Below are 70768 nucleotides of genomic sequence, written 5' to 3' on the forward strand. Positions count from 1 at the left end.
AGAACTGAGGAGGAACCAGAAGTCCAGCCCATAGATTTCACCAATGTTCGCATCTCATACGTCCACATACATGTACACACGATTATACCACACAACATTTTAAATATATTAATAATATAACATTAAAATATTAATCTGCTCTCATGAATTAATAGTCTAAATTTTTAATGCAATTTAGTGTTTACCAAATGAGCCATGACAAATTACGAGTGCAACTAGAGGATTTCGGGTAGTATAGGAGACTGTTCTGTGCAAATTCTGCACTCTTCTATATAAGAGACTTGAGTGGACCTTAGTGGATGGCAGAAATCCTAGAAGTAATCCCCTGCCAATACGAAGGAACTATTTCCAAATAAGATTTAAGTCATAGCTACCAGGTGTTCGAACTTCAAAACATGCCTTTTCAAAGGTCACAGTTGAGTGCATTTTACTCCTGGCAAATTGACTATCACCATATTATTTGCTGAAGCATCCAACTTACTGTGCAGTTCTCATGTGCCACATTTGTCACATGCCAGATTGTCGTTGCTCTGAAGTGTCATCCATTTATCAGTTCTATGTGTATCACACTGTTTTAATTTTTAAAGCTTTCTTGTGTATATTAGACTTCTCATCATTGTTGCAGACAGCTGAGAGAAAACTCACAGGAGAAAGGATTTATTTTGGCTCAAGGCTTCAGGAGTTTCACACCATGGTGAGCAGTCACCATTGCTTTTAGGTGTGATAAAGCAGAAACATCAGTATCAATGGGCATGGCAGGAAGAGTCCACTCATGACAGCCAGGAATCAACTAAGAATAACAGATGGGCCAGGGTAAAGATAGACCCTTCGAATGTGTGCCCTTCAATGACCCTCCCTACGTTCAACAGTTCCAATGTCAGTTATTCAATAGACTTTCAATTCAGTAATGTTGATTAAGCTATTAATTAGATTGGTGCCCCCATGACCTGTTCATCTCTGGGAAAGCCCTCAGACCCTGGGAAGTGTGCTTTAATAGACTAGGCATCTCTTTGTTGATTTTAGCAATAACAATTTTTAAGGTGTACTAATAGACCTTTTTTGTTGTTGTTGCTAGATTCAATCCCCACACTTGAAGTTCTCTGAGGATTTGAATCAGCTTTCTATTGCTTACTATAGTGTTCACGAACAATGAACAGCTTTCCAAAGTTAATAACTCTTCTGTGAGTCTAAGGAGCCTTTCTCTATCCAAGGCCCTTGTGTCATGTCCCTCCTTAGCTTTAGACATCGTAAACATAGGGCATTTCTTACCAAGTTTATTTTTGACATGATAGCTTATGTTTTGTGTGGACAAATGGAATATACTCTCATACTGAAGTTTATGAATGGCTATATATATAAACAGAAATACTATAGTTTACTTTCTCATCAAGTCATCTAAACCTTTTCATGGTCTCTAGTTTTCCAAGTATTTGCACTGTCATGAGTTGGAGCCTTTGATGGGTGCTGACTTACAGATTGAGGGGATACCCCCCATCACAGCACGGAATGATTAGTGGGAAGAGCAGGAAACCCACTAGTCAACACTGAATGGCAGTTGCAAAGCATAGTTAGGGGCAATTTAAAACCTCAAGGTCCACCTCCAGTGACACGCTTTCTCCAGTCACTCTCCACCCCCTAAGATTATACAACCTTCCAAAAAACATGACACTAACTGGGGACTGCAGAAGTTGACAATAGGACTGCTCCAAGGTCATATTGGGGAAAGTTTTTATTGTAGACAGGACATAGGGAACAGCCTGAGGCATCAGAACGGGAAAAACAGTGGACTGAACATGACCGGGAGAGAAGCAGGGAGGAAATGAACAGAAAGAGAGAACTCATAAGGAGTTAGTATGATGTGGAAAGGATAGGAGCTCCACAAGGACCAAATATGTCTGGGCACAGGGGTCCTTTCTGAGACTGACACTCCACCAAGGACCATGTATGGATATAACCTAGAACCTCTGCTCGGATGTAGCCCATGGTAGCTCAGTAACCAATTGGTTTCCCATAGTAAGGGGAACAGGGACTATTTCTGACAGGAACTCAATGGCAGGCTCTTTGACCTCCCCACTCCTCAAGGGAGGAACAGTCCTGCTAGGCCACAGAGGAGGACTTTGCAGCCAGTCCTGAAGACACCTGATAAAACAGAGTCAGATGAAAGGGGAGGAGATCCTCCCAAATCAGTGGACTTGGAAAGGGGCAGGGAGGAGATGAGGGAGGGTGGGATTGGGAGGGAATAAGGGAGCGGGATACAGCTGGGATACAGAGTTAGTAAAATGTAACTAATAATAAAAATAAAATCAAAAAGAGAGAGAGAGGACTCAAAGGAGGCCAAGAGGAACCAGGAGAGAGCTTAGCGAAAGTAGCAGGGTTATAAGGAGAAATGAGTAGCTGGGAGCTGGGGGGAGAAGTTTATGATGAGGGGAGGCCAGAGGAACGTAGAAGAGTCAGGATTCCAGGGTCATATCCAAGCACTTGAAAGTACTTATACAAGGACCCAATGGTGGATGATACCACATAGGGTTTCCCAGGTCAAGGAATGACCATGATCAAAAACAATCAAAACAGGCTGCCTAAACATGCCCTGAACAAGGATCCCAATGAACATGTTAATATGGATGGGGACTGCACTTAAGACCTCAACTGCAGAAAAACCTAAGAAATGTTGAGATGGGGAATACATTCGGTTCATTATTCAGCTCTGAAAACATTCACACAGAAACACACCAAGCAGACTGTATTTATGTATTTAGGAACACGAATACACACACACACACACACACATGCCATTCTTTAAGAAAAATGAAAGCAGTCAAAACAAAGTAGGCTCCCTTGCCTAGAAAAAAATTATACAGAATGAACAGATAATTTTAATTTAGTGAAATTATTAAGTTTTGTGAATGGGGATTTTCAAAATGCTATGCAAATTGAGTGGCCTTTATCTGAAATGCTTAGGACTAGAATTCTTTCCGCTTTTGGAAATTTTCTAGATTTTTGAATGTTTTCATATGCGTAGATATCTTAGGGATAGAGTCAAAGCCTAAAAACACCTCATTTATGCTTTATTTATATCTCAATTTGCACACTTACCCTGAAGGTCTGAGACTGCATTGTTTTGATATAGCTGCCTTTGGCTGTTTCTATCACATGAGAAGTATTTGGAGTATTATCTCAGTGCCCCAAACATTTAAGATTCTGGAACAGTTTGGACTTTGTGCCTTCACAGCAGGAATGTCCAATCTGTAATTTTCTGTTTTTCAAGGTCCAAATGGCCAAAATTAAACTTAGGCTGGATGTTGTACTCATTGCCTGTTTTTAAGTAACAAAGTTTCTTCTTTCCTGAATTCTACTCTGAAAACAATTTGAATTACAAACCAACTATTTCAGAATTCAGAGCAGCTTGAAGGTCAGAGGCATTCTCTGGGGAATTTATGAGGGTCTAGAGAATAAGAAAGGGCAATGAGTGTTCCACTTTGTCTCTATAGGCATATATATGGTTCTGTACCGGTCCGGTGTTTAATAACAGAATGAAGGGAAGGGTCTGGAGCAGAAGCAAGAAGTCAACCCTATCTGACACCACCCAAGTCACCCTGAGCTTCAGTTTTTAAACACTCTGAAGGAGAATAAGGCCATCTGCTTCCAGGACCTTGCTACAGAAAATTGTGTTGGCTCTATCATTGCTGGCACTCCTGTATAGGTCAGTCTTGCCTCCTCATGCCTAGAAGAGTGCTTACACCAAACAGGCACTTGTTTGCATGGTAAAGATGAATGGTAAAATATTCTTTGACATCACTCATTCCACTTGTGGGATAAATGCTCCAAAAAAAAGAATTGCACAACAGCAGTGTTCTAATCACCTTCCTACTGTGAGGTCATCCACACCTGATTTCAACCCCCATTCTGTGACTGTTTGCTACAGAGCCTTGCCATGCCTAAGGTTCTTCAACTGAACTATCAAGATGACAATACCAACCTCCTGAGCTAAGAGAGAGCTTCAAATAAAATAACGCATGCAAAACACAACACAGTGTCTTATGGTTATTGCATGTTATTGTTGCCTTTCCATGACCCTTGCTATTTTGAAAAAACAATCTCAGATATCATGCCATTTTAATCTGTAATGCTTCAAAATGTACCTCTAAAATGAACAAAAATAATAATAAAACCCCTGTTACATAAAAAAATAAGAATTGTTAATCTTCTGTAAACCACAGGAGAAAGAAGAGGCTCAAGTCTGTTCAAGTCAGCAGCTTGGGCAAGTTCTCCAGACACAGTACAATGGAGACAAACTATTGTCATAGCCTCCCTCCTGAGGGGTAGAGGGTGAGGAGGAGAGGACAGAATGTGTCTAAAGCTAGCATTTGCTGCCTGAAGCAAGGAAAACAAGGCCCCACTAACAGATTAATGGTTTTTTTTCTACACATGATAACTTCAAATATCATTTGCAACAATCCTGTACATAGTCTTTAGCTGCCAAGTTAATGGAAAAATAGAATTTAACTTGTCTTTCTGTCTACCTAATGAGTTGTTAGAGATGTTGGCTTTAAACAGGCTGTGATATTGCTTACTGAGAGTTCATTGAATGGTGACAGGACTTGTTTGTTTTCTGAAATGTGACATAATAAAACCTCAGATTTTTAAAATTTTTTATTTTATTTTTATTAATTACAGTCCATTTACTTTGTATCCCAGCTGTAGGCCCCTCCCCAACCCCTTCCAATCCCACCCTCCCTCCTTCTTCTTCTCCTATGCCCCTCCCCCAGTCCAATGATAGGGGAGGTCCTTCTCCCCTTCTCTCTGACCCTAGTCTATCAGCTCTCCCATCCTTCTCCCCTTCTCTCTGACCCTAGTCTATCAGCTCTCATCAGGACTGATTTCATTGTCTTCCTCTGTGGACTGGTAAGGCTGTTCCCCCATCAGAGGGAGATGATCAAGGAGCCAGCCATGAGTTCATATCAGAGACAGTCCCTGTTCCTATTACTGGGGAACCCTCTTGGCCACTGAGCTGCCATGGGCTACATCTGTGCAGGGGTTCTATATTATCTCCATGCATGGTCCTTGTTTGGAGTACCAGTCTCAGAAAAGACCCCTGGGACCAGATATTTTGGTTCTGTTGCTCACCTTGTGGAGCTCCTGTTCCCTCCAAGTCTTTCTATCTCTGCCTTCTTTCATAAGATTCCCTGTACTCTGCCCAAAGTTTGGCTATGAGTCTCAGCATATGTTTTGATACCCTGCTGGGTAGTGTCTTTCAGAGGCCCTTCGTGGTAGGCTCCTGTACTGTTTTCTCCCTCTTCCAATGGCCATCCTGTTTGCCTTTCTGAATGAACACTGTGCCAGCACAGTGACCAAGAGACTGAAATCTGGGTCCTAAAACAACAGCAATTGTGTTTCCCAGGTAAAAAAAAAAAAAAAAAAAAAAAAAAAAAAACCTCAGGTTTTTGAGAGAATTTAGTTCTTAGAGACATTTTGTTCTGAATTTTGGATGTTAAGGATAGGAACCAGAACCAAGAAAGTGCTAGGAAAACACTCTACCACTGAACTATAGTCCTGGCCAGAATTTAGCTCTCAAGGAGTCTCAACTCTTTCCTTTCCTCCTAACTTCCTCTTATTTGTTCTACAAAGTCAGTAACTCCATGGAAATCCCAATCTTATTCTTTGCTGCTCAACATGCAAAACCCTGAACTCAAATATTTTCCCTTTCTCCTTGAACTAGAACTTGGAATGATTTAGTTGCTTCAAAAACAGATCCATTGATGATGATAATACTGAATATTATATGTGTTCAAATTCAGATGATCACCTACTATTTTTGGACCAGCAGGGCTAGTCCAAAGTTTAAAATCTAGTGGTCAACATTAGTACATACCTGAAGGATGATGCTAGAAAGATTGGAAGACAAGGTGCACCAGAGTCATGAAAAGGAAACATAACGCATGCTATATGGCTCTTCTTCAAAGGTAAGCTTATATAGAGCAGCAGCTTCACTTGGAGAAGGATAGGGACTTGTTTCAGAAGTCTGACAGGCATGGGGGAGCTGACAAACCTGGAGATATCATCACACATCTTTCTATACAGTCCTGATTCCTTTAATACCCCTCCTGTGTATCATCAGCACACACTGTCCTGTCCTTTTATTGTGTCCTCCCTCAGCTTCCTACAGCTTTCATCCTAGCTGACCTCTTTTGGTGAAGACACCTTCCAGCTGCCTTATGAAACCTCTTCTTTCTCATTTAACATAGAGAGAAAGAGACATAGAGACATGGGTAGAAAGTCTCAATGTGACCTTAGTTCAGTGCTGTCTCTATCCTGACCCCTCTAGAATTCTGCATCTGGACCTTCAGGGCCATCTCTCTCTTTTTCACTGCTCGGAACAACACCTGCTCTGTGGTAGGGCAGCACATTTTTGCCAAGTATGAATGAACAAATGGATGAATGCATACCTGAATGAACAAATACTACTCAGCAGCCATTAGCAATGGAGCTCTTCTACCAAGAATTTAAATGACTCCACCTGTATATAATAAAAAAAGAAGCCAGAATGCATCGCATCTTTTGACCTCAAGAGCTTCTTCAAAGCAGAGAAAAGCAAAACAAACAAAAAACTATGATTTTGTTGTGCTTATATGTGTAAAACCACAGAAAAGAATATTAGTAATGCATCTTTGACAAAGAGCGGGTGAGCTGATCCAATCTGACTTCACAGAAGCTATGAAACAGATTTGATGTAGCTCAAACTGATGGTCTTCCACAGTAACCTTCTTCAGGCACCATTTGCTTTGGCAACTTTGAAGAACTTCCTTGAGATTAATTGCTTGAAAATGGAGGTGGAAATGGGAAAGAAGAGACATTTATTGAGAGGGGCTCAATAAATGTGAGAGGAGGAAGAAAAGCCTGCAGTATAGCAGGAAGCTCTGAGGGGAGTCAGGAGCACCAAGGGGCCTGAGGCATACATACCAGAAAGACTAATAGGGAAGATAGCCAAAAAGAGGTGACTATGAGTCTTTGAACAGCTGCCAGGGGCTTGCCAAGCACATTGCTCTGAAAGTCCTCCTGGTCCCCATAAGCCATCCTGCCTCTTAGAGCCAAATTCCCTTAAGATTCGTTTATTCACCTTGCATAATTCCTGTCTCTACCCTGCCCCCAGGATTTGCTATCAAACTGCCAGATCAAAGTGCCAGATAAACACACACAGCTTGCTCTCTCTCTCTCTCTCTCTCTCTCTCTCTCTCTCTCTCTCTCTCTTCTCTCTCTCTCTCATACACACACACACTTTTTCTCTCTTCCCCCCCTATCTTTCATGTATGTATGTATGTTAAGACATTCCTATTCTTTAATGGTAAGATAATGTGTCTGTGCTTGAGGCACGGAAGTGACAACCCACGTGTGGATTTCTATAGTTCCTCTTCTCCACGGCCTCCTCACTGAGAGGAACACTGGTTGTCAGACAGACACACTTGCAACCATGGTGCCTAAGCATTGCTTTCTAGGCTTCCTCATCATGTTCTTCCTGACCAGTGCAACAGGTAAGTGCAAAGCTCCTTTTAACTGGCCAGTTTTGAATTTGATCAAGACAGGGTTAGAAATGGCTTGGATAATTTTTCTGGACTTTGTAAGGTCACTAAATGGTCCCAGAAGACACAAGATCTCTGCATCGAGTGAACAGCTACATGGGTACCTGCATGAGATGAGTGATGAGTGTTTACGACAAAGGGGCCACTTTCATGCTAGAAAAAATATTCTCTCTCTCTCTCTCTCTCTCTCTCTCTCTCTCTCTCTCTCTCTCTCCCTCTCTCCCTTTCTTTTGATATCAAGTGATTATAAGAACAAGACACAGACCCTAGACCACGTAGTTAAAGCTGGGTTCCACCTGCCATTTGTAATATAGAAAGCCAGGCATTTTATGTAACGCCCAATTTACCTGTGGACTGAAGACTGTAGTTCACTGTAGAGATTTAGAGTTTAGGGTATACGCTGAATGCTGAGTTCTTCCACACAGAACAGAGGCCACAAACAAATGGTGTGTACAGAGAATTCTTCAAGAACATTGTAACAGGATGCACCTCTAAGAAAGGGCCCTGGAGTCCCAAGTCAGTAGATGGGGATCTCCCACTAAGTAGCTTAAACAGTGCCCACAACTGTGGGATTGTTCTGGGGGTCAGCATATATCAACCTCAGCCTTCACCTGACAGAAATATGTGAACTACAGTGGGCTATGCCTTTTGTTCTTAGTGGCAAGGACTTTTTAGCAGGAATTTGTGAGCTAGCAAAATGACCCTGCTTCCGCACCTGACCACACCTGTAACCTTGGGCATGACCTTGTCTAACTTTGTTGAGCCCGTTTCCATACCTGGAGACGCCTTGATAAAAAATATTTCTTTTATGTAGTTGTCTGGGGATAAACTGAAAAGATTGAGCACAGCTTCTGATTAATATTTCTGATCCTGTTCAATACATGTCAAGAAGGAAGAAAATGAGAGAGGCAAAAGCTTATTACTACTGTATCATTCTGCTTCCCCCATAGGCTGGTCTCATCTAGGTCTTTACTTTTAGGTTTCAGTAGTAAGAAGAAGGCTGTCGCATTAGCTTAAACACTTGCTCCTGGACAGGTTCCTTCACCTATCTAAGACTTGGTCTCTAGACCGTAAGAAGAAGACTGTGGCGGTACCTTTATCATGGAAGAGCTGGGCAAATTCAATGAGTAGATGATGGGGAAAGTCCTAAGTGCTTGGTGTGCAACAACTAACAAGTGAGTTGTTTCCGGGGAGAGCGGCAGCAGTGAGAAGCTGGTAGAAAAATCAAAGGAGAGAGTCCAGAGACAGGGGGCAAGGAGCCAGCCATCGTCAGGTCAGCAAGTCAACTCGGATTGGCTCTACAAGAAGTCATGCCTGTCTGCCCCTGAACATTTTTATGTGCTAAATAGGATTAAGCAAGTAATGATTTGGGAATATGGAAATGGACTCTTCAAGTCCATACCGCCATTCATGCATTGCAGGAGGCCTTCAAAACATGTTTTTAAAAAGTCAATAAAAATAACTAAGGGAAAAAAAATAACCAAGGAAACTATTCTTTTCTTCCTTGTTGGAAACTTTGGACCCTGAAATAAAATGTTTTTAGGAGTCTCTTGCCCCCATAAGATCAAATGCTGGTTAACTATGTCATATGATTTGAAGAAAACACAAATAATCCTGCCCAACAAAGTCTTTTCCTCTCCTACCTATGACTTCAGACAGCACCAGAGCCCACAGCAGGTCTCAGGTAAGTCCCCCAGGGCTGTAAATCAGTACTTCCAAATAACTCTGTGAGCACTTCAAGGAAACAGGTATGGGTCCCTCATTGCAGTCATTAGATCCCATTGCTATTTGGGAACAAACTAAGGACTGTATTCTTTCCATGAATTTCAGTTCCTCTACTCGTTGGGGAGTGCTGGAGGAGGGTGGTATCATTACCTTTTCTTTTCTAGTCTGAAGTACATCATCCTACAATTTTACCTTAGAAAAAGAGTATAGCTCAGTAGCAGAGAACTTGCCCTGAGTTCATTCACTGGCACTGATGAGAGAGGGGAGGAGGCTTTCACCATGCCTCAAAATCATCATACTGTAGAGTGAAAAAAATGTTGATTTCTAACTCTACGACCACTCCCTTTGCTTAGAGTGACCCCCACCCCCCACCCCAAGGGATTCCTGATGCAGAGATCTCATGAAACACTTCTGTTCACAACAGCAGTGCTCACAGAAATGGTCAATACTGTCCTTGCCACTTCAGGAACTCAGCCAGCCCATGTCCCTCTGAAGCCTCAGAAGGTCCAATTTCAGTCCAGAAACTTCCACAACGTTTTGCGCTGGCAGCCAGGAAGCGCCCTCAGCAGCAACGGCAGCGTCTACTTTGTGCAGTACAAAATGTAAGTAGATTCAGTCAGCAGAGAAACCACGGGGGAATGTGTTCTGGGGCGCGATGGGGTACGGGAAGGCGAACGCCTTGAGATTTTGCGTTCTTTGGTTTTTTGAAGAGTTTTTGGAGGGTTGAGAAGAAGCAGAGGTGGGGACAGAAGGCTGTCCTGTGACACAAAGGTATGATGATGTGAGCAGTCTTCAAGACGGATACTTCAGCTTCAGGGAGCCCAGGAAGGAGACCCTCAGCTTCGTGCATTCCCCTCACAGGACAGCATCTCAGTTTATCAAATGAGTGTTGGCAACCACCTTCTTAGCCCAGAGCAAGCACTCAGAGGAGGCCAGGATACTGGTGGTTGGACTTGAGGCTAAGACGAACGTTTGTAAATGTGTTTTTAATTGGTTAGGGTAGGTTTACTATCTAGAGAATTCTTTGCGTGAAGGGCTTTCTATAAGCATGCGCACGCACTGGGCCATGCTGTGGCATGACAGCTCCTTTTGCTGGATCAGTGTCACCACGGGCGCAATGAACTCCTTTCCTCTGTCAAGGGTGAGAAACAGTCAGTCCTGACTGGAAACCGGCAGGTTTCCTACTTAACATATTCCATAAGGTTTTTGAGGCTCTTCTTCCACTAAATAGTTTGAGGACTTCATAAATAATCACTGAACACTAAATACAAGACAAGAGCAATTACAGCTTGGCTTTCATAGGTCTGTTCTAGAAATCCATGGAATCTCGTGTAAATATGATCCAGAAACACACCCCTTACTACATGAATCCATCCATATACCTCCAGTTGTGGTGTGTGTGGTGAAGGGGGCAGGGGGGGTCTTTGCTCAGATTTTTCTATGATTAATTTCAAAAACAATATCTAAGAAGTTTACTTTTCTTTAGTTCTCTCTGTAAAATGTATTAATAATTTCAGTAAAAGTTTTTTGTTTTGTTTTGTTTTGTTTTTTCCTGTTTGGAAACTAGGTTTTTACCTAGCTGGAGAAGCTTTTGGCATATAGGAAATAGAGAACTATTCATGTTCCCTGCAGGCAATAGAAATGGGTCTAAAGCAAGCCCATCTGTGGCCAAAGTAATAAGTGAATTTGAAATTGTTCTACTGTGAAGCTAAGATTAAACTTGAAGACCTTGAAGACCCCACAGAACTTTAATCTGAAATTTTTTCAGAGTGTTTCCAATTTTATTTAAAATTCAGACCTCAGAGTATCTAGAATGATCCCTACCCCTACAGTATTTTCAACAGCAGGAGGCATGTGTATACTTCCGAGAACTTTCACTTGTTTGTACCCAATTTGTATGGCTTATAGTTACTCAACATCTCTACCAGTTTGAATACATATATACAATATTTTATAGTAAACGTAAAAGAACAAAATCAATCAGAACAGATGTGTTCCCCCAGCAAGGACAATATGTCACCCATCATCGATGACCCGGACTCACCAAACTGTGCTGCATTTGTGTGTGGCTTCTGTTTCTGTTTGTTGTTGTTGTTGTTTTGGGTTGGTTTGGTTTTGGTTTTCTGAGAGAGGATTTTCCTGCGTAATCCTGGCTGTCCTGGACTCACTTTGTAGACCAGGCTGGCCTGGAACTCATAGAAATCCACCTGCCATTGCCTCCCTGAGTGCTGGGGTTACAGGCATGCACCATCATGCCTGGCTCTTGTGGCTTCTGTTTTAATCCTGCCACCATGAAGCTGCTGTTATTATGTAGACTATGAAATACAGGGGCCAGCAATAGGGCTTATTCTATGGCTACAAGGTAAGTCCTTCAACCAGGGAGCCTTTCTCCTCAGTGCTCTGCATGCCATTGTCCATGGTCTTACAGCAATCACTCTGATTTGGGAGTAGTAGGAAGGGTGGGTATTACTCTTCCCTTTGGCTCTCATACCATCCCCTGGGCTCAGGTTGGCCTTTGGCTTCATCCCATTTTTTGCTGTGTTCTCTCTCCCAGTCCTTAGTACCAGAACTCACAAAGAAGTCCTCAGTACAACTTCTACTCAATTGTCAATAATTGTCATCACTTGAGATGGCATGTGATAGTAACTTCTCAGAACTGACCTTATAACTAACTCAACAACGAGCTGATGAGAAGTGGAAGGGGGAAAAATGACATTGTTGAGGCTTCAGACGTGGTAAGGATGTAGAGGGAGAATACTAACAATGAAAGCTGGTCCACACACATCAGAAGACATACACTGTTGCACATTAAAGAAAATAAACCCTTTTGTTAGTGAGGCAGAAGTCTCCAAAGTTAGATTTATCTTTCAGCAAGCTGACATCTTGGCGAACATGAAGAAACATTTGTATGTTCTTTAAGATAACATGAAGTTTCAATCTGTACTAAAAATGAGCACAGTGGAAGAACTGGAAAAGAAACCCACATCCTTGTGTTTTCCCATCCTCAGGTATGGACAGAGACAGTGGAAAGATAAGAAGGACTGCTGGGGGACCACAAAACTCTTCTGTGACCTGACCAATGAAACCTCAGGCCTGTATGAGCCATACTACGGGAGGGTGATGACAGCCTGGGCTGGGAGCCACTCCGCCTGGAGCAGGACACCCCGCTTCATCCCATCATGGGAAAGTGAGTTCCAGTGAGTTACTTGCCTTTGAACAACCTCTGGGTAGTTGGCCAGGCCATGCTATGCTGAGCCCCAAGCTATCCTCTTATGTGTTGGAATCCCCAGGTCTGTGCTAGGGACTCTTTTATTAGGCTTATTTGACAACCTTGGAAAACATGGGGGCAGAGGTTCAGGCCAAAGTCCCATTGCCCAGCTGACACACAAACTTTTGAAACTATTAACACCAATAAACTCACAAAGAACAACTATTTCTTTCATTATCTCAAATCTTTATCACTTCACAAATCGTCCTTTTATTTCCAGTCAATGTAAACAGTACTTTCTTTACCAAAAGTATGTAAAAATATTCCTAGTTCTAAGTACTAATGCTTTGTGTCCAGCAGACATTTACTAAATCTTGCTACCAGTATTTGTGAGAACATGTCCTCAAACCTAAACTTTCTTCTAGTTAACATCTGTAAAGGTTTGGCTCCCCTAGTCTGAAGACTTTGGGAGCTCATCTTTCTATCTCTTCTAAGTGATGCAATGTTCAGTTAGCTTTAAAGTTAGTGACTTGTGTTTAAAAATGCTACATGCACTGGAACTCAAGAGAAAGGTTATTTTTATTCATTTATTTATTTTGAGCTTTTTTAGATTAGGAGATGAGCAGAAGAATTAAAAAAAAAAACATCTGTGTTCTCTAGCATTTTTTCCCCTGGGCACAACTTGCAACACACTCCATAGGCAATTCTGTAACTGATGTAAAGGAGGCTTCATGGGTAAGCTGTTTCGTTCCACGCAGGGTACTCATGGGTTGTTCCTTATAGTTAAGCCTAGAAATGGGATTAAGTTCAAATATTCAACAAAGTCTGATCCATTAGACTCATCAGGTAAGAAGAACAGCCAGTCACTGTCACAGAGAAAAGGGGGCGGTGTTGCATTAACAAGGATTTAGGTTGTTTCTATACTGTCTCTTCATACACACACACACACACACACACACACACGTGCGCGCACACGCTTATACACACAGCCGTAGGGAGTGCTTTTTCAAAGCTCTCTGAAGGCAGAGCTTCACGGGTAGGAGGAGACAAACTCAGTGAAGAAAGTCTAGCTGGACTACTGCTTGGAACCCTTGGAAGGAGCCGCACCCTCTCCTCTGACTCCTCACTTCCAAGTTGACTCTCTCTCTCCTCCAACTCCTGAGGTTATGCAAACATCCTGTTTTGAAAAGCATGTCTCTAGGGTCTGAGGACAGTCTGTTCCTAGAGCCTGCTGTGAAAGCTAATGAGCCACCTGTATGCATTGGCACTTCCAATACTTGCTCTGAGAAGCACCCTGTCATAGTTCACTGAGCTCTTGACTCCTGCTGTCTGTCTTGAAACAAAGTCTTCATAAGGAAAATCATTATGATGAAAGTGTCATCAGTAATATTTCAATGTACCAGAATTTTTTGGATTAAAAATATATATGAACTTTGAGTATAGGCTAAGGCATATGAAAAAAATCAACTTGCTTCTTATTTATAAACTGATGGCATGACCACTCCATGGCATGATTAAGGGGAAAGCCTTCATCATATATATGAGAAAGAGACTGGCCAGAGGCATGTGGAAGAATCCAGAGCAGGTGAGGAGAAAGTAGTAGACCAAACATGATCAGCAAACTGGACCTGGCCATGGGAGAAGCAGGACAAGGAGAAGAAGGAGAAGCTTCCTTCTTCAAGAGGAGGAGGAAGGGAGGGAGGAAGAGAAAAAGAAAGAGAGAGAGAGAAACATAGAGAATGTTATGGATTTAAAAATAGCTTCACACTGACCACTCGAACACCAGACAGAAACTGATGGGAATTTATTGAACACTGAACAAAGACTGACCAGTCAAGGCCACAGCCTGGATTCAAGAACCAGACTGTGAAATCAGTCTGTTTCTAAGGTAGGGATATAGACTAAGCACCAAGCACTATCCCAAGCTTCACAAATTCTAATTTTGATCACATTATCAAACTTTGCGGGAGACCACATTAGCAGCTTTATGTTTTGTAAAGATCAAGTTGCCTATGTAGGTGGAAATAGATCATAAAGAGGACATTCCATGTATGTGGACCTATCTGCATTGCCCACGTGGCACGCCTGGGTTGGCTACCCAGAGGCTATTTAAGCTGTGAGCTGGCTTTCCCCAGGGTCAGATGATTGTTCAAGGTTCCTGAATAAACTGCATTGAAAAAAAATAAAGAAAGAAAGAAAGAAAAAAAAAGAAAAAAAAAAGAGGACATACAGGATGTGGGAAACAGAGGTGGTAGGCTACAGGATATAGGAAACAGGCTGTGGCTTCAAGTAGGATCATGAAAAGGCCTCTAGAAAATTACTATTGGGGGGTAGACACAGGGAGAAGTTGGTCTGCCAGAGAGTGAAAAGAACATGTAAAAGATGGCCTCTACATTTATCTCTGACACAGCTACATAGACAAGAGATATTTTTATGTGATTTCATAGGAAAAGAGAAGTTTTTTGGCATTCTAGGTAATCCAGAATGCCAAATGGGTTCAGTTTTTACTATGTCGAATTTAAGATGCTTGGAGCTATCCACATGAAATGGCTGTACAGATCCAGTACTCAAAACTAAATACACCTTCTGTTAAAGGCAGGAATCTATGAACTAGTCACATATACTGCAATAGACATTGGTAAATTTGGCTAGGAAAAGTGTGTTGAGTGATGTACCATTTTGTGAGGCTAGATGTTAAGGATATTTCACCAAAAGATGCCTGAGCAGGGAGAATTTTAGAAGATATGTAACAAATAGCCAAAGAAAGAGAAAGACGCTGACAGTCTGTAAAATTCACAAACACCATTGGGAAACAACGCTTTCAGGACTACATACTACCTTATGTAGATCATGAAAGGACTTTGCATTCAGCCCCTGTACAACAGAAATGGAGGGGAGGTGGAGAGAGTGGCTTGCTTATGTCAATGGGAGTTACCAAGTGTATAGCCCTGCCATCAAAATTAAAACGCTGGTGTTTAAAATCAGGAATAACACTAAATGATAAAAAGCCAAGACCGTGAATCGAGACATTAAAAAAACCAAGCTCTGGGTGCCCATGACTACGAGGCTACTTCTCTAAGCACACAAAGAATGAGCACTATCTAAATATTCCAGGGAGGAAAAAATTCACAATAGCATTTTTGTAAACACAGAGTCACACAGAGGAAAGCATGTTTGGAGATGCCAAATGTGATAATAATGTTAACTTCTTGTCTGGGAAAAATTATACCAGTATCACATTGTCCTGCAAAACAAGGTAGGACTGTTCTCCACAGCTGCCCGTGACCGTGACAGGCCTCTCTGGTCAGCAGAATTCAGGCCCTAAAATTCACAAGAGAGATTAAATCCCAAAGCTCTTGAGTGGATGAAGGGTAAATCCGGGGGGATTTCTTTAGCAAGCAATCAGATAAAAATTCAAGATGGCTGAAAACTCAATTTACTTTGGTTCCAAATTAAGTAGCCAGGGTGGGAGGGTGTTTATTAAAAACTTAGATCTTCCAAACACTTATAAGTTTAAAGAAAAAAAAATGATAAACATGGTGAACTTACAAAATACAATAAATATATATATATATATACATATATATATAAAGAGAGAAAGATTTAAGCTCAGAACAGATACAACTGAAGAATAAACTTATAAACTGGAAAACCGGTAGGACAAAACCCAAAACATTCATTGTGTTATACTGGAGAAAAACATGAAAAGCCAAGATACATGGCCACCAGTAAAAGTTTTTAGCACAGATACCAAATCAAAATTCCAGGAGAAAAAAAAAAACTGTACAAAAATCTGTATCCATGTGGCTAGGATATGTGTTTGTATATGACCTGAGGATGACTTTGTAGTTTGTTAAAAGCTGCCACACCCATGGACTGCAAGAGTCCTCAAAGGCAGTAACCTGCTCTTCCAGCATGACTGTTCTGGCCTTACTGTCTTCAGCTACACACTGGGTTTGAAGCCTTTTAATTCTGTATCCCGCTGGAACCAATTGAGCCGCCAAGCCGTCTGCCTGAATACTTCTGACACACTCCTCTAATCTTGTCATGTCTGTCTCGTCATTGGAAGTTTCACATCTAAGAAGGTGGAAGACTCCGCAACAACTGCGGGCCTTTTCGCTTTCTTTGATTCACATGGTGCAAGGCGTTCTTCTTGTAGCCTCTTTGCTTCTCCGCTTTCCTCCTCCTCATCGATCCAAACAGGTCAATGTCAGCGTCATCTTTAGCATCTCTGCTGCCTGTGGTGATTTTGACACTGGAGGGACCATCCGATTTGCCTAAAGATTTCTTCACTTCCGGCGGGCTGGCTTTTTCTTTTTGATAAGACTGGGTGTGATTATACCAACGCAGGGCATGATACAGGTCAGTGTGCATCGGACCAGGGACTGCCTCACGTATGCTACGTCTGCTTGTGATGGTTCATGCCCCTCATTGTAGCTCTTGTCCACCAGGTAATCCTTGAGTACTGGAGGCCGGTGGGGGTTTTCAGGTCTCGGGAAACTCATGGCATAGGCTGTATCCAGGAACCAGGCAGCAGCAGAGGAAAGGGGCACAAGAAGCCTGCAGCCAGTGCTGAGGTGGAGCGGGGAGGACAATAACTTTAAAGAATTATAAAAAATGTGACTCTATAAAGTGAAAATTATAATGATTGCCAAGTAAGAAAATTGCCACTGCAAAATTTTAGTGAATGTGGAATCAATTAAAATAGCAATGCTATTTTTTTTCTTTCTTAATAATAATCTGGCTATTGACAACAAAATGCATGAACCAAATATTCTCTTTTCACCCACTGATGCCCATAAAGCATGACATAATACTGTTGAATTAACTTATTAGCTACAAGTCTTTCGGTGGTTTTAAAGCTGCTTTCAAATTTATGTTTTTAAGAAACTAAAAATATTTTCTGTTCTAAGGCATCTCTCTGTATAAATTTTATACTTAATTTTATAAAGAAATCACCATGTTGCCAAAATGATTGGTAGAATTCTCTCAATAGTGAAATAGAATCATATCAGTCTTTTGAAATAGAAAAAAAAAACTATTTTCATAATGATTTTGCCAAAGTTCTGAATATAAAGTGATTTATCATGCTGCATCGTGTTAATTTATAATATTCTTTTGAATGCTTCATCAAAATTCCTATTCTTTCTCCAGCAAAACTTGATCCTCCAGTCGTGACCGTAACTCTAGTTAATGCATCTTTGCTGGTACTTCTCCGTGTCCCAGAGTTGCCATATATAAACCAAAATGGAAAGAATGCATCTATGGAAATTTACTATGACTTAGTATACAGAGTTTTCATAATTAACAACGTGCTAGACAAGGTGAGTTCAGATGAACTGGATCTTTTGTTCACTTAACAATTTGATCATATCACATGAGGGATCTGTCTCTTTGCTGTTAAGTTCCCAGATCTTTCCTTGTTTTTTTTTTTTTTTAATTATTATTCCATCTTCTCTGATAAGCAGTGAGTGTCTGTATCACCATCAGAAGTTATGTGTGTGTGCATTTCTGTGTAGTAGGTATTTATCTTTTTGGATAGTCAGCCTGCTTCCCTTAGACTTACCTGTATATCAAAAAGTTAATATTTCATTGTTTGTCTGTCATTAATATTTATTTCTATTAGCTTTACCCTCCCTGTTCATTTCAGTAGCTTTTGAATCACATTATTTAGTGATCACAGTCTTGCTGTGATAGTTTATATTGGAGAGTCCACTGCCAGCACCTTCCTCTCTAAGTCAGAACTCACTTAGTTTGAAGAAAGTTAAAAAATAAATAAGTAACTAAGAGGGGTAGTTCAGCAAGAAACAAGAAGCTCTCCATGACAGCCAGAAACAGGAAACAGGTGCTGCCAGACTTTGCAAGAATCAGAAAAAGGAAATAGGAGGGGAGGTCTGCAGAGTCCCTCTCTGTCTTGATCCTGTCTCAAGGGTCACATTTGCATCTCCACAGTAACCCCTACAAGTCCGCGCCATTTCCTCACTCAAAGCCCAAATACTTGAAACTGAGACTCTGGCTATGGCTCCATCACCCTTAGCCTTCAAAGAGACACCATGTGGCTTGACAGCCTAACCAGTGGCTTCACCCAGTTATGGCCCAGGGCTTTGGCAGAGGAGGTTTTTTCTGAAGATCATGATCAACACAACTCAATGATTTTAGCAAAGAAAAAGCAAATCAATGGGTCATTGGAAACCAATTATCATCTGATTTCTCTCCCCTTGTGTGTAGGAGCAGAAAGCCTACGAAGGGACTCAGAGAACGGTTGAAATTAAAGGTCTGGCACCTCATTCCAGTTACTGCATAGTGGCTGAATTGTATCAGCTCATGCTAAACAGAAGAAGCCCAAGAAGTGACAAGAGATGTGTGAAGATTCCGTGAACCAGTCTGAGGCGCTCTTCAGTGCAGAAACCAAGAGCACGTTGAGAATGGGATGGCTCATGCTTGGAACAGCTTTCTACACTTCTGTTTCAATTTTCGTACATCAGTGTCTACTCACACCTTTTGAAGGTTTCTTCATCAATGTTTTCATTTCTGCTTATTTCAGTTATAAAGTAAAGTAAATCTGAATAGATTCAAAAAGTAGAATTTAAAGGAGAGATAAAGAGTAAAGAGCTTGTGATGGATGACACATGTCTTTAACCTCAACATTGGAGAGGCAGAGTCAGAAAGAGCTCTGACTTTGGGGACAGCCTGGTTTACATAAAGAGTTTATAGGCTAACCAGGGCTACATAGTGGGATCCTGCCTCAATAAAATAAGATGGTAAGATAAAGATCTTGTATAAAACATAGAAGTTTATTTCTGAATATAACAACCCTAACAATAATATTTTCTGCTAAAATTGCAAAATAAAAATAAAGTAATAACAGGCATTTAACAAAATGTTGCAATAATTTTAAAGCATTATATATAAAAATCTTGCACCAATAATTTTTCACACTCTTGAGCCATTTGCTTTGCCACAGATACATTGATTTAATATTTTATGTGAATGAACATATTTCTGTACATTTCTATTTTATATGAATATATTCTTATTGTTTTATTTCTTATGTAGTATTCTACTTAGTGAATCAACACTTTAAAAATAACCTCTCATAGCTCTGAATTAATTTCTAGAATAAGATTTTCAACAATAGAGTGTAAATATTGAAGGAAATCTCCAAAATACAATTTCCCCTTAACACACAATCTTAGTAAGATTACCCTTTCTGGTTTTGTTTTTACTATTGCCTTAGAGTTTACCTGTATAGTCAAAATGAAGCATATTTTTTTTTTCACAACAAAGATGGAAGAAACATGTAAGCCATGCTGATAAACGGCTATTCAGGCAAAGGGGTCTCTCCATTAGCAGAATGGCAGTTTGGTTGGAGACGGTTGGTGCCCTTATAGGAAGCAGGGCTTGAAGCTAAAGACACACAGTAGATGCTTAAATTGCTTTTAAAATTATAAGGAAAATCAAAACCCTGTGAATCACACTACCTCTCCTGAGCAAAGATCAGGTAGCCTGAGGCTCAGAAAGTGGCCGGCTTTGCCTGGGCTAAATCTTTCTGTACCTCGTTGAACTTAGACTACCTGCTACTGAGGATATGTATGAGAGAACATTTGTAATCCTCACAAAAGCTGCTCCAAAATATAACTTTAAAAATATAATCAGTTCTTCTGGCTGCTTATATTCACAATGATAAATGGTTGTAGATCACTGAAAACACGGGAGAGATGTGAAAAGCAAGCATTGTCCCTGCTGTCAGAAAATACTGACTTTCACTCCTATTTTTGAACTATTCAAATTTTATTTCTTTTTGTGGAGTAGTACCTGGTTGGTTTGTTCTTTTTTGTTTTGGTTTTGGTACCTTGGGAAGGGTGATGACTTGGGAAGGACGGCCTCATCATTGGGAATCAGAAGCATATCATAGTGACAACATTCAGGTTGTGAAACTCAGCCTAAAGCCTCATTTGAATGTTGTCAGACAACAGAGTTTTGCTTTGATTTTGTTTGCTTGTGGTTTGCTTTCATGCGTGAGCTCAGCCATGATTACACAAGTATAAATTGCTTGGAGAAACATTACAATTTTCACATTCTTGATCATATTAAGAACAAATTGTCATAATACTTCAATAAATCTCACTTCATACTTTACACATTGACGTAGCTGTTATTTGGTGTGAGTCTGTCTGATGAAATCCTGCCTGGGCATCATGGGCTCACAGGGGTTACAGCCAGAAAGGAGCTCTGCCACTAAGCCTCTGACCCTCACTGAGCAGCAAATTTCAAGTAACATGGAGAACCGTAACTGGTCAAAGTGCAGAAGGTAAGAAGATACTGAGGAGTGCTCAGCCCTAAATGGGACACTCACACAAATTTAGCACGAAACCATCCCCCAAGAATTTTCTTCACCAACACAGTGGCTGGGGCAGCCTGGGCATGATACAGAATAGGCTCGTTGTTGAATTACCACTGCTTACAAACATCATTATTCTAGCACGAAGTATCACATCAAAACCTAATCCTGACGCTGTGATCTTTCCAAACATCTCTTGTAACTCATATGTGAAAAAATTGAATGTGTGAGTCACTGAATTATCCGTGTGTAAATATACTGCTCACGTGGAGACACACTAGCCACCCTCTATCCAGAGCACAGGCTGATGCCTGAAACCACAGGTAATGATGAACCCTGTAATTACAGCACTCTGTCTTGTGACATGTATCTATGACAAAGATGAATTCTAAATTAAACACGGTGAGAGATATAACAATAAAAGAGCACTCAGAGTATGCATAGTAACACACATATAGTGCATACACATGCTAACACATTCATATGGTACACACTATAATAAAATTGTGTAAATGTGTTCTCCTTATCTCCCTCCAAAGTAGTATTCAGAAGTTGGACAAACAGATAATCCATGTCTCACGTGGGGTATAGTGGTGGGACAACACAAGCTTCCACACTAGAAACTTAAGAATTGTTTGGGTTTTCCCATTTAATATCCTCAAAGTATAGCGGTTTCACAGAACTGAAGCTGGGAAAGTGAAATTGCAGGTAAGGAGAGACCGCTGTGGAGACTATTTCAAATTTAAAAAACAACTTCTTTTTAAAGTTGCCGCGGTCAATATTGCTGGCCGGTATGCAGTCTCTACCATTTGACTGCATGCATCCAATGTCACGCCTACAAAACCCACTGACATTTAGGTACATAGTAATAGTTTACTTTTATGTTAGTGGATAGATTTCCTTTGTCTACTTATAATAGAATCCATCCTCCATCGCATGGACGGGAATTGAGTTGTTTCCCATGGTTGTTTCCCATTTGGGAGCTGTTACAAGCAGATTTGCTTTTCAGTTAGTCTGCTACAGATTTCTGTTGGCTACATAGCAGGGAATAGTTCATGAGGTTTGACTGTGGTTAGTTTCAGCGAATACCACAAGTGAATACCACAAATAGTCTTCTGAAGTGATTGCCTTAATTTCTGTTTGTACCAGCAATAAAATAGCATTGTGAGAATTTGAATTATTCTTCATCTTTGTAGGTTTTTAGCAGAGTCTTTTTTATTTTGATATCCCTGGAAAGAATTCCACCTTTCATTATGTGTACCTGTATATTGAAGTGAGCATAAATATTGAAGAGACAATCAGAAGAAACAGAATTCACTCAAAGAGTTATGGAAAAGATAAAAATACTCATAACCACTGAAAGAAAGAACATTAATTAAGGTTCAAACTTGACTAAAGCCATCTTGCCAATGAAACCACAACCTGAAGGGGTATGTTTTCTGAAGGAAATACGTCTTATAGCCACAGAATGATCTCATTTTCCTTGCTTTCCATAGGGGAAATTTTGATTGTCATTCCGTTTTCACGGATTTGACATCTACTGAGGTATTATTGACTGGATGTTTGGGACAGACATGGTCCTTACCTAGTGCAAGATCAAATGCAGTAGTCCTGCACCTGGCATCAGAAAAAGGGCTCATGGTGCAATTGTATCTAACAGGAACATCAAAAGCCATAAGTCCAGCACAGCGGCTTAACAAAGATCCAGCAAAGACGAGCCAAACGATGCTATCACCGTTGTGCCGACCTCCACATATCGCATGCTTGGGAGCTTTTAATATTTGTACAACTTGGGATATTGGATTGATGGGGAGTTTCTTTTGCCTCATTCATGCCTGCTCTCGGGCGTGGTGCTTCGAAGTTTCCCTGGGAAAGCCCTGAGCATACTACCCCTCCCGCTCTTAGGGAGATCTCCGTATCCGGCCTGCTTGAAGGTCTTCCTTATGCCCTGGAAGTTGTAACTCTAATAAAGATGCCAGAGATCTCCTTATGGGGCTCTGACTACAAGACACTCTTGGAACATGTGCCCCTGTTCCAAGATAATCAGAACAAAGTAAACTGAAAAATATAAACAAGGTTCAGTGGGCTGGAGGAGTTGGCAGCAGATCCGATTAAAATCTTCTCGAAAGAGGTCAAATATGGTCAAGCAATTATGTGGCATATAAGATTGGGGGCTGCATATGGTATGTCCCTCAAGGAAAACAAAATTAGATTGGCTGATCTCTGCCCTACACAGAGGCTTTTATTGATGGACAAAGACTTGTGTGGGTAAATAATAAAGGAAGGTTAGCTCATAAAGGGCTACTGTGGTGTCATATGACCAAGAAACAAAAGAATATCAAATTAGAGAGATATATAAAATATAAACATTGTATTATGCCAAAAAAATTAAATAATAAGTGCAGCAGCGAGATAATAAGAGCTGGAGAGGATAGGGGCTCCACAAGAGCAACAGAACCAAAAAATCTGGGCACAGGGGTCTTTTGTGAGACTTACACTCCAACCAAGGACAATTCGTGGATATAACCTAGAACCCTTGCTCAGTAGCCTGTGGCAGCTCAGTATCTAGTAAGGAGAACAGTGACTGTCTCTGACATGAACTCCATGGCTGGCTCTTTAATCACCTCCCCCTGGTGGGGAGCAGCCTTACCAGGCAACAGAGAAGGATTATGCAACCAGTCCTGATGAGATCTGATAGACTAGGGTCAGATGGAAGGAGAGGAGGACCTCCCCTATCAATGGACTTGGAGAGGGGCAGGGAGGAGATGAGGGAGGGGATGGAATTGGGGAGGGAGTGAGGGAGGGGCTACAGCTGGGATACAAAATGAATAAACTGTAATTAATGTAAAAATGAAAAAATTTAAAAAAGAAATAAAAAATAATAAAAATTTAAAAATAAATAAATAAATATGCAAATAAATAAATAAATAAGTGCAGCAGCTTTGTCCTAAATATTTTTCTTGGTCCTTAGGACAATTGGCACTCTGATCATTAAAAGTTGATAACACTGCTGGGGACATGGCAACCTGCCCAGGGTGGCTAGAGATTTTCTTTCTTTCTAGTGCCCTTGAAACCAAAAGAGCTGCTAGCATGAAAATGAAATGTCATGCTTTGGCAAAAATGCCTCTAGATTTTTACAAATTGGGTTATGGGGTTGATAAGGGAAAATGACTGCAAAAGATAACTTTGTTCTGTCACAGTTTATCAATGATGACTATACTTATGACCAAGAGGAAGTTAAATCAAGTGTGCAGGGTAAAAAAAAATGATATGTTCTATGTTTTGGAACAACATGAATCTATCCCTGCCACTTAGTTGTGTATAAATAAAAAAGAACTCTGACTGCCAGTCAGGCTACAAGATTTCCCTTGATCCCATACCGGCTCATCCCTCCTTCACCATTTCCTTTTCTTCTCTGTGGGCTGGCTCCCAGCATATATAATGGTTGAAGGAAAAGTGGCTGAAGCCAACTTAGAACATACTTGCCTTGCTTCATGCTAATATTGAAGACCTTAGCTCCCTCCCTGGATCTGATGGCACAAGGTTTCAGTCAAAAAGCTCTGCAATACTCCACTGCTTTTATTTATTAAACTCTGAGGAAATGAAACGGAGGAGTACCCAGGGGTGACCACAACAGTTATGACTTAGAATGGAAACAGTTGGTTTATGCTAATGCAGACAGACATATTACAAACAATTTTCTAATTTTCTTCACCAAACAAACAACCTGAGAGTGCTGTGATGAAGCAAGTCGAAAATGGTTTCATGCAACAGGCCAAACCTGTGGTCCACAGTTGTATTTCAAGCGCATTAGCTGGTGCATTATGAAGATTAGTGATTTCTACCCAGGAACCAGGAAAGTTAGTTGGCCCAAGGTGAGCTTCGTTTTCCTTTAAGTTTAGTCATATTGCTAACACCTAAGCTAGTATTAACCAATGATCATCAAAACTCCCAGGAGAAACAAAAATGAAAAGCTGGGAATGTGAAGACTAAGACGAAAGATAAATGTTTAACCTTTATTAGAATCCTTTGGGCTAACAGCTTTAATTAGTTTTGTGAACTTTAAATTATTTTCTATTTCATGTTTATCTTGTGGGATTTATAGCATTCATGAATTGCGATTTTATATTAATTACATTTTCAAAGGCTTTTTATTAGATTTTTAATAAATGCCGAATGTTTGAGAACATCTAAAGGAATGTGAAGTTGTAGCAGTGTTTCTTTCATGAACTTGGGTCATTAGTTTGGGCTTGAATTCTATTTTGTCAGGTATGAAAATGGCTACACTGGCTTGCTTCTTAGGTCCATTGGCTGGAATATCTTTTCCATCTTTTTACCCTTGATGTCAAGGTGTGTTTCATGGAAGCAGTAGAAAGATGAGTCCTGTTTTCACATTTGTACTGTTATTATGTGTCTTTTTTTTTTTAATTGAGACCGTTGATGTTGAATGATACCAATCAATGAGCGGTTTGTTGATTCCAGGTCTGGGATTATTCATTTCTTGTAGGTTGGGTGTGGTTAACCTCTTTATATTCCTTCTAACACCTTCTGTAGGGTTAAATTTGCAAATATACATTGCTCAAATTCGGTTTTATCATAGATTGTCTTATTTTTCTCCATCTATTGTGATAGAATGTTTTGCTGGGTATAGTAGTCTGGAGGAGCACATGTGGTCTCCTAGAGTTTATAGGACATATGCTCAGGCCCTTCTGGCTTTTGGAGTTTCCATGAAAATTAGATGTTCTTTCAACAGGTCTGCCTTTATGTTGCTTGGGTTTTTGCTCTTGCAATTTTGAATATTCTTTCTTTGTTCTGTACATTTTCTGTATTAATTATTATGTAACAAGGGGAATTTATTTTGGGCCACATCTATTGTTTTATATGTTTCTTTTGTCTTGAGAGGCATCTCCTTCATTAGTATAAGGAATTTTCTCATATGATTTTGTTACAAATATTTTCTGTGTCTTTGACCTGGGTTTCTTTTCCTTCCCCTCTTCTTATTCTTGGAGTTGGTGTTTTCATAGTGTCCCAGATTTCTTCTATGTTTGTGCCAGGATTTTTAGATTTAACATTTTCTTTGATGGAGGTGTCCATTTCTCTTTATTGTGACTTCAATATCTGATCTCTCTTCTGTCTCTTGTACTCTCTGAGGTTTCTGCTCAAGATTCTAAATTTTTCATTTTCAAATTTACCCCAGTTTGAGTTTTCATTATTGATTTTGTTTTCATTTTCGGGTCTGGAATTGTTTTATGTATTTCCTTCTAAGTTTTCTTTTCACTTTTACAGATTTCCTTAAGGGATTTATCAATTTCCTCCTTAGTGACCTTTATCATATTCATAACAGCTATTCTAAGCTCTTTTTCCTGTGTGGCAGCTATTTTGAAATACTCAGGACCTACCGTAGTAGATTGAGTTGCTGGGCTGTAGTGGAGATACATTGTCCTAGCTGTTACTGATTGTGTTTTTATGCTAGTTTCTAGGCATCTGGGTTTTGGAAGATTGTAATGCTAGTTGCTAATATCATGTCTTGTTTTTTCAGGTGTCTATTTGTTCATTGGTTTCTGTTGCCCTCTCATCTTCTTAGAAGAGTGTGGTGTCTATGTGTTGCCTGGTAGATATTCTTCCTGGATCCTGATAGGTGTGGCCACTGGAAATTCCAAGTAAATTGTCTTTTTAGGTATTGGGAACTGACACTTAGAAATAGGTCTGTACTGGGGGGTGGCAAGGGGACCACAGGAGGGAAGAAAGCAGCCTATTTTTCCAGGATCTGCTTATTTTCCTGGGTATGGGGGGAAGTAAGAAGAAGCCTTGGTGTTAGCATTTAGGCAGCCTGCTTCTGGGTTTCCTAGTAACCTATGACATCATCAGTTGTGGCCCACCAGGTAGCCATACCTGGCAGGTCAGTTCAGCTTCACAGGAGCTATAAATGGACCCCTGCCTCTTGCACTCTCGCTCTTCCTCCCTTGCTTTCTCTCCTTTCTCTGTAGGGGTACTCCTCCCTCTCCCATCATGTCTCTTTCCCTCTCTCCATCTCCATCCAATAACCCTCTTTCATATATCTGTTGTGCACATAATCATTTCACTGTTGCATTGACCAGTGTCTTCTTATTTTTACTTTTTTTAAATTATAGAAAAGGGGAGAAATGTTAGCATTTAGGCAGCCTGCTTCTCAGTTGCCTAGGAACCTATGATGTCATTACATGTCTCCCATGAGGTGTGTGGCAGACACAGCTCAGCCTTTTTATGTGACTTGAAAGTTTGCAGAATATCATTGCCAGGGAAGCAGATAAGCTAACCACAGATCTTTACCTATCCCTCTTCTGAATTCAACCCCCTCATCCCCTGTCTCCCTTCTCCTCTTGTCCTCATCGCCAATGGATCACACAGATCTTGTCTTCCTAACTTCCCTCCCCCAACTCAGTGCTTTACCCCAGACACCAACTCCAGGGGGCACTTCCTGGGAACCTACAGGTTACTTCAGGCAGGGACACAGATAGGGCAAGTGTAGATCTTCACTTCACTCTCCACTTCTGAGTCCAGTCACTCAGTCTCATCTTCAGCTCTGCAAAAGATCACCTACTAAGTGTTAGTATTTATTTTAAAATGATGTCATGCACATAACAGGTATTATATGAAAGAGATTTATTGGATTGAAATAGAGAGACAGAGAGGAAAAAGGAAAGAAAAAGAGACATGATGGGGGGGTGAAAGAGAGGTGAAGAGATAAAGAGAGCAAAGTAAGAGAACACACAAGAGAAAGAAAGTGGTGAGTTGGTCCTTTTTTAACTTGTACAGGCACAACTATTATTGCAAGAATCCACAGGCACTGTGGTTCTCCTTCCACCAAGCTCTCTGAGGGGAATTCCAAGAGAATGCATGTGGCATAGCAGGACACAGGTGTCCCACTTCCTACTGGGGTTGGTCCAGCTGCTGGAAGTCATGAGCTCATCACTGCTACGGACAAGCAGCTGGTAGAGCTCTGGGAGAGCCTAGGATTCTGTATCCAGGGGAGAAATTGGCGCTGTCCTTGAATTTGTGAACATGTGCGCTGACGCATGTAGATGGCTAGCATCTCACGAAAACCTGTGAAAGCAGAAACTAGCCCAAATGCCCGGGATGGAAGCCAGAAGGGAGTGGAAAGAACTAGAAAAATCCACATTTCTAACGGGCAGCATGTTCTTACAAGACCAGGGGGACAGTTGTGTTCCAGCTGTCCTTAAGGAAGCCAGCAATGGGGGCTGATGGAACTAGAGGACTCCAGACAGAGTCTAAGGACTGACCCTTGCAGTGTGTTAGCCAGATTCCAAGATGGTCTTCTCTCCAAATCCCTGTTCTAGGTAGTCACACTCTCATGGTCTCCTCCCATATAACACAAAATCTAAATCATTTAACAGAAGAGAGTATGCCTTGTAGAGACTGAATCATAAAGGGAGAGTGTGCATATTTACAGCCCTGCCTCCTGTATCAGTGTCTCAGATCTGTCTTCTGAGGGCAGCACTTACTTTTCCTTGCAATAATTCACAGGGACCATGGTTCCTCTTCCACCAAGCTATCCATGGGAACTGGAAGAGAATGAACCTAACATAACAGAACACCATCATACTAGCCTAACATAACAAGAGACTGTCATTCTAGCCTTTACTTCTTCACATATACTTAACATGCCATAGACATACATGCCACATCATAAACAAAGGTATGCAGAAAGCCACATGCTAATAAAATGTGCATAATAAAAAAATACACATTTTATTTTATTATGCCCACCCCTCAGTAGCACCTTGATCAGCCTGGGGCCTTTATTAGAATCTTCTAACCTCAGTTGAGACCCAAGATGACTGTATCCTAATCTAACAGCTGGACTTCAGCATCACAAGAGATTGTGGACCCAAATCACACAGCTAAGTCATTCCAGATTCTTCATTCTCAGCAATGTCAGGAAGTAAATGCTTGTTGTCTTAAGTGGCTAAATGCGGAGATCATTTGCTTTGTAATGGCTGCATCCTTTGCCTCAAAGAACTATTTGGGGTGGATAACCTCTGAAGACCAAGAAGAAAGCACCAACTGTGCCTTGCAAAGGGTGTTGGATGCCTGTCAGAATACCACACATGGCAAGCGTATCAACTCGGCTTTGTTTTCAGTATGCCTAGTCCTGGGGAAGCTCAGAAGAACATAAAGAAATCTAGGAGGTAGGAGGAAATGCCACGGACCAGCCCAGTCCGGCTCCCTGCGTCCGCTGCAAAATCAGAGGTTTGGATGTCAGGAAGGCACGGTTTCAGGCGAATGACAGTCAGAAACGACACCGAAATGGCTTTGACTCTGCTGTAATTTTACTGAAGTCAGGCTAATAATTTTATAGTAATTACATAGGGAAACACCTTAAAGTTGGCATAGTTCCCAGAACACTTAGATTTTTACCAACAATACAAAGTTTACATTTTAACTCAAAAATGTAGCCAAACATAAAGCAGCGTCCACAAGAAATCTTGGCCTGAGAACTTTTTGATCAAAGCAAACAAAGGAAAAGAAACCCCAAACTGCAGTTTCATTATTGCTAACCAATGAAGAGGAAAGTCAGGAGCTAAGTCAGATGCCTGCCAAAATCTTTCTCTGTATCAAAATCTAAATACACCTTTGTTAACCATCCTCGCATATGTCTTGTAAAGATTTAAGATCCTCCCTAGAAACAAGACGCTAAAGGGGGTCAAGCTCAAGCCAGCTGTACTTCTCATGCTATTTTTTCCTAAGAAGGAGCCCATTATTTTTTCACTATTCTTATAATGCTTTTAATACTAAATCTAATTCATTACTTCTCTTAAAATTACTTTTCTTCCTTTCTATTCTTGTTAAAGCTTTTAGTAATCTATCAAGAATATATTTCCTTGAATAGTTAATTGTGCTGTTTCAGGAATCATAAAGATTAAAAAACTCATTAATCCAGCCCCACAACCGCGACTGAAAAAGCGTAGAGACCCTAGAATGTGTCTTTTTAACTTAGGTGGTCAGGGGAACCTGCCATTGACCTCCAGGGAGCGAATTTCCAAAGAAAGTGTATCTCCGCCCTGTAGCACAATCTATTGATATGCTACACTGGCGACACTGAAGTGGGTGTAGCAAGGAAAGGAAAATGAGAATTTTGTGGCACTGTTTTCTTTTATCTATCTGCCTGTTTGTCTATCTATATCTTTGTTTGTTTGGTTGGTTGGTTGTTTTTGTTTTTGAGACAGGTTTGATGACCTCCAACTCTCTGTAAGCAAAGTTCTCTTGCCACTACCTCCTGAGTGCCAGGGTTATAGGTAGACACCACCAAGCCCTGAGTTTTGCAGTGCTAAGAACGGACAGAAGCTTTCAATCACTCTACCAACTGAGCCACATCCCTAGCCCAGAATCCAGGCCTCTTTCCTGCTGTAGGTGCTTACACAGCAGTTCAGGCCAGAGTTGGGGAGGAAATGAGGTAGACAGAAGAAGTTTGGATGCCAATGATGTTATGGTTGTAATTTAGCCTTTTCAGTATATAACATGCCATATACTGTTACGTTACTATGGCCACTTCCCATCTCCTGACCCCTTCCCACCTTCTCTAACTGAAATTGTAGTTCTACAAAACAGAAACTTTTGAATTTCTCGCTCCCTTTGGCCAAGCCTTTGGCAACTATCACCGGGATCTCTGAGTTTAGTTACTTCAGATACTTACTTAAGTAGACTTGTTCAATATTTGTCTTTCTTTGACTGGCCTTTTTCTTTTTTTTCTTAGTGTAATGTTCTCAAAGTTCATCTCCATATTAAAAGCATATGTTCTTTTTAAGGGTGGAAAATGAATCCATTGTATAGGCATGTTGTAGCATGAATAGTTATCTCTTCACATGAGTCAAAGGCCTTTAGAAATGACATTGAGTTATGTAGTTCACATAACATTCAGACAAAGAGGGCTGTGGCCAAGCCATCCCTTCCATGGTCTGGGTCTTAAAAAGTGTGTCTTCCTTTTCTGAATAATGATAATAACATTTCTAGAACAAAATGTTAATTCCATAATGCAAGCCACTATTTCTAACATACATGCCTATTAAATGAAATTTAGCCCTTTAAAATCATTGATCTTTAGTTCTTTATATATACTGGATATTAGCCGTCTGTCAGAAAAAGGGTTGCTAAAGATTCTTTCCCAATCTGTATGCAGTCGCTTTGTTTTGAGGATGGTGTCCTTTGATTTACAGAAGCTTTTCAGTTTCATGAGGTCCCATTTATTGATTGTTGCTCTTAGAGCCTGTGCTGTTGGTATTCTGTTTGGGAAGTTGTCTCCTGTACCAGTGAGTTCTAGGGTCTTCCCCACTTTTTCTTCTAACCGATTTAATGTGTCTGGTTTTATGTTGAGGTCTTTGATCCACTTGGACTTCAGTTTTGTGCAGGGTGATAAGTATGGATCTATTTGCATTTTTCTACATGGAGACATCCAGTTAAACCAGCACCATTTGTTGAAGATGCTATTTTTTTTTTCCATTGTATGGTTTTGGCATCTTTGTCAAAGATCAAGTGTCCATAAGTATGTGGGTTTATTTCTGGGTCTTCTATTTGGTTCCATTGATCCACCAGTCTGTTTCTATGCTAGTAGCATGCAGTTTTTATGACTGTTGCTCTACAGTACGGCTTGAGATCAGGGATGGAGATACCTCCAGAAGATCTTTTATTGTAGAGGATTGTTTTAGCAATTCTGGGTTTCTTGTTATTCCATATGAAGTTGATAATTTTTCTTTCCAGGTCTGTAAAGAATTGTGTTGGTAATTTGATGGGAATTTCATTGAATCTGTAGATTGCTTTTGGTAAGATGGCCATTTTTACTATGTTAATCCTGCCAAGCCATGAGCATGGGAGATCTCTCCATTTTCTGATATCTTCTTCTAATTCTTTATTCAGAGACTTGAAATTTTTTTCATACAAGTCTTTAACTTGCTGGGTTAGGGTTACACCAAGGTACTTTATGTCTTTTGCGGCTATTGTGAAGGGTATTGTTTCCTCAATTTCTTTCTCATCCCTTTTGACAGTATATATAAAGAACTAAAGAAGATGAAAAGCAACAAATCAGGTAATCCAATTAAAAAATGGGGAACAGAGCTAAACAGAGAATTCTCAATAGAGGAATATCGAATGGCAGAGAAACATTTAAAGAAATGCTCAACGTCATTAGCCATCAGGGAAATACAAATCAAAATGACCCTGAGATTTCATCTTACACCCATCAGAATGGCCAAGATCAAAACCTCAAGTGACAACACATGTTGGAGAGGTTGTGGAGAAAGGGGAACCCTCCTCTACTGCTGGTGGGAATGTAAACTTGCACAACCACTCTGGAAATCAATCTGGCACTTTCTCAGACAACAAGGAATAGCGCTTCCTCAAGATCCAGCTATACCACTCCTAGGCATATATTCAAAAGAGGCTCAAGTACACAATAAGGACATTTGCTCAACCATGTTTTTAGCAGCTTTATTTATAATAGCCAGAAGCTAGAAACAGCCCAGATGCCCCTCAACTGAAGAATGGATGCAGAAATTGTGGAAGGGAGGCATTGGAAGGGGAGGAGGGATGGAACTAGAGGGGGAATACAAAGTAAATAAAGTATAATTTAAAAAAAAAAAAACTTCCTTTCTCCATATAGCTTTAAAAAAATCATTGATCTTAAAAGTGCCATTTAAAAGAAAATATCAACTCCAGACTTCCATCTTGAGAAGCATAGAGAATGGTTATACATTGTTTTTTGACTGCTTCAATTCTGTTTTTACAAGTTATGGAGTAATTTTACATTGTAATCAATACACAAGAAGGTTCAAGTCCAGCAATGTAACATAATTTTTTTTTCCTTCTCATGTAGAAAATTAGATAATATTAAGATTTAGGGAGAAAACTTTTACTTATTTTAGTAAGTGAAAGTTACTTAACTTAGTAAGTAAAAAGTTACTTAAAAGTTACTGAAACTTAATATGGCAATTCATTCTTCAACTTTGAGAATGATGCCAAAGTAAACTCGTGTTAACTGGTTTCTAAGAAATGTTTTCATAGCTTTGTCCTTTGGAATATCTATGTGGAAGCGACTGGACTGTCTGAAAAGTGGATTTGATCTAAAATGGTGCTCCTAACACATGTGTCTGTGTGTTATGCACACACCATATGTACATCATTTATGCAAATAATACACATGTGAACAGGTTCACAAAACTTTGCAGGGCTCAGTTGTTTTTAGAGAGTGATTTTATTTATTTTTATATTATTATTATTGTTGTCATTTGGTTGTGTTTCCTCTGTTGGCAGACGCCATGTAGGGGGCACTATGGTGGGCTTTCTAGAGAGGCTCCACCATTCTGCACAGCTGCAATGACTACACCTCGGAGAGGCACAGAAATGCCAGGGGCTTGGTCTCCAGATTGCTTCTCGCTGCTGCTGTGCCGTCTCGTGTTTGTCATTGCTGTTTCTCGCATTTCCAGCCTCGTATGACTGTGTGTGGCGAGGTCTCACTGCGGTGAGGTCTGTTGTGTTTACTTCTTGGGAGACAGCCCACTCTATTGGGCAATTTTCCTGCAGATCAAATATGAAGATGAACTTCCGTAAAATAATATTATTGAGATGAATTGATGGTTTTACAGAATTTCTGATTTGATTTAAATAGCTTTAGGAAGTTACGGCAGTTGATAGAAAGTTTAAAGAGATGGTTCAGGTTGTTTTGCCAGAAAGATACGATAAAATCAGAATTAAGAGTAGAATGTGCGCCCTCCTTGTAGAGTAGTAAGAGCCGCATCGGTTAGAAAAAGATTACATGAGCTTTCATGCATTACAAGCACAGAATTGTGCTTGTAAAAAAAATAGGCTTGGCATAAGTTAATAATAAAAAAAAATTACATTCGAGGTTGTGTCTGAGTTCCTGGATCTTGTAATCTAGGGATGTGGTCTTAGGGGTGTGGTTTCGGTGTGCATCATGAAGAGACAGGGTTATGAAGACAGAGTGAATAATTCTGAGTATAAGAATACAGATCAGATCGTTAGCCAGTTCAGCTGAACAAGACTTCAAACATAAGACATAAGACAAACCGTTTCTTAATAAAAACAAATTGTCAGCTAAACATAGGGGAAAACAGACTTAACTTTCCTAAACTGTGTTAATTGTGTCCTTGTCTAAGAGTGGACCTGGAAAGGCTGTTTAGGGATGGAGCCAGTGTCTCGTAGGTGTAAAGACTGCAGATTCTAGAAAGCAACCCCTTGAATTGTGGTTCCAATCCTTAGGCAGCCTGGGGTACCCATGTTCTCTTTGCCAACATTGTCCGACTTAGCTCTCTGCTAGCCTTGGCCATCTCCTCCCACCCCCTGAAAAAAAGTATGAGGCTCCATTTTTTAACAGTAATTTGTTTACCTTTAGCTGCCATTAACAATGACAACAACAACAGTGAGGGAGGAAGGGAAGGAGGGAAGAGAGAGAGAGATTAAGAAAGAGAGAAACCCAAACAATGACCATGTTACATCTGGTACAGAGTAACCCTAGGATGCCCCATTACAAGAAAAAAAAAATGTACAAATTTATAAATAAACAGTCTCTTCACTGGTGAACACACACATTTATACCAAAGTTTCCTTCCTTTTGCCTTCTGACTGGGCTTTATCCCTTGCTCTTCGTAAGCCAGGTTGTGATCTTTGTATCTTCCCGTTCCTGATCTTCTGCTGTCTGTACACTGGAGCCACATTCCAGCGCACTGTCATTGTCTACCTGCATAACACCGGGAACCATGGACTCTGAGATTCCTGGCACCGAGGTTGTTCTCGTCACACTCTTCATGGAGCTCTGGCAAGCCCTGAAGATGCTACATTTCTTAACACTTGCTTAGCATAAGTCATTAGCTTATGCAAGACAACTATTGCTTTTGTCTTCTTTGCTTCTCATCCCTGGTCTTCACACTTGATACCCCAGTGTCCAGGACCCTTATTTCTACAGGCTTAGGTCAATAGGGATGTAACTCAGCCAGCTCACCTAGGGTGCATGAATTTTACCCTGATTCAGTTCCTAGCATCACACGAACCTGGCCAAGTGTGCAAGTTCAGTGGTTGGGAGATGGAAGCAGGAGGGTCATGAGTTTAGATTCATCCTTCGCCATCATTTGAAGGCAACTTGAGACCTATATCAAAAAAATGCTATCTATAACAAACTTTTGCTAATATCTAAGGAATTTTCTGAGCCTGCATAACCAGACATTTTCTTGGAAAGCCCCTGTATGCTTCTCCCAAGGAGTTGGTTTTGGGGTGTCTGGATGTGGAGGGGAAGCGGAAAGAAATGCAGAAGAGGTGAAAAGAACGTTCATGAGAAACTACGTATTTTTGTATTGTGCTCCTAGTTGTGTTATGTTTCTCAGAACTTAACAAACTTGAAAAACCCAAGGCACTTTCCCAAGGCAGTGCTAAAAAGAAGAAATGAGATATTTATAAGGAAAGGTGACATGTGTGAACATAGAAAAATTCAAACTAAAATGAGATACTGTCTTATATTTAAAAACTCAGAGCCACCTAAGATGTTTGATAAGATGTATTTCTGTGTGTCACACTGTAGGAAAAATAGGCACACATAGCACCTTGAGGGGAATTATGACTTAGACTGAAGGACATCCTCAAATGTCAAATTAGGTGCAGTCATCAAAATTATACAGTGCTGGGAGAGACTAGAGAGGTGGCTCAGTGGCTATGAGTATGTCCTGCTCTTGCAGAGAACCTCCGTTTTGTTCCCGGCATCCATGTCAGGTGACTCAAAGATAGGCACCTCTGGCCTCATAGGCACATACACCCATATCTACATACTCCCTCGTAATTATAAATAAAATAAATTCCAAGGTACAAATGTTTGCTTTACTCTGTGTGAGATATCTGATGTATAACATACAATGAATTATATGTATATATAACACACGTACATAAGAGGACTTACAACAGTGGTAAATTGGAAGCTACCTAAAATGTGAAAAGAAAAGACATTGGGAAACTGTAGTATATTTATTGTCACATCCTGCACAGAAATTAGATGCTAATATGAAACACTATTTGTTTCTCCCCTAAAAACTCATGCTCATCCTTGTCAGGGCTGAGGTAGACTGCCTGGGGTACTTTTTATGCCTTCTTTGCAGTTGGCAAGATTAAATACTTTAGCTCTCACCAAATAAAAATGAGTGGAATTGGCAAATATATCTGCCAGTTCAACCTCTAAAACAGTTGCTTTTGAATCACTCCTGATGTTTCTGTTTCTTAAGTGATGGAGCTAGCTGGTCAAAATGCCTTCACTCATATAGGTCCTGAATGATTTCATGGAACAGAACCCACTGGCTAGTTCTAGACTGGAAATAAATGAATATCTGCCAGATTTGTGTTCTCTTGACAGCTCAGTACTTTCCCTAAGTAATACAGAAAGGGAGTGTGGCACCACCATGACCAAACCCTAGGGCAGCGTTCTCAACCTTCCTACTGCTGTGACGCTTTAATACCATTCCTCATGTTGCGGTGACTCCCAACCAGAAAATTATTTTTGTTGCTACTTCATAGCTGTAATTTTGTTTCTGTTATGAATCCTAATGTAAATATCTGTGTTTTCCAACGGTCTTAGATAGCCCCTGTGAAAGGATCATTTGACCCCCTAGGGGTCATGACCCACTGTTGAGAAGTGCTGCTCTAGATGTGGCATTGCCACAGAGGGTGTGACATGAAGAGAATTGTAATGAAGGATTGTCTAGACCAGGCTGCTGTGGACTCTGCTAGCTGATGTGGGAAGACTGAGCCTAAAAGAGCGACACCATTCCCTGCGTCTGGGTCCTGGAAAGTACAACAAGGAGAAAGGGGGTTGGGTATAAGCTTGCAAGCATTCCTTCTCTCTCTGCCCTTGACTGGATAGACTAGCTGCTTCAACTTCCTGCCATCTTCACTTCCTCAAATCGATTGACTGTGCCCTGGACTTGCGTCTGATATAAACCCCTTGCCCTTCAGTTGTTAGGGTATTTTATCAGCAGTGGGAAGTGAAAGCAGGACAGCAGGAGATCGGTGATGATGAAAACGTGGCACTTCACACTAAAGGTCTGACGCCCCCACTGTCACATTCAGTAAAAGCATCAGCTACAATAGCTGAAAGCATAAACCCCCTTTGTTACTTCAGGGGGAGCCACTGGGAGCCATGAGAAGGTTGGGATGTAGCAGTTGTCTTATTATTTGTAGAAATTTTGCCTTTAAAGTAAACAACAAAGACAAGACATGGCAAGCCTGCGAGCGGGGATGAGCAAAAACAAAAAAATGAGGCAGGGAAAGCTTGATAGGACAGCTGATAACGCATCCCAAGCCCAGAGAGAGAAAACTGTTGCTTTCCCAGGGGCCTGTCAAGACTCCTCTGCCAAAGCAAAGAACTCTTGAGCAAGAAGAACTGTCTACCTACATAACCTCATTTTTTTTTTCAGGTAACCTCAAGGTACCTGCCATTTAAAGAAGAAAAGAAATCTGGCAAACGACAAGCACACAAATGAAGAAGCATGTCCGACTAAGGGTCTGGGTACAGGAAGAGCTGTGAGAGTTTTCCTAGGTTCAGACAGCTGACAGGAAGCATAGTACACCAACAGGATAAGAGTGCTACAAAATGCCTCATCTGCCAAACACTTGCTTTCACAAGATTAATTAAAATTCATTAGATTTTTCAAAAGATTAGGACAGCTCATAAAATTACCTCTGGTTGGGGGTGGGGAGAGAAAGGGAGAGGGAGGGAAAGGGCTTCCTCCTACTTCCTGAGCCTGACTAATCTGTCTTCATATAACTGCCTGCTATTGCATGTGGACTGCTCCCACATGCAGAAGTTTAGGAATACGACACCATTCCAACAGCAGGCCAGACTCATGACAGCAGGGTATCTGCTGTCTTTATATGTAGCTCTTACTCGGTGGACGGGGGCATATGCAAACCCAGCTGCACAGAGAGAGACGACAATGAAGGGGGAATGTAGGAGATTGTAACGAGAGGGGCTCCAGTGCCATGACTCTCAGAGACAAGGCTGACCACCTGACCAGAGGGGTTCAATTAAACCTTGCAATGATTACTCCCATTTTTCTTTGTTTCCATTCCCTCTAAAGTCTGATGCCTAGAGATGGGATGTAAAGCAGATCTCTGGGATGCCAATCTGCTGCCTTCTCAGTGGTTTTGAATTGGGTACAACTGACAGATTCAAATTCATGAACTTTGTCCATTAGGTTTTGTAGTGACAGGCAACGCAAATTCTGGTATTCTAGTTATGGGAGCAAGGGTTCCCAATGTCAGTTAAGTTTGGGTTGTTTTGTAAGAATCAGTGTTAATAGGCTAGAGAGATGGCTCAGCCACCAAAGGCTAGGCTCACAACCAAGAAATATAAGAAACAGTGTTGTTGCATGATGAAACATGAAGGCAAATGAAGCATTCAAGAAGCCCACAGTGCTGGCCACACAGAAGCATGACAGGCTATGAAAGCCAACCCAAATATAGGTGTGTTCACTCCCCTAGGGGTAAATCACCATGCTGTCCAAAGCATGCCAGCGTGCCATGTGTTTATGAGTTGCTAAGACCTTTGGCTGATGGAGTTCTGACTGCTCAGCCTCAAGGGGAGGAAGCCCAGGCTGCCCAGTCCAGGCTGCTGAGTTACTTTTCTCATTTCAGTGGCAAGATGGCTGACAAAAGCAATGCAAGAGGACAGGCTGGCTTTCTCAGTTTGAAGATGCAGCCCCTCTGTGGCGGGGCAGTTAGGCAGGTGGGAGTGGAGGTGCTGGCAGTCAGGACACAGAGAGAAGAATACTTGCACTCAGCTTGCATTCTCCTTTTCAGTCAGCATCAGGACCTCGACCTGTGTGATGGTGTTCCCAACATTTATTTTAGAGTTGGTCTTCTCGTGTCAGCTAATCCAATCTGGAAAGTCCCTCATGAGCTCCCTTGAAGGTTTGTTACTAGGTACCTGGAGGTTCTAATGAGCTAGTGATATTAACCATCACAGCCACACAGAACTGCATCCCTACTGCACAGGGACTTGCCCATGAGTACACTGAGGAGAAACTGGTATGTCTGGGAAAGAGACTGAATGGGCCACCTTTTCCCAGTGAACCCCCTTGTTTATGCATCCTAAATATTATGCGGTCCATTTGTTCCACAGAATTACCAACCAGAAAAGAAACAGGATATACTACAAGCAAAAGAAGACCTTACTTGCTAGTAGGAATGGCACTTTGGCACACAGCCAAGGGCAGGCCCAGCGTGTGTTCTGACAAGAGACATAGGAGGGGACTTTTGAAGAATCAACAAGATCAGTAGTGTAATCCTGAGTCACTGTCTCGGCACACTAGGCTGACTGGTAGGAAGGCTGCAGGGTAGGGCTGTTTCACAGCCACTGGCAGCACACTATCCTATAACCAGCCAATTCGGAAAGACAAGAGCTGCTCAGTCATGCACATTCAGCCAATTTACCCTTCAAAATGACAGTGTGAGTGTCAAGATGGGATCCATTTGGCTTCTTGTAAGTTCCATCTAATCATGGAATGTTCCTCCTGTTTTATGGCTTGAAAGAACAAAGCACATCTCCTCATGATGGCATACTCTCATCACGTGACTACACGGAATCTCATTAATAAGCCAGTTGCATTTTCCAAACTAGACTAATTATTTCCTCACAAAGGTAGGTAAGGGTCTTGGCTACAATCAAGGTATGACGTAGACTTCCTGTTTGGTTTCATGCTTACTGTTGCCTCCTTCCTTCTAATTTCCATATACATCCAGAGTAACCTTTCTAAAACTAAAACGAGAACAGGGACAAAATCTAACCCTTAATTCATTCAATCACAGTCTTTTAATGCAGATCCAATAAATACCAAATGTGCCCATTCTGGGACTGGAGAGATGGCTCAGAGGTTAAGAGCACTGACTGTTCTTCCAAAGGTCCTAAGTTTAATTCCCAAATGTGCCTGTTCTAATCCATGAAGCTTAAACAAGGAGAGCAAAATAGAAGAGTTTTGTTTATCCTTTGAATCTCCAAAACAGGTGCTTGCCTCACAAAGTAGCTTAAAAGGCTCAATTTATTGGTGATACTTAAAAATTTATCAGATAGTAACTCTTTGGACAAAATTGAAAGTTGTTTTTTTGTTTGTTTGTTTGTTTGTTTTCTGTTTTTAACCCAAGTACAAATACACTTAACTCATAAACAGGAAGAAAATTTCCTTCTAGGACAGATGTCAGTAAAATCTCAGCTCCAAACTGATTCAGTATTATGTGTATGGGTTCATTGACTGAAAAGAAGGTGAAGATATTATACTTTTTAAATCAAGTCTGTAAGAATTATAACTTCATATTGATATTACTTGAGGTTTTCAGTTCAACTAATGCATTTTTTCTGATTGCTTATGAATCTGGCAGTTTTAACAATCTCACTCTTTTATAATTTTCTTACTTTAAACATATAAACAAAAAGGGGGAACTGTAGAGAGCTGCGGAATGCTGTGCCTTAAAGATGGAGCTGGTTTCCGCCTTCCACCTTCCCGATGGTGAGTGCTCTCTGTCACAAACAATTCCACATTTGGCTAAGGCTGAGGATCTGGCTTGCTTCCATGTATGTGGACCTATCTGCATTGCCCACGTGGCACGCCTGGGTTGGCTACCCAGAGGCTATTTAAGCTGTGGGATGGCTTTCCCCAGGGTCCGAGGATTGTTCAAGGTTTCTGAATAAACTGCATTGAAAAAAAAATAAAAAAAAAATATATATATACATATATATGTATGTATATATATATATATATAAATTTGGGGTTTTCAGATTTCATGTTTTCCAAAGCTTCACAAAGGAACAGAAGAGTTATCAGGAACTGCACAGGAAATGTGATCTTTAATCTATGTGGAAGCAACAAAGTTTTCTTGTCAGCACTTTGTTGATACAGAAGACAGACTCCTGAATCAGACAAAGGTCTTTTGACAGCATCAGAGAACCACCTGCATCAATGCATCCAGGTTGGGGCCCAAATATTATGTGCTAATTACTTTCTTGGGGGTGGGGTAGAGACAGAGTTTTTCTGTGTAACTTTGACTGTCATGGAACTCATTCTGTAGACCAGGCTGGCCTGGAACTCAGAGATAAGCCTTCCTCTGCCTCCCAAGTGCTGGGATTAAAGGCGTGTGCCACCATGTACCAATCACCAGGAACAACCAACTACTAGGCAAAACTAAGGACATATTTATTTGAAAAAGAGAGAGTTTGGCTAACAATAATGAACTGGTTTTAGGTCATCAATTACAATACCTGTACCCCACTAACACCTGATGCTAATAATGGGGGAAACTACATGAGTGGTGTATGTGAGCTCTTTGTACTGCCTTCACAGTGATCTTCGCTAATTTTAAACTTTTCTGTATTCATTTGTTTGTTTTAAGAAGAGTACATCATGGCTGAACAAATGTCCCTGTTGTGTACTTGAACATATATTGGATATATGCCTAGGAGTGGTATAGCTGGATCTTGAGGAAGCACTATTCCTAATTGTCTGAGGAGGTGCCAGGTTGATTTCCAAAGTGGTTGTACAAGTTTACATTCCAACCAGCAGTGGAGGAGGGTTACCCTTTCTTCACATCCTCTCCAGCATGTGTTGTCACTTGAGTTTTTGATCTTAGCCACTCTGGTGGGTATAAAGTGAAATCTCAGGGTTGTTTTGATTTTCATTTTCCTGATAACTAAGGACACTAAGCATTTCTTTAAGTGTTTATCTCTGCCATTCGATATTCCTCTATTGAGAATTCTCTGTTTAGCTCTGTACTCCATTTATTTTATTGGATTAATTGATTTGTTGCTGCTTAACTTCTTTAGTTCTTTATATATTCTGAATATTAGCCCTCTGTCAGATATAAGGTTGGTGAAGATCTTTTTCTAATCTGTAGGCAGCCGTTTCGTGACTCTGGCTAAGAAACTCAATCCCCATTCAGAAAGGCAAAGAGGATGGACCTCAAAAGAGGGAGAAAATAGGGAACAGGACAGGACCCTACCACAGAGGGCCTCTGAAAGACTCTATACTGCAGGGTATCAAAGCAGATGCTGAGACTCATACCCAAACTTTGTGCAGAGTAAAGGGAATCTTATGAAAGAAAGGGGAGATAGAAAGACCTGGAGAGGACAGGAGCTCCACAAAGAGAGCAGCAAAACCAAAAAATCTGGGCACAGGGGTCTTTTCTGAGACTGATACTCCAACCAAGGGCCATTCATGGAGATAACCTAGAACCCCTGCACAGATATAACCCATGGCAGTTCAGTGCCCAAGTGGTTTCCATTGTAATGGGAACAGGGACTGTCTCTGATATAAACTGATTGGCTAACTCTTTGATAACCTCCCCATGAGGGGGTGCAACCTTACCAGGCCACAGAGGAAGACAATGCAGCCAGTCCTGATGAGACCTGATAGACTAGATCAGAAGGAAGGAGAGGAGGACCTCCCCTATCAATGGACTTGGGGAAAGGCATGGGTGGAGAAGGGAGAAGGAGGGTGGATTGGGAGGGAAGGAGGAAGGGAGGGATACAAAGTGAATAAACTGTAATTAATAAAAATAAAAAAATACAAAAAAAGAAGAGTACATCAAACATTAAATTAGTGACAGGACATATTTTACTTATATTAAAACCATTTAGAAAATTGGAGCCAACTGGCTAAAGGTTGGGAAGACGAGGAGCAAGAATAGCTGAACTGGTAACCCCTGTTTTGTTTTGTTTTTTTCACCCACCAGTGGGACAGAAAGAAGTAGATTAAACTACAGCAACATCTGCCCACAGGTGGCAATTTCAGCCACTTCTTCTGAGGCAATAATTAGAAGAGTCTTCCACCAAACACTGAGAATGAACAGCACCTAACCACCGAAAGCAGAGCTGAAACCACTTGGAGAGTGAAATACGGTTGTGTCTAGAGGGAACCAGGTCCTCTTGGAGGCTGGATTCTCAGGGGATTTCTTACCGAAGTGTCATCATCAGCACTTGGGCTCTGGTTTACCACAGGGCATGGCTCTTCAGGAGCCTCTTTTCCTTAGCAAACAGGGGCTTTTATCTACAGACAAGTACTGTCAACCTGAGAGACAAGAGAGGGAGCGGAGGACCATCGCCAGTGGTGTGGATCCTCAATAGCCCTTTACCGCCTGACTACCTGTTCACAACCACAGAAGTACCTGGGAGAAGGCAGGTTACAACACACAGGAATCTGGGCCACCCCAGAGCCCCATTCCTTCTGCAGTGGGTTGTATTTCTCACAAGTCCAGAAGCGATGGCTGAGACTCTGGCTGAGCCCCAATTTAAGATCTACTAGTTCAAATGCTCACAAGAGCAACTTTCAACGTTCATAATTGTTAAATCCGTTTGCTTTGAACTTGTGTGATGATCAAAATCACCTACAAATTCAGCTCAGCCGTCCCCACTTGAGGTTCTCAGCCTAGGAGCCCTTGCTGAGTCTCTCTGGTGAATCTTACCACTTTATTATACCAACACTCAAGGCATCACTAGTGAATGTAGATATTGAGCAAGTCATGGAGGAATGATGGTAGACATTCAAAGACAAGTATATGGGTTCCAGGAGAAAAGGAGACAGTTGAAGCAAAGGATGAGAAGGGACCAACAGGGCCCTTGCTAAATAAGTGCAAAGCATTGCTAAAGCCATTTCAACCACTTGTCAAGGGTTCTGCTAACCCACTACTAATCCCATCTGTAGGGAGCAAGAGACTCACACACAACCAATGTGTTTCCAGTCAAGGGACAAGACAGGAAGATCACTGATGGAAATTTAAGGTCACTGAGTATTTTGGACATTAGTGTCTTCAAACATTTAATATATACAGAAAGAAGTCTTTTGTTTATTCCGTTGTTTTTGTTACCTCTTGGGTGTATGGTGGTATTTAAAGACAAAACTGGCATGATAGGTACTGAGAACCTTTATCAATTTAAATATCAAGAGGAAGTTCTTAAAAGAGCAGCAATATTTATCTGGGGTTAGAATGGGAATACACAGGCCAGAATCAGCTGAGAAAATATGCACAGGTTGGGGCAATGGGAGTTTGTAAAAGGTACCATAAGGAATATAGAAGATGTCTTGAAACAATCACCCTTGGCCACAAGGACTAATAACGACATTGGTACCAGCATGAACTGAATAGCCTTTTGGCCAGTGGCCTTGCAGAAGCTCTGTGTGTGTGTGTGTGTGTGTGTGTGTGTGTGTGTAAGGCTGTAGTAGGTTGTGTTTCTGACAGAGTGATTTGTGAGTTACTACCAGGAAATCATGAATGAGAATTCCTGATTTGCGACCTCTCTACTTTGTTTATATTTTGTTGTTCATGTAAGAGACTCCATTTTCATTTTTATTATGACAGCTTCCACGGCTTCTAGCTCCTCTTATGAACAAGAATCCCATCAGATGCAGGTTTGCCCTGGATAAATTGCTATTATCCCAGTAGCCTCTACAGACTCCACTTTCTTTTCTCTCAAAAGCATCCTATTGTGAATGGTAATTATGTCAACTTATTATAAACCTAATATTCCACAGGTCTATAAAAGTCAAATTGTAGCCACTGATATCTTTCCAATGTTTTATGTCTTAAGGGGTATTTTCATATGAGTTGGGGATCTTAACCCCACTGTGAAGTTCTAGAAACACAGACTCAGAGAGGCAAAAGAGGGATAGTCAACATCACAGGTTTATATTAGTAGCAGAATAAATATTAATGCCTCTTCTAATGCATAGGACAACAGGCTTCTTCCAAAATGGTGTTGCTAAAAGATAAGATGGTAATTCTCTTTCCATTATTTTACCTGTGTGGCCCAAAAGATGCGATTCTGCTATAAAGATTTAAAGTCCTTTGAATCTTAGAAGTCTCTTTCTTAGACTATCCCAAACCTCTGCCAATCGTTAGGAGTTAAAAAGACAGGCAGTAGAAACCTGAGCCTAATACCTCCTAACCTCCCCTCCCTGGTGAGCAGCAGAAAGAGCATGGGAAGAGAAGGAAGGGAACAGTGAGTGAAGACAAGCCTGTCAGAGAGCTGTGTGGGTAGTTATAAGGCTAAGAAGGTTTCTTGTCTACTCTTCTTGTGGCATCATTACTGGAAAGAAAAGACAAATGAAGAAAGAAAAGGTTTGTTTGAGCTCAAATTTGAGTGTCCAGTGCTCCATCACACAGAACGCATGGCTGTGGAAGCCTGAAATGCTGGCCACAATGCACCCAGACTCCGGATGTGGAGAGATGAAGGCTGGTGTCCAGCTTGCTTTCTCGTTTTCACTCAGTCTCGGACCCCAGCCCGTGGGATAATGCTGCCCGTATTCAGAGCTGGTCTTCCCTCTTCTTTTTAATCTTTCTGAAAAAGCCTCCACAGACAGGCTCAGTAACTCCAGCTAAACTGACAGTGATGATTAACCAACACAGAAAGCATCCTCGCTCTGTGTCCCCTGCTGAGTCCTCACTAAGTACCAGCTGAAATTAACCCTGACTCTCACAGGAAGCAATCGGAGGTAAGTTTGGCTCAAATTCCCCTTTTATGAGTTAAGAAACAAAAAGGCCCTGTCCAAGGATGGTAACCCAAGATGCTTCAGGTAAAACTGTAATTTCAAAATGCCATCAGCAAAGCTCTGTGTCAAGATATGACGAGTCATCCAGGAGCAGATTACGAATCTGAGCCTTTCTAATGTTTTGACAGGCGGGATTCTGGACCTTCCGTGTTCCCTGGCGGTGATCCGCCGCTTCTTCCCCCGTGGAGCAGTACCATGGGGCTGCTCCACGGCCTAGAAGCTCAAGGGTAAGGCCGTTAAATTTTTGGAAAGAGAGGCAGCTAGAGAGCAGATGCTCCTGCCTTATAAATTAAGAGAAGATTATGCATGGCCAGCTGTACCATATAAATGCCTAGTTTTTATACTACACCATGATCCTCTGTGTTTATCATATGGTCCAGCAGCTGGTCAATTCTGCCCCCGGCTCCCATATATCTATTCCAATCAAGCATAGGCCGGGGATTTATTTGTGTATACTTCTCCATCTCAGTCAGGATACCTGCCTGCGGTCTTAACTTGCAATGTGGTAGGGAATTAAGCCAGCAGCCCTTTTGTCTCATAGATAGGGACCCCACTCACCTACACAGAATGGTGACTACGTGGCAGAGAGAGAGAGACTCAAATTCAAAGTTTTTTTTATATTAACATAGACACTGAAATAAGGTGGGAGTAATGGAGGGTTTGCCTTGTCTAACCAAAAAAGACAGAGACTTCCCTGTGTTTAAAAGAATCTTGAGCTGAACTGAGGCTGTGTACATTGCCTAAAGCGTATCTCCTTTGTATAGTGCTTACAAGGTGGAAATTTATTACTATACACTCTCATTTGCCTTAACTGTCGTTGCTCCTTCATTTGCACGGGACCCACCCGGGGTGTATTGGGCCTATCTCAGTGGTTCAGTCAAAAGAGATGCTCTTACTCTTCTCAAACCATCCATCAAAGAAATTCAAGGATGCCCCAACAATCAGAGTGAAAAATATTATTGACTTAAAATGAGCTTGAGACACTTATTTTTCTATTTCTCTGGAAAGTAGAGGGATTTGGGAGCATCAAACAATGGAAGAGGTCATGACGCCAAAAAAAATATATTCAATATTTTGTAGCATACATAAGACTTTAGGAATCTTAAAATTATCATAAACTGAATTCAAGGGAGAAGAATGAGATGCGAACTTTGTGGCAAAGATCATGAACAAAGAGTTAACATTCTTAATATTTAAAGACCTATCACAAATCAATAAAAATACCAGAGCAATGTGCAATCAGGAAAGACATACGCAGCTCTCAGAAGAGGAAATTTAAATTGCCATTCATTTTTATTATTAAATTAATTAATGATGTTTAAATATTAAACAAAGTATCATTATAGGTCTCAAGTATTAAAAAAAATACTAAATTATAATACCCAGTTTGGTAAAGATGGAGTGAGATCAATAAATTAGGGAAACCAATTTGGAAGGCAAATTGGCTTTAAAAGTTCACATCTTTTGACTGAGTATTAATGCTATTTCTGGGCTTAATTTTAGCAAAGGCAAAAAGATCTTAATGCAGATAAAAAAAAGAATGAAAAGATGTCTTTGTTAATTATTATTATCGTGCTATTACTAATAATAACAAAACACACAAAAGTGGAAAATATTAAAATGTTTTTCAGTGGTAGAGATTTTGTAAAGCATATAGGTGGGTCCGTTAGGTTATTACAGTCTCACTGATTTTTTTTTCCTGGAGCTAAAGACATAGCTCAGCAGGTAAGAAGGCTGGCTACTATTTCAAGGCCCCAGGTTCCATTTCCAGCACCCATACTAGTCCAAGAGAATCTGCTGCCCTCCTCTGGCCTCTGCACTGTACATGTGTGTGTATATACATATATGCAGACATAATACCGATACATATAAAATAAAAATAAATGAAATATAATGTGTGTATATATATGTGTGTGTGTATGTATGTATATTCTTACAAAAACTTGCAATTACAGGAGTGGAGTCACATTGCTTTGGCTTTGTCCATGTGACAGCTGTTCCATGAACACTTCATCTGTGGCAGTGTTAGCTGGAAAAGCCCCCACCCATGCCTGGCATGTGGGCATTCCTTTATGGATCTTAACTATTATTCTCAGTTGACCCTTGAAAGTTGACCCTTCAAACAACCCCATGAACTTGGTTTAGTTTTCTGTGCATGGAAGAGTAAACCCAGATTCCATGAGCTCAGGTTCTGGAGCATTCATCAGGGCTGTGGTGTAAAGGCACACCCTCCCGGCTTCACAGCCAAGCTCTGGCCAGTGTGTCATGCTGCCAAAGGTTGAAGGGTTCAAGATTGCACCACACTCAGCAAAACGCCTCTTTAAGAAGCTGTTGCCATATACCCTATAGCTTTCAATTTAGAGCTTTAACGGGACTCCTTAATGTGTGGACGAGGGGGCCTCTGATTCTCAGACCTGCTTTTGGGCCTCTTTAACTTTTCTTCTGGCTTGGCTTGTTCAACTTCAACATGATGGTTTTATCTTACTATATTTTCTTTTGTTGTGATCTCCTAGAATTCTGTTCTTTTCTAATGAGAGATGGAAAGATAATGAATCTGGATAGAGGAGGAGATGGGGAAGAACTGCAGCAAGTAGAGGGAGGAAAATATGTACTCAGATTATACTACATGAGAAAAGAATCTACGCTTAATAAAAGAAAAACATTCACATGCTGCAACTCTACCTTGCAAGGTGACAATATTAGTAAGTGAGACTATGTGTTGCTTTGGTGATCATACCTGACAGAGAGAGAAGAGGAAAGGCTAATTTTGTTCATGATTTCAGAAGTTCATAATTTCCAGGCCCCGTGTGCTTGAGCAGAATATCACGCAGGAAGAGTAGACGGTGAAAAACAACCGCCACGCCATGGCTGACCAGGCAGCAGGGAGAAAGTTTGATAGGAACCAGGGATTCACTATCATCTTCAAAGGCCCACTCCTAGTGAGTTACTGCCGCCACTCAGACCCCACATCCTAAAGGTGTTTCATGTCCTCCCAAAACAGAGCCACTTGCTGGGGAACAATCATGCAAGTTATACGACTGTGGCGGGACATTTAAGACTCAGACTTAGCCAGGACATTACAGAGATCATTAGAGAACAGAGAAGAAGCCTTCATAAAAGGAACTAATATTGTTGCCAAAGAGGCACAAGAGAGACCTTTCACCTTTCTACCCTCTGAGAACACAGCAAGAAAGTGCTACCCAGAAACCAGGCCATGGGCTCTCAACAGATTCAAGACGTGTCCGGCCCCTAGACCTGTGGAAAAATATTCCGTAGTTCAGGGGCCACCGAGGCTCTGGTCTTTTGTCACTTAAGTCCAAGCTAACACAGGTGCTTTTACCAAGACAAACCATCATTGTTCTGGATATTTCTCTCACCATTCATCTAACATTGCAAACCATTTCGAACTCCCAGACTTCCTATAAAAGTGGTATCTTTTACGTTAACTTTTTACATTAACTTTTGTATGTTCAATCGAGGTAGATTGTCACTTCTCTTAAGGACACACACATGACCGTTTTCTGCTGAGAACATGGTCTCTTCTGATACAGCATTACTGTGCAGCCACTGGAGCACAACAGAAAATGGAGGTAAACTCTTGCTATTCTATCTGCAGCGCGCCTTGCTAAAAGGAGCTAAAACATTTTTTTGTGAAGTCTTCATTACACAAATTATTTTACTTCTTTTTATTTTTCCTGTGTTCTCCCACTGAACTCTAGCTTCATAAAATTTAAATCTGTCTTTGTTTCTATTTTCAACAAAAAAAAGCAACGTCGGAAGACAATAATTTTGTATTCCGATGTTTAAAGCACTGTTTCTTGGTCAAATCAACTTTTTCAACTGCTCTTTTCCTAGATTCCCAGCCACACCTGCAAATAACTATGTTATTAGGGGAGCGGGCAGAAGCTGCTGCCCGCCCCTTGGAGTTATGTCTTATAACTTAAGCTTTGGTGCAAGTCTTCTCAATATGACCTTGACAGGAAGCGCATATGCTAAGTTCTTAGAACTATCATGCTGATAGTATTTACTTGCCAGTTTAAAAGAAAAAAAAAAAAAAGAAGAAGAAGAAGAAAAATAGGATCAAGACTTCTTTTTGCTCTGTTTTTGTTTTTCCTACTCAGAAATGTTTCTGATATCTGGAAGTAAGTATGCCGGTAAAGTACAGATCCAAACCCGGACCCCGAATCCTTACTGACTGGTTGCTGTACGTGTGCCCAGCTGTTAACTGGTTGCTGTACGTGTGCCCAGCTGTTAAGTAGGCTGCAAAGAGAGGGGTCTCAAAATGGCTCATCAAGTGACTTATAAATATCTACCACGCAAGAAGGAGTGGGTTGGGTTTTTCCCCCCATGACAATATGAGGCTAAATCTTCCCTCTTTATTAGGTTCTAATACCTTCATTTTGTTGTTGTTGTTTAGTTTTTAACCGTATTCTAGTCGCCTGTTAGGATGGAGGTGTGCATGTTCATGTCGGTAGATGAAGCCTCACTAACATTGTCCATGATATAGAGAGGACCTATATAAGGCTATAAAGTGAGTTTGAAAATATTGAACTGAAAGAAAATACTATTACCCATTATTTTACAAGGAGATGGCTTTAAAATCAAACAAGTGTGAGCTAAGCCCTTCTTTTAAAAAGGGTTTTATCATTGCTGAGCACAGTGACACACGCCTGTGATCACGGCACTCAGGGTGCCACAGCAGGTGATCTCTGTGAGTTCGAGTCCAGCCTGGTCTACAAAGTGAGTCCAGGATAGCCAAGGCTACACAGAGAAACCCTGTCTCAAAAAAAAAAAAAAAAAAGTGGAGGGGGTGGTTGTGATCTCATTTTTACTAGTTGCAGCTATTCTGCAACCACATGTATAAACATGGCAGTTTGAAGTCATGGGGCTCTAGTATGAAGCATCTCAGAGAACGAGAAACTATGGACACAGCTACATCTATTTCATCACACACATTAAGACTTAGGTGCCCCCAAATAGTCAGCCACATGTCTTTTAAGTAGTGATGACATTAGAAAAGTTATCTTGGTTTTACATAGTTGGGCACCATTGTAATTTTGTTAGGGTTTAGACTTTGAGAGTAGTGAGAACTGTAAACGGATCACCCCTTGCCACAGTCTCTTGAGCTCAGACCTACTTCTCTTACATACGTAATTATAACCACTCAATTCTACAAAGTGGGGTGTCATCAACCTAGAATACAGATGGTGCAAGTATCTTTTCATAACAGAATGTGACACTCCCTCGTCCAGCCACACTAGGAGACAGCATTGTCCCAGACCACCTCACCCCAAAGGCCAGGTCTGGGGAAGCAGGCGTGGTGGGGAAATGGGAGGTCTCTCCAAGAACACTATCATACTAGGCTTATATCAAGAAATAAGATCCTCCTGGATAAACAAACGGCAGCTGCATGGGAGTTTGTTGTTTTGAGGCAGTAGTTTGGTTTTAGTTACAGTTTTTAAGTCACTGTGGCCCATTTGAAAAGTTGGTGACGTTTTACTTTAGAAACTGAGCAAATGGTCCTTCTGATATCATCTAGTGGTTGCCATCCAATGCAGTAGCCATGCAGACGTATTTGGTTGTTTATACTACTGAGGAAGAAAAAGCCCTCCTTTGTAGATCTTTGCCGATTTCTATGGTGTGAATATTTCTGCCACTATTTCCTACTTTCATTTTAATTTCAGTAAGCTTGGAGTCAGGCAGGAACATGTACAATTAGGCCTTACACATTCTGGTCCACAAACAGGAAGGACAACCTGTCTTTAAGTTGATAGTCTTCATTTTCATCAAGAAAGCCAAACCGCTCTTTTCAAACAGTATTTTACAACAATTCTGCAAAGTTTTTAGTCACTTTGAGTATTTCCAAATGTTTTGTTTTTTTTTTTTTATTTTTTTCTGGGTAAGTTACACTAATAGCCCCCAAGAAGTAGCAAACATAAATGTCTAGGCCCTGTAACGTCGGCACTGTCAGTATCTGGCGATTTGGGAACCAACAAGATACTTTGGTTTTGCAATCTTTGAAGAATGTAAAAGTTGTTCTTAGGCACAACAGTTGAGAATGCTTGTCGTTCTTGTAAAGGACTCAGGTTCAGTTGCTAACACCCACATGAGACAGCTCGCAACTACCAGTAAAAGAGGTTCGTTGTCATCTTCCGGTCTTCAAGAGCACCTGCAGGAACGCAGTACACACACTTGAGTTGAGACAAATTTACAGACATAAAATATAGTTAAATAAATACATGACCCTTTAAAAATTATTCTCAGGTCATAGGCTGTTCAAAACCATCTTGACTTGGCCACAGATTGTAACCTGCTAAGCCTTGTCCTAATGCTTGAGAAGACACAACAGGGAGAGAAAGGAAAATAGCCATGTGCTCAGGTACTGCAAATCTTACCTGATATTGTGTGGCACTGTTCCCAGGAAGACCTGAGTGAGCATCTATTAACCCTACATAAGGAACCAATAACTGCTCAGGGTAAAGACACCACCAAAGTCGAGTTTGACAAACCAATACATTCACTGGGGTTACTGTTGGGTCTGAGGGTCAAGCATATAATGAGGAAAAGACCACCAACGTCTAAGTAGTTCAGAGGGCAATTTTATTTACCATGGGAAGAATGCTTATAGCCGGCTCAGGTCAAAGCTCAGACTCAGAAGATGGAACTATGGCCTCCAGGGGACAGAGCAGGCTCCTTTTAAAGATAAACAAACAAACAAACATGAACCAGATCCTTGAGTCCTGGCATGCTTAGGATGTGTGCCTGCATCTGTGATAGCGCGATGTATGGGGACAGATACTGTGTTTGTGATAGCAGAGCAGGCGGTGCAGGAACCAGGAGGAAATGGTGCCTGGGGCTGTGTTGTTGTAAATTTTTTTTTAAAGTGTTGGTCTATATAACACTTATCATCAGCCCTAAGATTATCATGGCTGTATTATCTAACCCACTATCACAAATAATAAGACACAGACACTGTTAAATTTTCTAATTGTCTTATTTATCTTGGGCCAGGCAAATATTTCACCTATTCTGGCTCAATAACCTCACCATCCATCTCCCAGCCCCCATCTAATGCCATCCACCTTAATCCTTTCCATCTGGTCTACCTTCCATCCATAATCCCATGGTACTTGCTTGTATTTTTCATTTGGGCCTTTTCAGGCCATTATTGGAGTCCTTCCTCTCTATCCATGTGGTTTTTCTCCACACTGACCCATGGTAGCATCCTCCTTCCTCCTCTCTTCTGTCTCCTGTGATTCTCCAGTCCTCTCCAAGACCCAGAAGCTTAGCCACGCTGACCCTATTCTGCCCTGCCCAGGTATAGGCTGTTTAATCAACCAATCATGTATGTCTTAGGCAGGTTTATAAAACAAGGATAGGTGTAACCAGATCTTGAAGGCAGAAACACCCATCAAACCAATCTCCATCAGGCTTATGGTAGCGGAGCTCATGGAAAAGGACGTGTACCAGCTCAAGGCTATGTCTTTTATCTTAACTTTATGGATCAGCACAGGCTTTTCCTGTAACTGGAAAGAATCTAGGATAGGGGGATCCCAGCAGAATGGGGTGGCATGGGGGCTCTTCAGTTACTTACAAAAGTATAGGCAAGGAGCTACTTTCAAAAGCAGAAATGACCAAGACCAACTCAGCATAGGGGACTACCCAAGAAAGCAGGAAATTCAGCAGTCGCTGTACAACTGCAGGTGGCTCAGCAGGTTAGAGAGTGTGCCCTCCAGGCAGCTTGACAAGGTCCTCTCCATGCATGGTCCTTGACAAGGGGTTTTTTAATAAAACTTCTTCCAAAAACCTGAAAAAAACTGTATCTTTAAATTCCCTTTCTCCAGCAGCAAGAGAGGACCAAAGTAGCCTCAAGCACTGTGTTCATCCTTACTTTTCTGCTGCTGTGATAAAGCACCAAGGCAACTTATAAGAGAAAATTTATAATGTGGCTCATATTTTAGAGCGTTAGCAGAGTGAAGGAACAGCTGAGAGCTCAGTTCTTGATCCACCACCACCACCACCACCACCACCACCACAACAACAACAACAACACACACACACACACACACACACACACACACACTGGGAATAATGCAAGAAAAGTAAGCCTCCACTGACACATTCTTCTAACAAACCCATACCTGATTCTCAAATAGTTCTATAATCTGGGGACCAAGTATTTTAATGCCTGAGCTGAATAGAGCTATTCTCATTCAAACTGCCATGATTCCTTAACTATTCTAGATCGTTGCCCAGGAAACTTCTTGGCTTTCTGGTATTGGATAGTATCTCAAATTCGGCTTTACATAATGCAGTTACAAGCTCTGACTCTGAAGATACATCACCAGGCATAGGGCAAGTGTAGGTCTATATTTACTGAATGAGTAATTATATTCAATTATCTGAGCCCTTGCTTTCGTTGAAACCTGAAGTTCTCTCAACCATTTAGTCACTTGTGTATTCCAAATTTGGTTGTTGTTGCTGCTGTTGTTGTCATTATTGTTTGAGACAGGATCTCTCTACATACACCTGGCTTCCTTGGAACTCACTGTGTAGACCACACTGGCCCTAAACTCAGAGAGTTCCTCCTGCCTCTGCCTCCAAAGTGGTATTAAAGGCATGTGTGCTGCCATCTCCAAAATTAAGGAGCTGTACTACACGTATAGGTATCTGTTTTTTCTGATTCAGTGGAAAGGGTAGAAACGAAAGAAACATTCCTGTATGCAGTATCTATCAATACATATATTTAACTGGATATCTGGCTTCTTTATACCTTAAATTTCAACAAATTAAAATCATAAATATATTCTACTAATGTATTTACATATTTTAATTTTTTAAAATATATTTTATATCTTATGTGTATGAGTGTTTTGCTTGCATCAATGTACATGCACTATGTGTGTGTGTGATGCCCTCAAAAGTCAGAAGACTGTGCTGTACACCCTGGAACTAGAGTTAAAGCCTTAGGACAGTTGTGAGCTACCAGGTAGGTGCTGAAAGCCATGTCCTCTGCAAGAGCAACAAGTGCTCTTAGCAGCTGAGCCAACTCTCTTGTTTTGATGAATATATTTTTAAAGAAAGAAAAGGAAGAAATCACCCTTCAGAAATGATCAATAAATCCAACCAGAGAATTAAAGAAATGGTCTGGAATGGCCCACGCCTACTTCCTTCTCATTATTACTTGATGTTTAGACAAGGCAAAGCTACTTACATATGCTTCATAATAGCTTATTAGCCCGGGGGGCTGTAAGACCAAGGATTTTAGAGCACTCAGGAAGATTAATTACACTAGAGCTTAGCAAAAGGTTGAAGCTCAATGCATGATTCATTAAACTCTGTTTTTTGAAAGGATTTGTCCAGCTTCTCTGTTATGAGGAAGCACTCAGGAGAAGTCACTCAAGATTCAGGAGAAGAATTAAATTTAGAGTAAGTAGATATATGTTTCTTTATAAAAATATAATTGCAAATTTTCTTTTCTTTTTTTCACTTTATTTTTTTATTTTATTTTTTTAATTTTTCATCAATTACACTTTATTCATTCTGCATCCCCCCATAAGCCCCTCCCTCCTCCCCTCCCAATCCCACCCTCCCTCCTCCCTCTGCATGCATGCCACTCCCCAAGTCCACTGATAGGGCAGGTTCTCCTCTCCTTTCTGATCTTAGTCTATCAGTTCACATCAAAAGTGGCTACATTGTCCTCTACTATGGCCTGGTAAGGCTGCTCCCCCCCAGGGGGAGGTGATCAAAGAGCAGGCCAATCAGATTATGTCAGAGGCAGTCCCTCTTCACATTACTATGTTAAGCCAATTGGACTCTGAACTGCCCTGGGCTACATCTGTGCAGGGGTTCTGGGTTATCTCCATGAATAGTCCTTGGTTGGAATATGAGTCTCTGGGAAGTTCCCTGTGTTCAAATTTTCTTGTTCTGTTGCTCTCCTTGTGGAGACCCTGTCCTCTCCAGCTCTTACTATTTCCCAGTTCTTACATAAAATTCCATTCACTCTGCCCAACAGTTGCCCATCAGGCTCAGCATCTGCTTTGATAGTCTGTAGGGCAGAGGCTTTCAGAGGCCCTCTGTGGGAGGTTCCTAGGTTGTTTCCTGTTTTCTTCTTCTTCTGATGTCCATACTCTTTGCCTTTCCGGATGGGGATTGGACATTTTAGTTAGGGTCCTCTCTCTTGCTTAGTTTCTTTAGATGCACAGGTTTTAGTGGGTTTGTCCTATGTTGTATGTCTATATGAGTGAGTATATACCATGTGTGTCTTTTTGCTTCTGGGACAACTCACTCAGGATGATCCTTTCCAGATCCCACCATTTACCTGCAAATTTCATGATTTCCTTATTTTTCATTGCTGAGTAATATTCCATTGTGTAGATGTACCACAATTTCTGCATCCATTCTTCAGTTGAGGGGCATCTGGGTTGTTTCCAGCTTCTGGCTATTACAAATAAAGCTGCTACAAACATGGTTGAGCAAATGTCCTTTTTGTGTACTTGAGCCTCTTTTGGATATATGCCTAGGAGTGGTATGGCTGGATCTTGAGGAAGCGCTATTCCTAGTTGTCTGAGAAAGCACCAGATTGGTTGTACAAGTTTACATTCCCACCAGCAGTGGAGGAGGGTTCCCCTTTCTCCACAACCTCTCCAGCATGTGTTGTCACTTGAGTTTTTGATCTTGGCCATTCTCATGGGTGTAAGGTGAAATCTCAGGGTTGTTTTGATTTGCATTTCCCTAATGGCTAGTGAGGTTGAGCATTTCTTTAAGTGCTGCTCTGCCATTCGATATTCCTCTACAGAGAATTCTCTGTTTAGCTCTGTTCCCCATTTTTTAAGTGGATTACTTGGTTTGCTGCTTTTCAGCTTCTTTAGTTCTTTATATATACTGGATATGAGTCCTCTGTCAGATAAAGGGTTGGTGAAGATTCTTTCCCAATCTGTATGCAGTCGCTTAGTTTTGATGACGGTGTCCTTTGATTTGCAGAAGCTTTTCAGTTTCATGAGGTCCCGTTTATTGATTGTTGCTCTTAGAGCCTGTGCTGTTGGTGTTCTGTTCAGGAAGTTTTCTCCTGTACAATGAGTTCTAGGGTATTTCCCACTTTTTTTTTAAGCCGATATAATGTGTCTGGTTTTATGTTGAGGTCTTTGATCCACTTGGACTTCAGTTTTGTGCAGGGTGATAAGTATGGATCTATTTTCATTTTTCTACATATAGACATCCAGTTGGACCAGCACCATTTGTTGAAGATGCTATCTTTTTTCCATTGAATGGTTTTGGCATCTTTGTCAAAGATCAGGTGTCCATAACTGTGTGGGTTTATTTCTGGGTCCTCTGTTCGGATCCATTGATCCACCATTCTGTTTCTATGCCAGTACCATGCAGTTTTTAAAACTGTTGCTCTATAGTACAGCTTGAGATCAGGGATGGAGATACCTCCAGAAGATCTTTTATTGTAGAGGATTGTTTTAGCAATTCTGGGTTTCTTGTTATTCCATATGAAGTTGAGAATTTTTCTTTCCAGGTCTGTAAAGAATTGTGTTGGTAAATTGATGGGAATTGTATTGAATCTATAGATTGCCTTTGGTGAGATGGCCATTTTTACTGTTAATCCTGCCAAGCCATGAGCATCGGAGATCTTTCCACATCTTCTGATATCTTCTTCTAATCTTTCTTCAGAGACTTGAAATTTTTTTTCATACAAGTCTTTGACTTCCTTGGTTAGGGTTACTCCGAGGTACCTTATGTCATTTGTGGATATTGTGAAGGGTGTTGTTTCCCTAATTTCTTTCTCAGCCCTTTTGTCTTTTGTATACAGGAGGGCTACTGGATTTTTTTGAGTTAATTTTGTATCCGGCCACTTTGCTGAAGGTGTTTATCAGCTGTAGGAGTTCCCTGGTAGAGTTTTTGGGGTCACTCACATATACTATCATATCATCTGCAAATAGTGATACTTTGACTTTTTCCTTTCTGATTTGTATCCCCTTGATCTCCTTCAACTGTCTTATTGCTCTAGCAAGGACTTCCAGCACTATGTTGAAGAGATATGGAGAGAGTGGGCAGCTTTGTCTTCTCCCTGATTTTAGTGGGATTGCTTTAAGTTTCTCTCCGTTCAGTTTGACGTTGGCTATAGGCTTGCTGTATATCGCCTTTACTATGTTTAGATATGTGCCTTGTATCCCTGATCTCTCCAATACTTTAAACATGAATGGATGTTGGATTTTGTCAAAGGCTTTTTCAGCATCTAGGGAGATTATCATGTGTTTTTTTTTTTTCTTTCAGTTTGTTAATATGGTGGATCACATTGAAGGATTTCCGTATATTGAACCACCCCTGCATACCTGGGATGAAGCCTACTTGGTCAAAGTGGATAATATCTTTGATGTGTTCTTGGATTCGGTTTGCAAGTATTTTATTAAGTATTTTTGCATCAATGTTCATAAGGGAAATTGGTCTGAAAGTCTCTTTCTTTGTTGAGTCTTTGTGAGGTTTAGGTACCAAGGTGACTGTGGCTTCATAGAATGAGTTTGGTAATGTTCCTTCTGTTTCTATTTTGTGGAATAGTTTGAAGAGTATTGGTGTTAGCTCTTCTTTGAAGGTCTGGTAGAATCCTGCGCTGAAGCCATCTGGTCCTGGGCTTTTTTTGGATGGGAGACTTCTATTTCTTTGGGGGATATAGGTCTATTTAGTTGATTTACCTGGTCCTGATTCAGCTTTGGTAAGTCAAATCGATCAAGAAAATTGTCCATTTCATTTAGATTTTCAAATTTTGTGGCATATAGACTTTTGAAGTAAGTCCTAATGATTGTTTGGATTTCCTCAGTGTTTGTAGTTATATCCCCCTTTTCATTTCTGATTTTGTTGATTTGGATGGTGTCTCTCTGCCTTTTAGTTAGCTTGGCTAAGGGTTTGTCTATCTTGTTGATTTTCTCAAAGAACCAGCTCTTGGTTTCATTGATTCTTTGAATTGTTTTATTTGTTTCCAATTGATTGATTTCAGCCCTGAGTTTGATTATTTCCAGCCGACTACTCCTTCTTGGTGTGTCTGCTTCTTGTTTTTCAAGGGTTTTTAAGTGAGCCATTAAGGTGCCTGAATGAGCTGTCTTGAATTTCTTCTTGAAGGCACTTAGTGCTATGAACTTTCCTCTTAGCACTGCTTTCATTGTGTCCCACAAGCTTGGGTATGTTGTGTCTTCATTTTCATTGATTTCTAGAAAGACTTTAATTTCTTTCTTTATTTCTTCCCTGACCCAGCTGTCATTTAGTAACAAGTTGTTCAGTTTCCATGTGTGTGTAGGCTTTTTGCTATTTCTGTTATTGTTGAGGTCCAGCTTTATTCCATGGTGATCAGACAAGATAAAGGGGATTATTTCAATCTTCTTGTATCTGTTGAGGCTTGCTTTGTGACCCACTATATGGTCTATTTTGGAGAAGGTTCCATGAGGTGCTGAGAAGAAGGTAAATTCTTTTGTGTTTGGGTGTAAAGTTCTGTAAATGTCTGTTAGGTCCATTTGATTCATGACCTCTGTCATAGACATTGTTTCTTTGTTTAATTTCTGTTTTATTGACCTGTCCTTTGTTGAGAGTGGGGTGTTGAAGTCTCCCACTATTAATTTGTGGGGATCTATATGTGCTTTAAATTTTATCAATGTTTCTTTCACAAATGTGGGTGCCCTTGTATTTGGGGCATAGATGTTCAGGATTGTGATGTCTTCCTGGTGGAATTTTCCCTTGATGAGTATGAAGTGTCCTTCCCCATCTCTTTTGATTAATTTTGGTTGAAAGTCTATTTTATCAGATATTAGAATGGCTACTCCTGCTTGCTTCTTGGGTCCGTTTGCTTGGAAAGTCGTCTTCCAACCCTTTACCCTCAGGTAATGTCTATCTTTGTGTCTTAGGTGTGTTTCTTGTATGCAACAGATTGCTGGGTTTAGTTTACGTATCCATTCTGTTAATCTGTGTCTTTTTATTGGAGAGTTGAGTCCATTGATGTTGAGAGAGATTAATGACCAGTGGCTGCTAGATCCCTTGATTTTGATATTGGCTGTGGTCATCAGGTTGTGTGCTTGGTTGCTTTTTGTTTTACTGAAGTGAGGTTATTTATTTCCTGTGTTTTCTTGAATGTAGCTAGCTTTCTTGGGTTGTATTTTCCCTTCCAGTGTCTTCTGTAATGCTGGATTTGTTTGTAGGTATTGTTGAAATTTGTTTTTGTCATTGAATATCTTGTTTTCTCCATCTATGAGGACTGAGAGTTTTGCAGGGTATAGTAGCCTGAGCTGACATCTGTGTTCTCTTAGGGTCTGCATGATATCCGTCCTGGCCCTTCTGGCTTTCATAGTCTCTGTTGAAAAGTCAGGTGTGATTCTAATGGGTTTGCCATTATATGTTACTTGGCCTTTTTCCCTTGCAGCTTTTAGTATTTTTTCTTTGTTCTGTATACTTACTGTTTTGATTATTATGTGGCGGGAGGATTTTCTTTTTTGGTCAAATTTGTTGGGTGTTCTGTAGGCCTCATGTATTCTAATTGGCCTCTCCTTTAGCTTGGGGAAATTTTCTTCAATGATTTTGTTGAAAATATTTTCTGGGTCTTGGAGAAGGGAGTCTTCTTTTTCCTCTATACCTATTATTCTTAGGTTTTGTCTTTTCATATTGTCTTGGATTTCTTGGACGGTCTGTGTCAGGAATTTTTCAGTTTTAACATTTTCTTTGACAGATACATCGATTTCTTCCATTGTATCTACTACACCTGAGATTCTTTCTTCCATCTCTTGTAGTCTGTTGGTTATGCGTACCTCTGTAGTTCCTGTTTTCTTTCCTAGATTTTCCTTTCCATTATTTCTTCCATTTGTGTTTTCTTTAATTTTTCCAATTCTATCTTCAGGTCTTGAGTTGTTTTGTTTACTTCCTTCACCTGTCTGATTGTACTTTCCTGTTTTTCTTTTAGTTCCTTCAACTCTGTTTCTTTCATTTCATTCAGTGCTTTAAGCATTTCCTTTCTAAAGGCCATAAACTGTTTGGCTGCAGCTTCCTCTATTTCTTTACGGATGGCAATATTCTGTTTGAGTTTATCCTCCTCTATGTCTTTACGTATCTTATTTGTTTCCTCTGTTATCATCTTCATGAGCATAGTTGTTAGGTCATCTTCTTGGATTTCAGTTATGCTGGGGTGTCCAGGGCTACTTGCCCCTGGGTAACTGGGTTCTGGAGATGCCATATTGCTCTGTCTTTTGTTGGTTGAGCTTTTACGCTGGCTTCTACCCACTGTGCTATCTTAGGTGTTTGGGGTTATTTTCTGGTGGTTCCTGGGGATCCTGTGGTGGAGAGAATCCCCTTTGCAGAAAGCTGGTTTTTCCTGAAGGATGTCTTCTCAGCTTTTTGGGTATAGTCCCTGGATGGCTGGTGTTTTTTCAGGAGTTGCTCACCTCAGGGATATAGACCTGAGTGGTAACTGTGGTCTTTGTTAGTCGAGGGGGTTCTCCTCTCACCCAGGGAAGTCCTGAGGGCAGCTGCCCTGTTTCTGGGTTTCTTGTTGTAAATTTAATGATCAGCTGCTGTGACCCAGTTGGACATCAGGCGCGCAGCAACTGTTTGTGCCTGTGTCTGGAGCACAGCTGAGTGATCGCACCTTGGACCCACTGGTCTGCTGGACTTTTTCTAGGGAAGGATTGGGTGATTTAAGTCAGTACAGTTTCCTTCCTTCCCTGTGGATTCTCTGGAGACACGGACTCCCAGTGTCTTTTTTTGCCCTGGTGCACACTGCTCAGTGTCCACCAGCTGGTTGGCCACAGAAACTGCCTGTGCCAGGAGCACAGCTGAGTGATGTCGGCTCAGTCTCCACCAGCTGTCTGGTGCACAGAAACTACCTGTGTCTGCCTTTGCGGCCTTTGGGAGCCTGGGTGCCTCCCTAAGCTGGGTAATTTTCCGGGGACCTTTTCAGGCTGGGGGTGTCGGCTGAGTGCTCTGAGATCAGACCAGCCATTTCCCTCCCTGTGTGTTTGCACCGAATAGTGAAACTCATTTGCTGGTGCCCTGGTGCACACAGTTCTATCTCAGGCGGCGAATCAGGCTCGCAGGCAGGCAGAGCTCTGTGGTGCCGGAGCCTGGGTCCCTGGCTCTGGCTCCGGGCTGGCTCCTGGGGTGCCCATGGAGCCCGAGTCTTTTCCAGGGGATGTCTGGGTGACCTAAGGCCGGTCCCAATCGTTTCCTGTACCCTGGGGTTATCTCTCGACTGAAAATTCCAGTCTCTGATAGTGTGGTGCACACGGTTCAGTCTGGGACCATGACCAGAGACACTGGCTTGTGGCTCTGGGCTGGGGCTGGGGCTGGCGGCCGGCAGCCAAGCATCTGGCGGAACCGGGATCTCTTCCGCGGTTTAGCCGGGTGAGTTAAAAGCTGATTGAATCCCCCACCGTGAGGTATCCTCTCACCTGGGAAACACAATGACTGTGTTTTATGGCCGCGAGTTCTGATTGCTGGTCACTGTGCTGATCCTGCTGCTGCTGCTCAGAATGAGAGTCCTCCCGGCGCCGCCATTTTCTTTCTTTATTATATTTTTAATCAATACAATGACTTTTTTTTAATCTTTTTTTTTCAATGCAGTTTATTCAGGAACCTTGAACAATCATCTGACCGCAAATTTTCTTTTCTATTTGACAGCATTTAAAATAGTTTTGACCTGTCAACAAAACAGAAAATAAAAAAAGAAACACTATCTCTAACAGAGGTCATAAATCAAATGAACCTAACAGACATCTACAGAACCTTAAGCCCAAACACTAAAGAATTTACCTTCTTCTCAGCACCTCATGGAAGCTTCTCCAAAATAGACCATATAGTGGGTCACAAAGAGAAGATTGAAGTAATCCCTTGTGTCCTATCTGATCACCATGGACTAAAGCTGGATCTCAACAACAACAGAAATAGCAAAAAGCCTACACACACATGGAAACTAAACAACTCACTACTCAATGACAGCAGGGTCGGGGAAGAAATAAAGAAGGAAACTAAAGTCTTCCTCGAATTCAATGAAAATGAAGGCACAACATACCCAAACTCATGGGACACATGAAAGCAGTGCTAAGAGGAAAGTTCATAGCGCTAAGTGCCTTCAAGAAGAAATTCAAAACATCTCATTCAAGCAACTTAATGCTCACCTAAAAGCCCTAGGAAAAAAAAGAAGCAGACACACCAAAAATGAGTAGATGGCTGGAAATAATCAGATTCAGGGCTGAAATCAATAAATTAGAAACGAGTAAAACTATTCAAAGAATCAATGAAACCAAGAGCTGGTTCTTGGAGAAAATCAACAAGAAAGACAAACCCTTAGCCAAACTAACTAAAAGGCAGAGAGACACTATCCAAATCAACAAAATTCAGAAATGAAAAGGGGGACATAACAACAGACACTGAGGAAACTCAAACAAACATTAGGCCTTATTTCAAAAGCTCATACACCACAAAATTTGAAAATCTAAATGAAATGGACTATTTTCTTGATCGATTCCACTTGCCAAAGCTGAATCAAGACCAGGTAAATCAAATAAATAGTCCTATATCCCCCAAGGAAATAGAAGCAGTCATCATATAGTCCTATAAGATATGACAAACATAATGAAATCTATACACCTAAAGAAGATAAACAAGAAAGAGGACAAAGGGTAAGATGATCAATCCTCACTTAGAAAGACAAATGAGTGGTGCATTGGACGCAGGAGAAAACAAGTACCAGGACAGGAGCCTACCACAGAGGGCCCCTGAAAGACTCTACCTAGCAGTGTATCAAAGCAGATACTAAAACTCATAACCAAACCTTCAGCAGAGTGCAGGGAATCATATGAAAGAAGGGGGAGTTTGTATGACATGGAAAGGATAGGAGCTCCACGAGGACCAAATATATCTGGGCACAGAGGTCTTTTCTGAGACTGACACTCACCAAGGACCATGTATGGATATAACCTAGAACCTCTGCTCAGACAAAGCCTGTGGTAGTAACCAATTGGTTTCCCATAGTAAGGGGAACAGGGACTATTTCTGACAGGAGCTCAATGGCAGGCTCTTTGACCTCCCCACCCCCGCAAGGGAGGAACAGTCCTGCTAGGCCACAGAGGAGGACTTTGCAGTGAGTCCTGAAGATACCTGATAAAACAGGGTCAGATAAAATGGGAGGAGATCCTCCCTAATCAGTGGACTTGGAAAGGGGCAGGGAGGAGATGAGGGAGGGAGGATTTGGAAGGGAATGAGGAAGCAGGATATAGCTAGGATAGAGTTAATAAAATGTAACTAATAATAATAAAAAATAAGGTAAAAAAAAAAAGAAGCAGTCATCAAAAGTCTCTCATGTAAAAAAAAAAAAAATAGCCCAGGTCCAAATGGTTTGAGCACAGAATTCTACAAGACCTTCAAAGAAGAGCTAACACCAATACTCTTCAAACTATTCCACAAAATAGAAACAAAAGGAACACTACCAAACTCATTCTACGAAGGCATAGTCATTTTGGTACCTAAACCTCACAAAGAGCCAACAAAGAAAGAAAATTTCAGGCCAATCTCCCTTATGAACATTGATGCAGAAATACTCAACAAAATACTTGCAAACCAAATACAAGGACACATCAAAGATATCATCCACTATGACCAAGTAGGCTTCATCCCAGGCAGCCAGGGATGGTTCAATATATGAAAATCCATCAATGTGATCCACCACATAAACAAACTGAAGGATAAAAACTACATGATCATCTCCTTAGATGCTGAAAAATCATCTTAAAGTCTTGGAAAGATCAGGAATACAAGGCACATACCTAAACATAGTAAAGGCGATATACAGCAAGCCTATAGCCAACATCAAACTCAGTGGAGAGAAACTTAAATCAATCCTGCTGAAATCAGGGACAAGGCAAGGCTGCCCACTCTCTCTATATCTCTTCAACATAGTTCTTGAAGTCCATGCTAGAGCAATAAGACAATTAAAGGAGATCAAGGGGATACAAATCAGAAAGGAAGAAGTCAAAGTATCACTATTTGCAGATGATATGATAGTATATCTGAGTGACCCCCAAAATTCTATCCGGGAACTCCTACAGCTGATAAACACCTTCAGCAAAGTGGCCGGATACAAAATTAACTCAAATAAATCAGTAACCCTCCAGTATACAAAAGACAAAAGGGCTGAGAAAGAAATTAGGGAAACAACACCCTTCACAATAGCCACTAATAACATAAAGTACGTTGGTGTGACCCTAATCAAGCAAGTCAAAGACTTGTATGAAAAAAAAAATTCCAGTCTCTGAAGAAAGAATTAGAAGATAACAGAAGATGGAAAGATCTCCCATGCTCATGGCTTGGCAGGATTAACATAGTAAAAATGGCCATCTTACCAAAAGCAATCTACAGATTCAATGCTATGCCCATCAAATTACCAACACAATTTTTTACAGACCTTGAAAGAAAAATTCTCAACTTCATATGGAATAACAAGAAACCCAGAATTGCAAAAACAATCCTCTATAATAAAAGATCTTCTGGAGGTATCTCTATCCCTGATCTCAAGCTGAACTATAGAGCAACAATACTAAAAACTGCATGGTACTGGCATAGAAACAGACTGGTGGATCAATGGAACCGAATAAAAAACCCAGAAATAAACCCACACAGTTATGGACACCTGATTTTTGACAAAGGTGCCAAAACCATACAATAGAAAAAAGATAGCATCTTCAACAAATGGTGCTGGTCCAACTGGATGTCTCCATGTAGAAAAATGCAAATAGATCTATACTTATCCCCCTGCACAAAACTAAAGTCCAAGTGGATCAAAGACCTCAACATAAAACCAGACACACTAAACCTGTTAGAAGAAAAAGTGGGGAAAAGCCTTGAACTCATTGACACAGGAGACAACTTCATGAACAGAACACCAACAGCACAGGCTCTAAGAGCAACAATCAATAAATAGGACCTCGTGAAACTGAAAAGCTTCTGTAAAGCAAAGGACACTGTCACCAGAACAAAACAAATGCCTACAGATTGGAAAAGGATCTTCACAGAGGGCTAATATCAGGAATATATAAGGAACTCAAGAAGTTAAACAGCAACAAATCAGTTAATCCAATTAAAAAGTGGAGTTTAGAGCTAAACAGAGAATTCTCTGTGGAGGAATATTAAATGGCAGAGAAATACTTAAATGTTCAAAGTCCTTAGTCATCAGGGAAATGCAAATCAAAATGACCCCGAGATTTTACCTTACACCCATCAGAATGGCTAAGATCAAAAACTTAAGTGACAACACATGCTGGAGAGGATGTGGAGAAAGGTGAACCCTCCTCCACTGCTGGTGGGAACGTAAACTTGTACAACCACTTTGGAATTCAATCTGGCACTTTCTCATACAAGTAGGAATAGTGCTTCCTCAAGATCCAGCTATACCACTCTTAGGCATATATCCAAAATATGCTCAAGTACACAACAAGGACATATTAACCATGTTTGTAGCAGCTTTATTTTTAATAGCCAGAAGCTGGGAACAACCCAGATGCCTCTCAGTTGAGGAATGGATACAGAAATTGTGTTACATCTACACAATGGAATATTACTCAGCAATAAAAAACAAGGAAATCATGAAATTTGCAGACAAATGATGGGAACTGGAAAAGATTATCCTGAGTGAGGTATCCCAGAAGCAGAAAGGCACACAGGGTATATACCCACTCATAAGTGGATATTAGATATATAATATTGGATAAACATACTGAAATATGTACACCTAAAGAAACTGATCAAGAAGGAGGACTCTAGCTAAGATGCTCAATCCCCATTCATAAAGGCAAAGAGGATGGCCACAGAAGAGTGAATAAATAGGGAACAGGACAGAATCCTACTACTCTACCCTGAAGGGTATCAGAGCAGATGCTGAGACTTCTAGCCAAACATTTGGCAGAGTGCAGGGAATCTTATGAAAGAAAGGAGGGATAGAAAGACCTGGAGAGGACAGGAGCTCCACAAGGAGAGCAAGAGAACCAAAAAGATCCGTGCACAGGGGTCTTTTCTGAGACTGATACTCCAACCAAGGACCATTGATGGAGATAACCTAGAACCCCTGCACAGACGTAGCCCATGGCAATTCAGTGTCCAAGTGGGTTCCATAGTAATGGGAACAGGGACTGTCTCTGACATAATCTGATTGGCCTGCTCTTTGATCACCTCCCCCTGAGGGGGAAGCAGCCTTGTGAAGCCACAGAGGAAGACAATACAGCCCCTCCTGATGAGACTTGGTAGACTAGGATCAGAAGGAAGGAGAGGAGGACCTCCCCTATCAGTGGACTTGGGGAGAGACATGGGTGGAGAAGGGGGAAGGAGGAATGGATTAGGAGGGGTGGAGGGAGGGAGCTTCGGGGGGGGATACAGAGTGAATAAACTGTGATAAATAAAGAAAAGAAAAAATAAATAAAATAAAATAAAAATGAAAAATTTTAAAAATGGTTTTATGGGGCTGGAGAGATGGCTGAGTTGTCAAGAGTGCTTGCTGCTCTTCCAGAGGACCCCAGTTTGATTCTCAGCAACCACGTAGAGTAGCTCACACCTTCCTGAAGCTCCAGCTCCACAGGATCCAACACCTTCATCTGACTTCTTTGGATACAAGAACCTAGATGTCACATATACAGAGAGAGAGAGAGAAACAGAAAATCTTCATGAAATTATTTTTATTTTAATTTTTAATTAAATTTAATTGTGACAGTTAAAACCTATTCCTCATAACTCTACAGCTCAGAAATCCTCCTCTTCCCTCTAAGGCATGAACTTAAAATGGAATACACCCCCATCTCCTAAAAACCTTTTGTAGTTTATTATTTAGCCAACAGGTAAAGGGTGACGATGGAAGTAGATTTGTGAACCTAGTTTCAGAAAAGAACATAATAAATAAAAATCTTTAGATATAATTGTAAGAAAAAAACAATACAACTACACATACCTTTAACATCTATCACAAATTATGATGAAGAACTAGGCAAGGAATCCCAGAGTGTTTGAAACCACATTATCAAGCCCACTGAACAAAGCAGCGAGAGCCATTAGGAAAGTGGGTTAAAATGGGCAGAACGAAATCTCTGTGGGCCAGTCCAGACCAGTCCATGTGTTTTTACACAGCCGTAAAATCGCACAGCATTCTGTCACATCCTGCTTTTATTCATCTCTACTTAAGCCTCATCTTTACTAGCACTCCCGTCCCCTACAAAAGAAGACTAGAAACGTGACAAGCTCACAAGAGTCAAAGCCAATGAGAAATAAAGGATTTTTTTCACAGCAACTTTGGGGGATTGAAAGGGTGAAATTCAAATCCTTCTATTATTCCATAATTGTTCCCAAAATAACCAGTAATGAATTTCTATCAGGGAGTGGAGGTAGCTGGACCAGGATCTGAGGTCATTCTTGGCTGCATAGTGAATTTGAAGCCAGCCTGGGCTACAGACATTCACAAGAGTCCACCTTTACCATGCTGTTGTAAAATCATAGTGACTGACGACTCTCAATGCTTCCCAAAACTTCTTTCCAAGAAATACTATACGATTATGTGTGTGTATGTATGTGTGTGTACGTACGTATGTATGTATGTATGTATGTATGTATATGAGATTCATTCCAAAATAAATTTGAGTAAACTGCTTATGGTTCTCGCCTTAGGGAGTCACACTGGGCTGGATTTTAAATTGTCTTGAGTAGTCTGGTGGTAGAGAAATTAATTTGATTATGGATTCAGGGGTTGTTTTACTATGCTTTTTAAATTTTTTTAATTAATTTTTTTATTTTTTATATTAATTACAGCTTATTCACTTTGTATTTGCTGTAGTCCTCTCCTTTCTCCCCTTCCAATCCCACTCTCCCTCCCTCATCTCTTCCTATGCCCCTCTCCAAGTCCACTGTTAGGAGAGGTCCTCCTTCCCTTCCCTCTGACCCTAGCTTATCCAGTCTCATCAGAACTGGCTGCATTGTCTTCCTCTGTGGCCTGGTCAGGCTGCTTCCCCTTCAGGGGGAGGTGATCAAAGAGCCAGCCACTGGTTCATGTCAGAGACAGTCCCTGTTCCCCTCACTAAGGAACCCACTTGTATACTGAGCTGCCAGAGTCTACATCTGTGCAGGGGTTTTAGGTTACCTCCATGAATGGTCCTTGGTTGGAGTATTAGTCTCAGAAAAGACCCCTGTGCCCAGATTTCTTGGTTTGGTTGCTCTCCTTGTGGAGCTCCTGTCCTCTCCAGGTCTTTCTATATCCCCCTTCTTTGCTAAGATTCTGCACTCTGCCTGAAGTTTGTTTATGAGCTCCGGTACATAAACTTAAAGGAAGAGAAATCAGTTGAAAGCTCATGGCTAAACATGCCAACATGCAAAGATTTAGTGTACAGAAAATAATGCAAAATATCTCAATACATCATGTTGATTGCTGTCCTCTTTTGCCTCTTTGTTGGTGCAATAAACCCACCAACCAATGCCAACTTGGAGAAGAAAAGATTTATTTCATCTTACAGGTTACAGCCCATTATCAGGCGAAACCAAGGTAGCAACCTGCAGGCAAAAGCTGATGCAGGAACCATGGAAGAATACTGATTACTGGCTTGCTCCCATGGTTTGCCCAGCCTGCCTTCTTACACAACTCAAGACCAGAAGTGGCACCACCCAAGTAGGCTGGCCCTCTCACATCAAAGTGCCCACAGACATGCCACAGGCCAGCTGGGAGAAATGAGTAAATGGCCAACCCAAGTGTTAATCCAGAAGATGTGAGGAGAAAGAGCACCAATCTAAATCATCATAGACAATAAACTAAAGCAAGCTTTTTTTTTATGTGTATACAGTCCACCTCCCCCTAAGATGGGGTTTGAGAGGTCAGCATTGGACATGAGGAAGAAAGGTTTTTATAGTTTAGAGGTAAAGGGTTTCCAAATGGGGCATTTGGCAGGCAAAATGGAGGGAGGGACAGGAGCAAAACATAAGCATGACAAGTTAGTCATAGTTACCTCCTGAACCACAGACATGGTGGTAAGGTGGTCGTAACAATTGGTCACAACAATCAGGTGGTCATAATAATACCTTTGAAGCAAAGGCATTGTCACCTGGAACAGGCAGGACAGAACACTTGTACTTAGGGTTACAAGTGAAGCATAACACATCCTTGAGAAACAGATTTTAATCACAAACAGAAATGGATCTAGTTTTTCTTTACCATAAAATAGCTAGCAGACATAAGATGGAGGCAGGCAGTTCTCACAAGGTATGGGTTGAGGAGATGAGGGAGAGAACAACCAGAGGCATCTGGAAGAGTCCAGAGCAGAGAGAGAAGGTAGTAGACTGAACTGCACCATGGGGAGGGATGAGAGAGCAAAAACAAGAGAGAAGAGAAGATAGCGGAGGCCAAGAGAAAGCCCGGAAGTGAGAGCAAAGACCAAAAGAGTGTGTGGCCCAAATGTCAGGGTTGGATAGAAGTCAGAAACTAGAAGGAAAGCCCACGAGCTGGAGAAGTTTAGGGTAGGGGGCAGACTGAGCAGATCTAGTAAGAGCCAGGAGGCCTGCACAGGACTCAGAGAGCCCAGAGGCCAGCAAGTGCTCTGGGATGCTGAACACAGACCGCAGTTAGCCATTTCTTTTGAACCTGATGGTTCCCTCTTCACACATGAGTCCAATTTGTGTCAATTTTATAAAAACTAACCAGCACAACTGCATATAAAATATAGACTATTCTGAGTAAGCTGCTTATGATTCTTGCCTTAATATTCACCCTGGGCTGGAGTTTAAATATTTAGGGCACATTGAAATTTGGTTTGTTTTTTTTTTTCATTTTTTTTTAAATCCATAGCTGTATTTCTAACCCAAACTTGAAAATACAGGAAACTGTGTACTGATCTGCTCACTATTTCACAGCCCTCTCTCAGAATATTAATGCTTTTCTCCTCCTCTGTGTAAACTTACCCATTGTGATGGTTTGTTGATGTTGGTTGTCAGCCTGACAGGATCCACTGTCACCTAGGAGACAAGAGAACCTGTGAGGGATAATGATTAGATTAGTCTCTGGGTGTGGCTGTGAGGATTAGCCTGATTAGGTTAATTGAGCTGGGAACAATCCACTGTAATAGTGGGCTCCATGAGTTTAGGTCTTGAGATGCATAAAAAAAAGAAAGCTAGCACTCCTAGGAAGCAGGCAGGGCTACCCCTTGTTTCCTGGGACTTTCCTGCCATGACTGACCAAACCCTCTCCTTTAACTTGCTTTTGTCACAGTAGCATGAAAATAAGTGAGACACCCACTAAGATTCGGATGTTTTAAAGGACATTTTGTTTTTTAAGTTCTTAACCCTGGGTGAAAAT

The 70768-nt window shown here is 41.1% G+C and overlaps 1 protein-coding gene and 1 pseudogene across 3 annotated transcripts; one reads left to right on the top strand and one right to left on the bottom strand.

The window, feature by feature from the left end:
- The first annotated feature begins 7440 nt into the window (after window positions 1–7440).
- Il22ra2 (interleukin 22 receptor subunit alpha 2) lies at window positions 7441–20646 on the top strand. 3 transcript variants are annotated; one of them, XM_060373223.1, is made up of 5 exons: window positions 7441–7526; window positions 9727–9901; window positions 12308–12486; window positions 17662–17831; window positions 18736–20646. In XM_060373223.1, the coding sequence occupies exons 1-5, from the start codon at window positions 7466–7468 to the stop codon at window positions 18883–18885; spliced, it is 735 nt and encodes a 244-aa protein (XP_060229206.1). In that variant the 5' UTR covers window positions 7441–7465; the 3' UTR covers window positions 18886–20646. The 3 variants fall into 3 exon arrangements, with proteins under 3 accessions (XP_060229206.1, XP_060229205.1, XP_021507820.1); XM_060373222.1 differs by having other exon boundaries at window positions 7443–7526; window positions 9724–9901; XM_021652145.2 differs by having other exon boundaries at window positions 7443–7526; window positions 9766–9901.
- On the bottom strand, window positions 16315–17012 carry LOC110557640 (elongation factor 1-beta-like; annotated as a pseudogene).
- Window positions 20647–70768: the final 50122 nt, after the last annotated feature.

Source organism: Meriones unguiculatus, chromosome 20 (assembly GCF_030254825.1).
Source record: "Meriones unguiculatus strain TT.TT164.6M chromosome 20, Bangor_MerUng_6.1, whole genome shotgun sequence".
Lineage (NCBI taxonomy): Eukaryota > Metazoa > Chordata > Mammalia > Rodentia > Muridae > Meriones > Meriones unguiculatus.

Excerpts from the sequence above, each read along its gene's own strand:
- Il22ra2 (XM_060373222.1), top strand. The coding sequence starts at position 7,466 with ATGGTGCCTAAGCATTGCTTTCTAGGCTTCCTCATCATGTTCTTCCTG. Across the intron at positions 7,527-9,723 it reads CTTCCTGACCAGTGCAACAG|CAGTGCTCACAGAAATGGTC; the intron begins GTAAGTGCAAAG and ends TGTTCACAACAG. Across the intron at positions 17,832-18,735 it reads TTAACAACGTGCTAGACAAG|GAGCAGAAAGCCTACGAAGG; the intron begins GTGAGTTCAGAT and ends CCTTGTGTGTAG.